Here is a 60,948-nt window from a genome sequence, read left to right as displayed (position 1 = left end):
ATGAGTACATAGAGCCGTTCCATATGAAACAAAACATGTTAAGTTACAAAGGCCAGCCTAAACCATACCATGCCCAGAAGTAGACAAAAACAAAGGCAACATAGCCCAAAAAACAAGGGCGCTATTATAGAATGAAGAAAATGTCATTCAATTATAACAAAATAAAATAATGAATTTTAGTAGTTTGCACAGGACAGGAATCAGACCCCTGCCGGAGTCTGCGCTAGTGGGTCACGGTTAAGTATGTGTAATTAAATGAACAGTATATATTATAATGTATCCTATAATCACTTGATTTGTGTTGACTGTGACCTGATCTAATTTACTGTGTGGATTATGAGTGGTTTCTGATTCTGTTGGTCAAGGCTTTCTTTTTTCAACCAGTATATATTTATATGTGTACTCTCAATAACACGAGGAACACCCTTTCAGAGCACACACACACACACACACACACACACACACACTCATGGAATCTAAACACATGTAGACCATTATCATAAAGTATTGACTGTCAGATTAACATAAAATGGTGCACACACACACTCACGCACACAAGCTCACATACCCACACACACACACACACACACAAATAAAAGGAAAAAGTTCACTGTTTATTCATTTCAAATCAATTACAAACTGTGTACATCTGAATCAGTATCACGCTGCACAAAATCCTCACTGAAGATTTAATAATAGTTTGTAATTATGCAAATTGAGTGAACATTAAAACAAAATATTCCACTGAGAAATTATCAACAAGAAAAAGTCACAAATGTGAATGTGTTAGAAAATCAATTCACAAACAGCGACCATGAAAAAAACCCCGCAATAAAACAAAGACTGCAAATGTTTACAAGAAAATAAACGATCTCTTGTGTGATTGAACTAGCACTTCAGAAATTGAGACTTCATTGTATTAAAAAAATCACAGCTCATCTCAATTATTACAGTAAGAAACACATTCTCCACAGGAAGTCATGTCCCTTTTAGTGTGTAGTTTCACACACGAACACAAATAAAAGAGCAATTACAACATGCACAAAAAATCCTAAGAGACGTGGTTATCAAGAAGAAGGGCTGGGATCAGGTGCCTGAGTCTCTGAAGCCGTTGCTGTGGCATTGCCTGTAGTTGCTCCATCGTCTGTCTGTGATGGGGGGTCCCCATTTCCCTTCATGCGTTTTTTGGCACGCGTTTCGGCCAGAACTTCTTCGATGGTGCGCTTATCTCGCTTGTTATCTGCCGACACTGGACATAGAAGAAAAAGATGTTCTCACCATGTATTATAATCATAATATGTGCTGTAAGACAAAATGTTCTGTAAAATGAACGAATCGAGGGTGCCGAGTCGAATCGAGTGCACAGAATGTAAGAATACAATACAGACAAGCCGCATGCAGCAAAATAAGGCCAAATGAATACGCTTAATAGCCAAAAAAAGTGTAAGACGAGACAGAGCGTAAACCTGACAAGATGGCGTGGAGAGCCTTGGCCAAAGGAATGATTCAGCGCTTACAGCTTTTAGAGGCGTTTGATTGGCTGAGAGCGGATCGGGGCAAGACTGCTCGTCTTTTCACTGTTAGCCGTGCGAAATTTGGCCAAGCAGAGCAAACCGATAGGCCTAGTTTGCATCATTTTGACATGGTACAGTATATGACACCAAACTGCTTTTACAAAAACAACAGACTCCTACTACACGTCTACTCACCAAAGCCATAATTCCTGTTGGTGGCAGTAGATATGGCGTCATCCTTACACACTCTGTCTTCACCGATCAGATGGCGGTACTTGTCCCGGTAGTTGCTGGCAGGCGTCATCTTCTTCTTCTGCATAGCACTGGCCTCTGCTGATAAACGTTCCTCCTCCTGAAAACCCAGATCAGAACACTCTCACACTCTGTCTTCTTGTCACAGCCCAGCTGACTGTACAGGACTGTGTCAGGGCTGAGACTGAAAACTCTGCAGTCAAAAAGCATCTCTGTCAATGAAACATCTCTGTCAGTGAAACACCTTGGTCATGAATGATCCCTTGGAACCTGAAAAAGAAAACAAGCTGGAAGAGAAAATCAGGCGCAGGTACAGGAGTACTCATGCACACAAACCCATGGCATGCTTCGGGCACTGACTAATGTTTTTGATTTTTCACCCAAAACCACAAACCATATAATTCTTTTCTTTCTTTCCAATTCAAGGCGTGCATAACCAGAAGCAGGTAGGTCACCTGTCCTGAGCACAAAAAGACCCCCCCACACACACACTCACTCCCCAAAAAACAAACAAACAAAACAGTTACAAGCATACAATATCAAAAATGTTCAATTTTCTTGAAAATATACATCATGTCAACTGACCACCAATGCAGGAAATTAGACAGGAAGAGATGACAGAAAAAAAAACAGACACAAAAACTGTGACAGAAAAGGGGAAATTTTGGATACAGAAGTCCGGTATATGGCAAACAGGTGGTGGGGCCAGGGGTGTATGTGACAAGAAAAGAACTGACACTAAACACACACAGAAACCAACATCAAATGAGATAGTATAATAGCAATAACAGAGACAGATTCATGACAGCTTAGAAAATTTGCCAATAAAAATGACCTGTTGCAACACTACTTTTTAAGAAATGGATGAAGCAAAAACTGTCCAACCTATAACACATAACCCCTCAAAAACATCACCTTGAGTCTTGCCATCTCCTTTGCCTTTTCAGGGTCCCATTCCTCTCCTCTTCTGTACGCCAGCAGCTCTTCATCAGAGGGAGCAAACTCCTACAAACACAATCGGCATTGGTTTGTTATGCAACAACACTTTTCATCATTAATGATGAAGAACACTGTCATTAGGAAAGCTCTGGATCTGCACAAACTGACAGAGGAAATGTTGGCACTGACGCTTTCTCTTCTTTTTTTTTCTTTGCTTTTTTTTTCTTATTGATAAATCATCACTATGCACAATCATATGTCACTAAGAAAATTAGCAAAGATTAAGATCAAAGTAAACAAGTTTGCTTGTTCCTTCATCAAAAGATAGACACTGACATCAGCCACAGATTAATCAATTTTTTTGTCGAAACTGTGTCCAAACTTAACATGTGAACAGTAAGTGAAATTTATACACTAACTGCACAGCACATACACATGGGTACTGTTAGCTTTGACCACAATATGATTTTGTATCATAAAAGATTGATATATCTATGTAATGCACTATGCTAAACCATGGCAAGCTATGGATAGCGTGTTTGCTCCATCAGGCTCAAAGTTGTTGATTCTGTGAATGTTGTCTTTTCTAACACAGAATGTTGCTTCCTCTCATTGAAAGAAACAAATTTCTTCTTCAAGCTGATCTGCTTTGTTTTCCCTTTCCTGATGTGACCACTAGCACTGAATGGTGGATGTTCATTGGAAATAGTTTACAACAACGACAAAAACTGTTCAGTCTTGAGCATACATGATTACAGAACATATTCACCTACACAAGTAACACACAACAGAGTAGCTACTAGAATTGAAACCTTGCCCTTCTGGTAGCAAACTAGTTCTAAAGTAAATGAATCTATTTTGCCCACAATATGTTTTTCTCCACTGAAAACAACAGATCCAGCAAGGGTCATCTTCTTTCAGTACTTTTCCAACCCTAACACACACACACGCAGACACGCACACACACACACACAATCAACCCTTAGCTTCATAAAGAACTGAAAGATTTTTGTCTACCGAAAGAGGAAAGTAAAATGGTAATGTCTTCCTTACCTTCTTCCACACCATGACATAGCGGTCCTCCTCTTCATGGCCGAAGGAAAATGATGCCAGACCAGCCACATCTGCTACCTCATGTCTGAACACATGTAACAAGACTCACAATATACTGATTATATATGCAGAGAGAGAGGGAGAGATATCAATCAATTACAACAAATGTCAAATGCAAATTATCCCTGCCTCCAAAGAAAGCTTGCAGCATACATTTGTTTTATGTTTGCATCCAGTTTTCGGAGTTTTTAAAGCAAAAGCCTTAAATCTTCAAACAAACAAAATTCAAAGTTATAAAAAATATATATAATGCTCAGCAGTCTCATCTGATTTGGTGTAGTGTCCACCAACATTTTGATATTCATTTTGCAAAACAGCACAGTAAATATTATAATATCTCCAACAACTGACAGTGAAATCTGAAAACATCTCAGTCCCACAAAAGAATAAGGATGCTGTGTCAGTGTGTGAAAATACACACAAACCACACACACATGCTTACACACACACACACACACACACACACACACACACACACACCAGTTACCTTCACTAAAGACAGTAATTTGATAAAGAAAGTTTAAAAACTAACTCACACAATAGACCGAAACATCTTCTCCATCGTCTCAAATTTGTACTTTTGCTGATCTCCATTTTTGATGAATTCATGTATTCGTTTCTGAATCTGAAAGCAAATGAAAGAACCAACCAAACACACATAAAAATAGCATATAATAATTATAATCTACCAAAAAGTATTACACTGTCATTATTTTCTACTGTATGGCTACAAATCATATTCTAGTTTTAAATACAATTCTTTGGATCAATTCATAATTTGCCATGTTACATAATCATGTCATATGATGTAGCAAGTCACATTGTAGCCAGTAACTACAAATTAATGTGGTTGTATGTGTGTGTGTGTATGTGTGCATGTACATGCGTATGAACTGTATGTATGTGATGTTTTTACTACTCTAGCCAAATTTTAATCTGGTTTCCAATAATACAGTATCGTAAAATGTGACTTGTATGTTGAATGCAAAGTAAGGTGAGATCATTACCTTTTCACGGAAGTCTGTTAATTTTTTCTTCTCTGCTTCTTTCTGTTTTTCTATTAGCTTCCTTTGAGCTGCACAGTACAACACAAAAATACAACAATCTGAAAAAACAAAAACAAAAACAACAAAACATCAATCCAAGTAAAAAAAAGCAAGATGATTAAGAACATTGTGCAGATAATTCATACATAATTAAAGAAATTATAAAGACTGATATGACTCAATTATTCACAAAATCAAAATCAAATTTTGGCTCACGAATCTATTATCTTTGAAACAAAGATGAAAACTCCACAAAATTTCAGTTGATCTTGGAGCCAGAAAATAAACAAAACACATCTCAAGACATTTGAAATATCAGTCAAGACCATCAATACTAAATTACTTTTTTCAAGATCTTTTAAACACTGTAGAAAATATCTTAACTCATATGAATATGACTGAAACCACAGACGCCCAAACCTTTAACACAAACTAAGTCAGTAAGTAGAACACCAAATCTATCAAGAGTAGTGTCACAGACACTAGAACTAAGATACAAGTTTCTATGCTTTGGTAGAGAAACAGATAACTTCATGACACAGTTGTGCTTCCAGTGTGATAAACTACTTGAAAACAGAATGGTTGTGCCAAGTTTTTGTTTGCTTGTTAAATAAAAATCATAATGTAATGATATTTAACTGGGGACCGAATCATATGAATAAAGATACACACAGTCCATTTCCAACTGCAAACTATCCTCAAGACTCATCTGTTTAAAACTGCCTTAATTGATCTCCTGACCCTTGTGACAGTGCAGGTGTGTGCTTGTTTCTGTTTTCTGTGCGTGTTGTTCAGGAGTTGTGTGGAGGGAGGGGAGGGAGAGTGGGATTAATTTTTGGGTGTTGTAGTTGGATTGAGCATTGTAATTTGTATGGGCGTTGTGACATACTTGACTGGTTTGGGGTGTTCAGATTGGTTTTTGGGTGTTGTGGGCTGGTTTTGGGTACTGCAATGCTGGGTATTGTAAATGAGATCGCATCATTTGGGTGTTAGGATGTTTGCTGAACGTGATGTTTTTGTGTGTGCCCATGTATAGATTAACTTTAGTGTTTGGTCTTATGTTTGTGCAGGGTTATATATATATAGAAAGAGTTGTCATACTGGTGTTTGAATGCATGTTTTGCACATTAATTTTTAAGTTGTGTAGTGCGGTCAGGCATGTTGCGCATAGAGGGGCAATGTATGCATTATTATCTGTATTACTATTACTATTATCATTATCATTTTATGTGTGTGTGAAAGCATACATGTATGCTTGTATAATGAGAAAGAGAGAGTTTGCTGTCTAAAATGGACCAACCTGTATGTTTTCACAGATGATATAAAGCTGGTCAAAAGCATTTGGATCAAAATTATCTGATTAGGTGTTACTATGCATTAAATTAACTTATTATTATTATTATTAATTTAAATAAGACAATGTGGACGCCTTCTGTCATAAAATTTGTTCATATCCACAAATCAAGCTTCTCAATTCTGATGGTTCGCCATACAATAAAACATCAGGCACTAGTCTACAGCTGCAAAATAATTTCTTTTGATTCACACATGGGCTGAACACAGTAGCCTGATGATGTTAATCATAAACTAGAAATTAGAAATGATGTAAGCATAACTTTAGTAACTGCTTGGTGGTAAAAAGTGTGTGAATGTGCGCAAGTGTGTGTATGTAAACAGTAGTATCGATCGAGTCATCTGTGCACGAACATGGTAGTTAATACAGGTCCCTAAAAATTCTGGATTTTATAACAGGAAATTATCGAATTCCACTGAGTGACTGATGTCTCATATCTAATACCATCACATCGCGTTTATAACATTTTACAAAGGAAGTAGATCTGCGCATTTCATGTTCTTGAGGTCAACTGGTATCACTATCAGTTCAGGACATCGAACACTTCAAAGAGAACACTCATCATCATGTACTATGAATATACTTTTGGCCTTCAATAACAAACTCCAACAATTACCCTGTGCTTTTTTTCTCTCAGCATCCCCAATACTAGGGGGCTTCTCCATGGAACCAAGGATTGAGCCCAACAAATCCATGCTTATTCAGGAAAGGAGTCTAACAAAGCGGAGTAACTCTCATATACTTCGTAAAATCTGATAAAATGGCTGGGGTTGTGTTTAGTGTCTTAATGTAGAAAATGAGCGAAACCTTCCTTCTCTTCCTTTCATGGAAATAGGTCCTCAATCCCGAACGGTTTACGGAACAAAACAAAAACAAAGCAATAGCTTTTTTTCTCATCTTAAAAAGCATAGGTTTGACAGACAGGTGTGTGTGTGATTGAATGCATGCTAATGTTGAATTCTTATTATTGTGTGTGATTTTGCATGTTCTCAGTCAGGTGACAAGTACTGACCAATTCAGTAGTTGCGCACAATAATTTATTATTATGGTTCAGTATGAGATATGTTGAAAACGTGATCTTCAGCAGAACAGCTCTTTTTTGTCTTAAAAAAATTAAGTATTAGTTCTAACCTTTAACCTGGACAGGCTTTTGCGTAAAAGTCTCGAACGTCAGTGACATAAACATGACCGGCTACACAGAATGTTACCTCTGTATTCTGGCTCTCTTTTGTTTTTTCTTTCTTTTCTTTTTTAAGCAATCAAACATGGAATAGAGTTTTTGAAATAACTTTAAAATAAAAAAAAGAATAGAAAGAAAAAATATAATCTGATAAGTGATTCGTGTAGTGGTTAGTATTACGCGGCACTTCCCGGAGTAACTTTTTTTTCTTTTTTCTTTTTTTAATTCTTTCTCCATCTAAGTCCTTTTCACTGTAGTAGTCTTAATATCTTTTCTCTGTTTCACGTTTAATTAGTCCTTGTCTCTCATATGTCTGTCTCCGTCACTTTGTCAGTTCCCCCTTCGCTCAGTCTACTCAGTCTTGTCTCCGTCCGGCCCTGACTCGGCCCGAGTGCCAGTGTCGTGCCGGGACGTCTCGCTTGCTCACTGAGCTTCTCCGTCTCCGCCCCCCATATGTGTGTCTCTTGATCTCGATCTCTTCCGGCCATATCTGTACCCACAGTCTGTGTTCCTCGTTCTCTTTCTCTTTGTCTCCGTTTTCAACTGGTACAGTTTTTTCACTGCCTCCGAGGTTTTCTTATACATGGTTCTGGTGTGCTCTCTTGTCTTGTCCAGATTAGATTACTGTAACTCACTCCTCATTGGTTATCCTAGATACTTAATACAAAAACTCCAGAAAGTTCAAAATGCAGGAGCAAGATTAATATTTAGAACCAAAAAGACTGACAATATCACTCATCTACTGCGTTCTCTCCACTGGTTACCAATTTCTGCCCGCACTTCAGTACAAACGGTTGCAATTCTCACCGGCCTCAGTTCAACTCCATTCTGGGTGCTGCTCCTCAGTACTGATCTGAGAGAATCACCAGTTGATTCAAACCTACACACCCCGTCGACAACTCAGCCGGCCGGATCATTTTCCCCGTGTTAAAACCCGATCTTTCGGTAATTCTTTCTTTTCTTATTCAGCTCCATATGTCTGGAACAGTTTACCTCACGATCTTCGCCACTCTCCTTCATTTCAATCTTTCAAAACTGGTCTGAAAACACAACTTTTTGAAAACGCCTATCCATAGACCTTCCATACCTTTTCAGTTATAAGCGGGCCGTGCAAACTCTCTCTCTTTCGTCAGGTTGTGTGTGTGTGTGTGTGTGTGTGTGTGTGTGTGTGTGTGTGATTATGTAATACGCGTCGATCGTCTCTGAGTCTGTTTTGTATGATTGTGCGCTAAATCATTCATTTTCTTCTTCTTTCTTTTGTGAGTTAATCAGTCAGTGCGCGCGCGCGTGTGTGTGTGTTTGATGTTCAGCCGGTTATTGTTAAGTGCTATGAGCTCTCTTTAAGGGAGTAGATGAAGCCGGCTCAACAAACGTCCATTACTACTATTATTATTGTTAATATTATTTGTCTCCCCGGCCTTTCCCCCCAGCGTCTCCCTAGTTCCCGTCTAGCTCTGCCTTCCGTGTATGTCTATCCTTGTTTTCCCTGTCTGCCTCCCGCCTCTTTTTCTCCCTTTATTCACTTTTTTTGGTCAGATGTGCACGTGCATAAGAGCCGGCGACCGATTTATATCATTTTTCACATTTGGGCCGGGGCATCAGTCGAGTCCAGGAATCGAACCCACAACGTTGTGGCCGTTCCGTCAGGTGACTGCGCCGAGCTCAGTCCGCGGCCCCAGCGCCGCTCAACTGGTGACCAACTCACTGAGCCACGCAGACGGTACAAGCAAAAAAAGAATGAACTGTGCTCAAAACTTGCATTCACTGACAGGCGACGCTTACGGTGGTACCTTGTTGAAACAACTAATTCATGGTGATCGAAGGGCAGTTAACGAGGTGGTAGTGTCGATTAGATCAAGTCACTTATACAGCAAACAAATTAGGCTAGGTGCCCTAACACAACGAGGAAAGCACAATTTTGTCCAGTCCGAGGCTATGTCCTGTCGTTAATCGATTACAATGGCTAGAATGGCCCCAATGAAATTATTCACTTGAACTGAATCCAGCCAACCACGTCCACTGACACCGGCCATCTATATCAGCTGCTTAGCTACCACTGAAACACCGGGTCCTTTAGGCATGAACTTTCGTGGTTCTGAAAGACGATTCGGAGATCTTGCCGACAGTAAGTGATTGAGTTTTCATTCCGAATTAAAAAGCTAAGAGGAGGGCAGTGTAGGCTAAATGGTCAGAGAAATGTTGTTTTGCATGAGAAAATAACCTTTTCTCTGTTTACCCGATTCAACTACAATGTGTCAGAAGTGACGACAAAGGCAAACAAACGTTGCTGATAAAGTACTGTAGGCCTCTATCAGTATGAAAGGAGAACAATTATAAGAGTGCTGGTGAGATCCCCATGCTGTGAATCCACAGACCGACTGCAGTGCACATACCCGGGGCTGTTTGCGTTCCAAAGGCCACTATGTGCTGCCGTCCAAGATCGAATGACTGAGGTAGAATTTTTTTTTTAAAGAAGAAAAAAGATGAATAGGTAATAAAATGATAATAATAGCTTACCGAGCACAGAATCTTATGCAGAGACAAATCAAAGCTCTCTAACACCCGACATTCTTTCCAAGAACCATCCCGGAATGGAACAACTTGCCCACTGAAGCCGCCACTGCGCCATCTCTGGCAGCCTCCCGGGCCAGGGTGGCAAACTTCTGACCAGCTCCAAACAACAGCAAACTACCTCCTCACCACCCACACCCCCTCCCCACAAATCCTCCTAATCTTGTTAAACTTAAAACTAATTAAAACAGCCCACTCGGAACCACCCTCCGGAAAAGAATTTGTGTAGCAGATTCATCGACAAGTCGATGTTGGCTACCCATCCAAAAGAAGAAGAAGAAGAAGACTTTCTGAATCAACTGAAGTTCAAAGATAAGACTTACAAATACACGTGGCGAGAAGGTTCAGCCGGTAGAAAAAGTACAGACGGAAACTCGGAGGGAAGAGAGTGGGGGGTTTATTTGGAAAGATGTATACACGTTTTTGAGGTCCGCAGAGTTGAAAGAGCTGAGTGCAAGGATTTGATTTTTTTTTTTTTTTTTTTTTTAATTCTTCGTATTCCCCTATTTTTCATGGCAATATATATTCCTTCCAACGGCTGTTGACACTGACATACTAAGATAATTAAACGCTAACTGGGCTCTCTGATCTTAAATTTGATGGTTTTCACTTTCAGCTTATGTTCAGTAACTCCCGAATGACTTCTTTTTTCTTTTTTTTCTTTTTTTTTTTCAATTTAAAAAAGTGCTCTTCTTCAAGTTCAAAGTTGGATTGATATTACCATCGAACAAATAAGACACATAATTCATTCCTCAGTAACCACCACACCCACCAAACCCAACCCCGCACCCCCAAATTGCAAAGTCAGTAGTGTCCATCAAAATGGAAACACACAGACAGTGAAACGTGAGAGAATGGCAATGAAAGGCAGCAGGGGAAGAAATAACCCTCTTTAACTCTCTCCATACGAACGGCGAAAGAGACGACGTTAACAGCGTTTCGCCCCAATTACCATCATCAAAATATTGCAAGCGGAAGGCTCTTACACTGAAGAGGTGAATGTTGACAAAGAATACCACAATTCTGACGACGGAAGCTAAAGGTTGGGTCATTCAGACACCCACTCGACATCCGAGGGGTCTGTGTAGAGGAGAAGAGAGGACTGGCCGTACTGAGTGAGTTAAAAAGAATGTGCACACGTTCCCCAGTTCCCGCTTCAAAATTCTCACGATCGTGCACACACTCAGACTAGTTTGTATGTCTGTTGCATGTTGTTGTTTGTTTTTGTTTGTTTGTTTGTGGGGTTTTTTGTTGGTGTTTTTTTGTTTTTCTTTCTTTCTTTCCTTTTTTGTTGATGAAAATATCATTGTTAATTAAAATGACATTAAAAAAAAAGTATCATTGTTAATTAAAATGACATAAAAAAAGAAGATTTTTTTTAAAATCTACATTCCTTGCATATAAATATGACAGTTGCTGGTTGACGAACTGAATTAAAAACACATTTTCAGAAAGAGCTATGTCCTCAGTAATGTGTTTCAGGTATCTCAAGGAGGCTTCAGTGATTGCATTCAGATAAATACATAATGTGCTACACCACATCTGCCAGGCAGATGCCTGACCAGCAACATAACCCAACACGCTAGTCTGGCCTTGAGAGCACGCATGAATATTTGTGTACCTACCAGAGTGGATATCTTCAGTACAGAAGACAACACTTATGTTGCGCCCATGCTTGTGTGTGAAAGTTTTTTGTTATGTTTGTTTGTGTGTGACTGTGCGCGTGTGAGTGTGTGTGTGAGTGTGTGTGTGTGTGTGTGTGTGTGTGTGTGTGTGTGTGTCCGACCCAGTGTGTGTGTGTGTGTGTGCGCGCACGCGCGCAGAGTGTGTCCTCTGTCTCTGGACCAGACTCAGTGGTATTTCTTGACAGGTCCTCTTCTCAAAGCCATTGCAGGTGTAGTATGGAACACCTCAGTAGTCCACGTGGGAACTGAAGGTACTCAAAAGAATAATCAGGTGGAACATACCTGCACAAGAACATGATACGCTTAACAAAGACTACCCGTACCCCAGATACGATTAGTACTAGTCATCACCACATGTCAACTGGGTTTCAACTATTTGTGTACAGACCATTTCAATCTTCTTTCTTTTCTTTTTTTTTTCTTTTTTACCGTTCCGCCTGGCCGGGATTTAAACTCATACTAGTAAAAGTCAGATTGCTAACTCACCGCTCTTATCTATTCCACCACCCACCTGCCTGACTGAACTGAGTAGCCAAAACAAACAACTATATTATAACACTGATGACCATCAGTCGAGTGAACTCAAACCCGGGGTGCACTAAACAAAAAGAAGAAATCGAAAAACTTTACGTGGAAAGAAACATGACGGGGCAAAAAGACAAAACAAAACAAAAACAAACAAAAAAAGAACACCAAACAAACAAACAAACAAAAAGACACTGAAAAAGAAATGGAACACGAAGACATGGCGAGATCGTACTGTGCGTTTGTGGGTGTGTATGTTTATGTGCGCGTGAGTGCGTGCTGAGGCGTTCTGTTCTGGGAGTGCTCGATAAAAGTTCCGTGCGAGGGACGGAAGGCCAGCCGGCGTTAGATGAAGTTGGAATCCGTCCAGGCCTCGATGACTCGTCTAAATTAAGGCTGCTCAATGGGGAGTCGGTAGAGGAGGCAGAGGAGGGAAGGGCATTCCAGATACGGATAGCTGAGGGGAAGAAGGAGCTGATGCCTGTAGACACTGACGCCTATGTCATCAGCCTTGAGAGCCCATCTTATTCTGACTGCATTACTTGGAGAAGATTCTCCACCTCAGTTTGGGTTCACTGACTCCGTAAGTGGTACAATTCTGCATACGCTGAATCCGAGAAAAGGCACCAGCGAACACCACTGACAAGTATCTCTGCCGCCGTGCCGCCGGCAATACTGGGTCTCCTCTGGTGTGTGACCCGATACTGATGATCGACCTAACCTTAATAGCTTTCTGTTGACGTAAAGGACTGCGGATCATGGCAAGTGAGCCTGCGTATGACTAGTTTGGTTGATTTTGTAGGGATAATGCCACAGAACAAAGGCACCCCAAACAACGAAAACAACTTGGAAACAAACAAAACAACAGCAACAGCAGCAAACAACTACTGTATTTTAGTAGTAGTAGTAGTAGTGTAAGGACCGGCATTTGACTGCCTAGGCCTCAGTCACGGCGCGGCCTTCTCTTTTTTATGTCCCCTTCAATATCGGTCTCCTTTTATTTGTGGGATACATATGTTTTCTTTTACACGTTCTGTAAATCGCTCGTCAGAGTCAATAAATTTTTCTTTTAAATTGATGTTCGTGTCAAGGAGATTTTTTTTTACACGTTCTGTAAATCGCTCGTCAGAGTCAATAAATTTTTCTTTTAAATTGATGTTCATGTCAAGGAGATTTTTTTAACACATTAGTATTTTGTCAGTGCAAGTTTAATTTCGATTGGTAGTGCATTCCATATTTGTGCAATTCTATTAGCTAATGAATTTTTCCTTAGGTTAGTATTACAGTTAGCCCTTGCTACTGGTACCATGTAACCCAGTACTACCTGCCGCATGTGAAGTCTCCCAACGACGGACCAGGCGGAGAAGGAAACCATTCCCAACGGCTGTGAAGGCGGAAAAGGATGACCAAAGGGCATGGGGAGCTCTTATCCTTGGCTGGAAGTCCTCCTAGGAGACGGAACTCCGAAGAAAAAACCTGCACCTGCCGAGGCCGTTTTGCATATGGCAGTATCTGCACCTGTGGGACTGTGAGCGTCGGTAGGCGAGAGAGTGCCGGGAAGGGACAGCACAACTCCTCTTCACAAAAAAAAAAAAGAAAAAAAAAGAAGTCACCTGTGATGGTCAGGCAACCAGGCTTCGCTTCCTGAGAAACTGATGCCCTTGACCGCTCTCGCTGGAGGATGCTGTGCTCTAGTGGCATAAAGAAGTTTGAAAACAAGAGAACGCTGGCCAACTCTTGGCATCAGAGATCTTTTCCCACCCCTCTTGCGGCCAATCAGTGGCAGCCTCTGTGCGTGTGTGTATGTGTGTGTTTGTGTGTCTGTGTGGGTCTGTGTGTTCGTGTGCGTGCGCGAGGGTGTAAGTGTACACAAGTGTCAGGAGAGTTCTGTGCACGTGCGCGCGCGCGTGTGTGTGTGTGGGGGGGGGGGGCATGGGGGCGGGAGGGGGGGCTGGGGGTGGGGGGGTAGAGGATGAGGTATGTGTGTGTATGTATGCATGCCTAAACTGTGGGAGCAACGGAATATTGGAACGTGCGGGAGTGCATAAAAATTATATATATATTTGTATTTGTATATTATGTGTGTGTGGTTGGGGGTGGGGGGTATGGGCGTATGTGTGTGTGCTTGTACAAGTGTGTGTGTGTGTGTGTGTGTGTGTGTGTGTGGTGGAAGCTGCGATACGTAGCCTAGAAATGAGTGTGTGGTGGAGGGGGGGGGGGAGTAGAGGTGGTGCAGGGTAATGTGTGTGTGTGTGTGTGTGTGTGTGTGTGTGTGTGTGTTTTATCTTCAGTTTAACGTCTATTCACTATAAGTGTTTTTAGACGGAAAGGAGTAAAGAAGTGGATAAAGGAAAGGGAATGCATATGAATATTAGTGTAAAAAAAGTATTCATGTTATGTATCAGAGGAAAAGTATATTATAAGAAAAAGGTCTAAAGAGATTGTGGTGTGTATTGAATGTGGTGTCATGGGAAGGAGAATATGTATATGCATATCAACAAGTATTAACCTACAACAATGTAAATATAAATAACAACATTAATTATAACACAGGAAAAGTATATTATAAGAAAAAGGTCTAAAGAGATTGTGGTGTGTATTGAATGTGGTGTCATGGGAAGGAGAATATGTATATGCATATCAACAAGTATTAACCTACAACAATGTAAATATAAATAACAACATTAATTATAACACATCAAAGGAGGATACCAACTGGACTGGAGTTTAAATTTTCCGAAAACATTCTAAGCAATGAATAATCATTCAAAATCTTTTCAATGGCTAATCAGTGAAATATTGGAAGAAAAGTCATCAACTACATTTTTAGGAATTAACTGTCTTATGCTCGGACAATGAATGAGTAGATGACTTACAGTTATTTGCTTACCGCATATACATTTTATATTTTTAGAAAATTTTGTACGAAAGGCATTTAAACGAATTCTATACATTAGACTTGTAATTTGTCTTGAATGTGCTGCTGGTGTCAAATTTAGAAAATGTTTGGGATTATCTGCATTCTTTGTGTTTACACAACATTGGTAATATTGATTATTTGAATCTATAAGTAGTTTCTTAAATCGATTTCTAGATACATTTTCTATACAACTAATGTATTCATGTAGATCTAACTGGATGTGAAGTTGTATTGCGCCTTCGAAATTACGTGCTGCTCTTCTAGCTGCTTGGTCTACCCACTCATTTGAAGATATTCCACAGTGCGAAGGTACCCAACAGAAGGTTATTTTAATGCCCTGTTTTGTCAGTTGGTGAATAATATGTTTTATTTCCATTGTCATCTCAATTCGCTTCTTTGAATTTGGAGATTCTATAGTTTGTAATACTGACTTCGAGTCTACACATAATAGAATTTCACTGACAGTTTTCGGAATGTCTGAAATATAATTTAAGACCATAAGTATGGCTGTAAGTTCAGCTGTGAAAATGTGTGTGTGTGTGTGTGTGTGTGTGTGTGTGTGTGTGTGTGCTGGGGCTCATGAACGTTTATGTGTATTTGATTGTGCTTTCATATCTGTGAAACTGCATGTCAGTTTGGTGCATATCTGTTATGCATATATGTGTGTATGTGTGAATGCGTGTCTGCATGTTTTACATTTATTTGCTTATTTATCATCATTGTTGTCTTATTTATTTATTTATTTTATTCATTTTGTACGCTTATAGTTTACTTCATCAAGTTTTTGCGCCTTATAAATATTATCATTAGTAGTAGTAGTTCTTTTTTTCTTTTTTTTAAAATGTATTTATCTATTATTTATTTATTTATTTATTTACTTATTTCTGTTTATTTTATTTTATTTCATCTATTTTTTATGATTTTTTAAAATATTTTTATAAAAACAATTTTCACTTATTTTATTTTATTTATTTATTTATTATTATCTTCTTTCTTTTTTTTCCTCTCAAGGCCTGACTAAGTGAGTTGGGTTACGCTGCTGATCATGCATCTGCTTGGCAGATGTGGTGTAGCGGATATGGATTTGTCCGAACGCAGTGACGCCTTCTTGAGCTACTGATACTGATACAGTTCTTAAGAAACGCTTTATTCGGTACAGCCTTGTAATGGAAAGCCATGTCTGTTAAGGATTATCTCCGAAAACACACACACACACACACACACACACACACACACACACACACACACACCGAAGATAAAACACATACACACACAATCTGTTGCATTGTTTCCTGTCCCCACATTTTCCCTCAACCCATAGCATGTGCGGTTTTGTGGTTACCGAGAATTCCGGATAAAAGACATAGCCCAAACTTGGAAGAAGAAATAAGAGCTACTTCTCGTACTCTCGGTGAATTTGAAAAAAGAAAAATAAATAAAACTGCTATTGATTCAGATGAGACTAAAGAATTGACTACGTTCAACACAGACGTTATTTCAATTATTGTATGAGACACCAAGACGACCATTTTGGTTGCTGCGGAAGTGTTGTATTCCCTTGAAGGGCAAGATGGTGGTAATGAGTCTGCTGCGCCCGGCCTTTGGCCAGTGCGCTCGGGCTGTACTGCTCCGTGGCAGTGTCGTGGCAAGTAGACCACCAACAACAGGTTAATTGTTTTAAACTGATTTTTAAACGTAGTTTTTGTAAGTGCTTCTTTCATTTTAATTTTTAAGTAACTTCTGGTTTTAAGGGTCAAACAAAAACATGACCTCAAATGGCCCATGGCATTTTACATTGCTAAAAAATTGAAGTAAACAAATTTTCTCTCTCTCAGGTTCTTTTTTTCTGGTACAGTTACGCACAATCTCTCTATCTATCTCTGGTACAGTTACGCACAATCTCTCTCTCTCTCTCTCTCTCTCTCTCTCTCTCTCTCTCTCTCTCACACACACACACACACACACACACACACACACATTCACTGGAGCATTCACACACACACACACACACACACACATTTGCACCACACTCTTAAGTCTAAAAGACTGTCAAATTATGTTCATGAAAAATATTCTGTACACACCATGGCATAATGAACCACTTTATTTCTTCTCTGTAGTGTCTTCACACTTTTCAAACCAACTTTATGTTTATCCAATAGATTTACCCATGATCAAAATCATTTCCCCAACACAGCTGCTTTCAAGGTTCCTGTTCCTCTGTCTGTCTGAATTTTCTGATGCAGAGCTGCCTTTCCAGCCCCACCCCATCCACCCCTCGTCCACTCTATTGTATCTTCAGTTCTTTCTCACAAACTTCTCCTTTTACCATTTTTAGTACTTTATCTCTTCACCTAAAGTCAAACCAAAAATCACAAGATGCGTATATATACTTAAAACATACAGTACATAACACACAGATTTGTTATGATCCAAAAGCATATCAAGAAAAGAAAAAAAAGGAAAATGTCCATGAACTCCACAAAGCTTAAAAGTGTCGTTTGAGTGAATGGGAGTGTTACACTGATGTAAGGAAAACAATGATAAGGTCTTAGAATTTTGATTAACAGTCTGGTATAGAATCAGAAAATTCTAGCTGGATATTTTTGTTTGACTTTGGATCAAATATTTATTTGTTGTGTAAGAAAAAGTCATTGGTTTGATCTGGCTATAATAATAGTGATTATTGTGTCTCCAGGGCTGGGTTGTACAAGCGATCTTAGTGTTAACTTAGCTGTAAGAATTTTCTAAACTCTGCAGAATCAGGGTAGACTCAGAAAAGGTTTTCCTGTTAAACAAAGTGCTTATATTATAAGACTGCTTATGCAAGGTCTTTGAAAAGGTCCTTATGTAATTTGTATTCCAGAAAAGCTATAGACAGAATCAATAAGTTTCAGTTCTTCAAAGAGGCATCACTGAGTTTGGACAAATCCATACGCTTCACCATTTCTGCTAGGCAGATGTCTGACCAGCAAATGTCTAACATACTTGGTCAGGCCTTAACTCACTCAGTACGGCCAGTCCTCTCTTCTCCTCTACACAGACCCCTCGGATGTCCAGTGGGTGTCTGAATGACACAACCTTTAGCTTCCGTCGTCAGAATTGTGGTATTCTTTGTCAACATTCACCTCTTCAGTATAAGAGCCTTCCGCTTGCAATATTTTGATGATGGTAATTGGGGTGAAACGCTGTTAACGTCGTCTCTTTCGCCGTTCGTATGGAGTGAGTTAAGTGCATATAAATATATATATTTCTGTACCTGTCAGAGTGGGTTTCTTCAGCAGAATTTTGCCAGAGGACAACACTATCAGTGACTATGGATTCTTTTTCAGTGTGCCAAGTGTATGCTGCACACAGGACCTTGGTTTATTGTCTCATCTGAATGACTGGATGCTTGGTGTTTGATTTTCCAGTCAAACTTGGGAGAAAGGGCGAGACTGGGATTCAAACCTGGACTTTTGCAGACACTGTATTGGGAGACAAGCGTCTTAACCTTCCTGCCACCTTCATTCTCGAAGTAAAAGTAAATATCTATGTGATGCAATGTAGATTGACAAAAAATTATATATGTAACACTAACACTAATGATATTTTCATTACAGTATTGTTTGCTTTGAGTATGAGTGTCACAGAATGCTTTACAATTTAAAAACCCCGAAGTCAAAATGGTGCTTGCCTGCTTTTTATATATATGTACATATTCTGTTTTCACAGTAGTTTTACGTCAGATGGGCAGCCATAACCAGATGCAAGTTGTGCCATCAGGTTTTGAGTGGGCACGTTGGAAGGATAGCTTGGTAAGTTCATACTTTGTTTCCTGTAACAACATTGTTTTGATTGGAATGCTCCTGATTGTACCAGGATATTAGTTTGTATCCATGGATGAATGCAGTTTGTATCCATGGATGAATGCACTTTGCAGAATATATTAGATATTGCTTGTATGTGTGTGTGTGTGAAAGAGTTGAATAGTTGGAAAAAAAATGTTTCTTTCATCATAATCATGTTTAAAATGGCATCCACACAACTTTCTATTCCCTTCCCTCCCCTTCTCACCCATTTTTCTCCTTCAGAAGACACAATAACCTCCATAATTTATTATTATACATCATTAAACATGGTGATTACACTACAGTAGTGATGAGATAGACAGTTTCAATATGTATGTTTGTTTATCAGTTGCATAGTCAGGGATTGTTTTATATTATCTCCAGACAATCCAGTTGTTAAATTGAACACAGCATAAGTGTCGATTGCCATGGAAATATCAGAAGAGAAAAACTCACTCTCCATTTATGCTTTACCATCAGGTTGTGTGTCTGTGTCCAACCCTGTTCAGTGGAAAAGTCCTGCTCCTGATTAATTTGTGTTAGTGTCATATAGAGTTTTCAAGAGATAATTTACAAACATTTGAAAAAGTCTTCATTTTGTATTTAATGTGTTGGATAAATGATCTGATAAATTAAATTCCCTTGAAAAACACCTACAGGGTACACTAAACATTTTTATTAACTATTTGAAAATTGGATTCAGGCTAGAAAATATTTGTCATCATCTATTGGAGAAATATGAACAGTTGTGTTTAGCATGGCAGTTATATATGCCCATGATTACTTAAGTAATCAGTTGATGATTAGGGGGTGGGAAAAAAATGCATTGCAATGCATTGTGTAGTGACATGTTTCATTTGTGTGATAATGTATGTGCCCTGATTAAGAGTGATTTGTAGATTTCATACACAGCAAGATTCATCCAGTTTTAGACGAAAACAAAAACATACACTTTGACTTGTGACTTTTATTCTGTAGGATGCTTAACACTATAACAGACCGTATTAGTTGATGATTATGTAAGTTCTGTTTTGTAATTGATGTTATCTATGTATTCATAATGTTACTTTTGCACTCTTGATGTGATTTGTGCATTCTAATTCTTCTAATCAAAGCATGTTGTTTATAGCCCAGCCAACCACTAAGGCCATATACAGGCTGATGTGCATTCTTCAAGTTTTCCAGGTGTTTTCTTGTATTTTCAATGTTATCTGTGTATTTTGTTTCTTAACCCTTTTACTTCTGGAACTATTTGTGATTTTTGCAAAATAATCGCCAACCTCTAAAAAAAAAAAAAAAAAAAATCACAAAAATTAAAATGATGCTCAAAAGTATGTAAAACAAACATTTTCTGGAAAGAAAATGAATGAAAAATATATATTTAGTTATCATGAGTTCAGTATTGGCAGGATGACATAACTCACACTCCGGAAAAGATAGCCCAGATTATTTTTAAGGAAAAAATCACAAATGACACTTTGATGAGATAATTAAGGTTTGTTTATTTTATGGGTGGAAATGGTGCTGAAGTACTAGCAAATGTATCAGACACAACAACAAGTGTGATTATGTTCTTTCCTCCACTATCATGTTGTTGAAAACATATACACAATACATAAACACTCGCAGTCACATACACCCACACACACACACCCTCCCACCCAAACACTATTACACAATATTACAACACAGAAGCTCACTGTAAATATTTTGGCTTGAGGCCTTCATCTGGAGGATTCATTGTAAATCAAAACCCCCAAATTAGAGTTTCAAGCTGAGATATTGGGTTTTTCTAAACCCACTTATAACACGACTCAGCCCTCTTCTTGTTGATGAACCTTGTAGCATGTAATCATCAGAAGAATAAGAATCACTCCAGCTGATCAGCAACATTACTTTCTTTTTCTGTCATGTTTTATTAGTTGCTATTGTTGACGTTTTTTTTTTAAAATAAACAAAATTCCAGCCACCTCTTCTGTACCGTACGTCCTGACAGCCATGTTGACAGGCTTAACAGCTTTTGCTTTACAAAATGCTAAAAAACACATCAGAACTGAGCCAAAACTTGCTGAGATATTGCTTTGAACATGCATCACTGATCAAGGCATTCATTGTTTGCTATGAAGTGTTTGCAAATGAGTGGCTGGATGGTTGATAATGCAGTTACCCCTAAACTGCGGATATATCAACAGTTTGAAGCTTAAAAAAAAAAAATATATATATATATATATATATGTTTTAAAAAACGAAACAACCTCCCTTAAATATTATAATGTATTTGAATTATAAATGATTTTTTTTCACAGCACTTTTACCTGTTCCTTGGCTTTGCTCCAATGGGGCTGTTGATTCTCTACTGCAACCTGTTCATTGGTGAGAAGATTTTATATGTTTATTTATTTGTCCATTTAAAGAGTGGTTGCTCCTTTTTACTGGCCAAATTTACTTAATCGTGTATTTGTAGGCTGCAGCTTCACCTTCATTCATGTATATTATCGTTTTTCCATGCTAGTTGAAATGCAGTTGTCACTTAAGCAAAAAGCAGTCTTGTTTCTCTCTTTCTGGCTCCCTGTCTTTTTGTTTCATAGGAGAAAATAAACATTTGCAGTCGTGTTCTTGGTTTATTATATTATTGTTTCACAGAAACACGAGAGAGGCAGAGCATAGGCATCTGGAGTTTATACATTGTGTATGTGACAAAAAGCACAGACTTTATTAAACAGAACCATTTTTTATTAGCACAGTTGAAGCAGCTTTACACAATACTAGCAGTCTGATTATATATTTGCTTGTATTCTGCAGGCCAAGCAGAGCTTGCAGATATCCCTGAAGATTATGAACCAATGCCTTGGGAGTATTACAAGGTTAGTATTGAGTGTCTGCATGTGTGCATAAATCTGTCAGTGTCAACCTTCAGCATGTACAGATATGTGAAGAGTGAGAGTTAGGTTTTTAAAAAAAGAAAGTGTACACACACTAGTTGTATGAGTTTTACTCCTGCTTTTTGTATTGCATACAGTGTCTTCAGCACTGTGATGATGGACACAATCACCAGGGTTGATCATAGACATGTGTTCCAGTTACTTGGTGTAGTCTGGTTTGCTGATACTTTGTGTGTCTCATATGATTTTTGTCCTGTAATATGAGGAACTGATATTATCAGATACATGGTCCTTCAGTTCAGCCACTTCTCTTTTGTTTGTATTTGTTGCAGAGGTAGGTTAACTGAAAACGCTGGGTGTCTTTATTGACACAGATGTCTGGGACTGACCGCATGATGTGCTTTGGAAAATATCTTTTCGACAATATGCTCCAATTAGCAACTATCCAAAAAAAATCCTTCATGTCCTTTTGTTGAAGCTTTTTCTGTGTGCATTTCTGCCAGTCATTGATACATTTGGTATCAACGGCACTGTTCTAAACTGGTTCAAATCTTATCTCACTGACCGATTCCAGTCTGTCATTGTTGATCATTTCCAATCTGAACCCGTTAAAATCGAACATGGAGTCCCACAGGGATCTGTTTCAGGCCCAGTGCTCTTCACACTGTACACTGCTCCTCTAGCTGAAATTATCAACTGCCATAATATCAGTCATCATTCTTATGCTGATGACACTCAACTCCAGAAGAGTGACACCCCTGAAAAATTGTTGTCGCTCTTGCAAGAAACATCCAACTGCTTCCTGGACATTCAAAACTGGGTGACTCAAAATAAGTTACAATTGAACGCAGACAAAACTGAAGCAATGATCATAGGAACTAAACAAAAACTGTCTTCCATCAGTTGACACAATCAAACTTGGCAGTACATCCGTCCCTCTTTCCACGTCAGTCAGGAACCTCGGTGTTGTCCTTGACAATACACTGTCCATGCAAAAATTTATCAGTCAGACATGTCAATCCTGCTACTGTCAACTGCGGCGCATCAGTGCTGTCCGGAAATATCAGTCCACTGACGCAACATCTAGACTTGTCGTTTCTCTCATTCTCTCTTGCCTTGACTACTGTAACTCTCTATTATCTGGTCTGCCTGTTTCATCCATTCAGTCCCTTCAGCGCATACAAAACTCTGCTGCCTGACTCGTCCTCAGAAAGAAAAGATCTGAGCACATCACTCCTCTTTTGCAACATCTCCACTGGCTTCCTGTCTCACACCGAATAAAGTACAAGATCAGCACTCTATGTTATAGATGCATTCACAAAACTAGTTGACCTTCCTTTCTCTGCGGCTGCCTTCACCTCTACACTCCATCTTGCTCACTACGATTGGCTTCGGATCCACTCTGTTTACGCATACCCAGATTCAAACACTCGACTGTTGGCCACCGTTCTTTCTCTGTCTCTAGACCTTGCGATTGGAATGAACTTCCTCTTTCGCTTCATCAAGTCTCCACACTCAGCTCTTTCAAGTCTGGCCTTAAAACCCACCTCTTCCCAAAATAGCCTCCATTGCCTGCCCTTCCCTTTAGTTTCTACAGTTTTAGAGTTATGCATGCGTGTGAATGACTTTGATTTGTCTCTGCACAAGATCCAACGCTATATAAATACCATTATTATTATTATTACTGTATCAGTACAGACTTACAATTTATATATTAAAATCACCATGGTGTAAAAGAACATAGGTCAGGTAGCTAGATTTCAGTAATTATAATTTTAATGCTCTTTTAGCCATGGAGTATAGATTATTGTTTCATTCATTGAAATAATTTGATTCACGTCATATGCAGTTAGAAATAAAAGATGGTCTGAGTATTTAAAGCTTCTTTTTATATCAGTCACAGTAACATCTCCAGCATAGTAGTCTGAATTGATTACCACATTACAATGATGAGCATGAACATTGTATTAAGAACCAGGCCACTGATTATTATAAACAGTTTTTTTACAAGGCATTTTTTTTTCTTTTTTTGTAGTGTTCAGAGGCATCATTAAGTCCTAAGTAAACATTAAGACTGGCAGGATGACACACTTAAATACTGATGAGTACATTTTCAAACACATGCACACACCATTATTAATGTTTGGTCTGTCTTGTAACAGGGACCTATCGAACGCTGGTTTGCCCGCTACATTTATGAATACCCCGAGAAGCGATACGAAAGAACCCTGCACGTGCTGTGGGAAGAGAGTGAGAAACGGAAGATCAGGTAACATGTTTTTGTGAAAGACAAAATATAAGTTTTTTGATATGTATATGTTCAAAATAATTCTTAGTAACCCAACATAGGAGTTTACAGCCTCAGTTGTGGCTACCTGTCATGCTTTTTGGGGAGAGAAAGCATGGGGAACTCGAGGAGTTTTTGCCATTTTGAAGCTTTGATGAAAGGCTTCAAATGTAGATTGCATTGTATTGTATACTTTCTTGTCAAAACCATGTTGTGCGTGTGAAATATATATTGCATTTCTTTCATTTGTGCAAAATGCATGTAGCTTTAACTTTTCTTCTTCTCATTCGTCTGATGGAAACTCACAGTCACACAGCTTTTACAGAACCTGTTTACCTTAACCAAACATGTTAGGTCTAGTGGAGGGGAAGAAAACTGTTTTCGTTTGAAATTGTATATTTAAAATTATATACGATGAGACTATTGGAACGGATGGAATTGTTACACACAGACATCACCCTAATGGATACGAACCACTTGATTTGATTTGTTCTCTGCAGGAAGCTGGAGAAGCAAGTGAAGGTGCTGATGCACGACCGACAGGACTACAAGGGCTGGTACTACACCCCTGTCGACAAGTGGCGCATCGAACAGGCCGAAAAGGCACAGAGGCACTGGCAGGACGACGCCACCGGTACCCGTATACCGTAGCTGTGTGCCGCTGTTGTTTCAGAGCTTTGAGACTGTCACACTGATCCTGTGTAGACTTTGTTTCGAATGATTGAGTGAAATCTTCATGCTGGAAGTACATGGCATGACCATAGTAGTTTTGTTTGTGAGAATATTATTAAACATTTGAGAAGATTTTATTGATTTTTGTGGTGTGTCCAGTCACTGACTTGCCACTCTGATCATCAGTTGATACAATGCTACACCTAATTATTAGAATACAGCTGCATATCATCTTGTACATAAACAGACAGAAGAAACTGGAAGGACTCCAGAAAACAAAGAACTGGGAAGGAAGGAATAGTAATGATAATAGTAAAACATCCATGTAGTGTATCTCAAAAGTGCATTGGAACTCAATGCGCCATGAACTGAAAATTATTTTGTGCCGGGAACATAAGACATAATTAAAAGGTCTCCACAGTACACAAAATTAACTACATACTTTGCAAACAAACAAACAGAAAAAGGTCTACACAAACAAATCAACTACAATCAACACATCAAATCCCAACAAGAAATCACCATTTAATCACATGAAATGTGTTTTCACTTTGCAATGCATAATGCAACAAAACACAATAATCCAAATCAGCAAATAAAGCATTGAACAGAAAAGCAACCATTAGGCATGACTTGTTTCTCCATACTATTTAAACCCAGCATGAACAGGATCATTCCACCACGAAAGAGGCAACTTCCCCCCAGATAGACAGAAGGGGAAGACATGCAGTAAAGTACCGCATGAAAAAGGAAAAAAAAGGGGAAAGCTTTCATTCAGAATGAAATACATTCAAATACACAATGCAGAAAAGTAAATGAGTAACTGAGAAAAATAAATTGGGTGTTTTTCAACTATCAAAGCAAAGATATGAACAATGGTATAGCCAACATCATAAAAACATATTGTGCTGTGCCCTTAACCCTAAAAAGCAAACAAACACACAACACAACTGTTAATCGAAAAAGCAGAATCTCAAAATATCTTCGCTTATTTGCATAAAATGTGTGTGTTCAGTATTTCAGGACTTATTATTTAATATGCATGTATGATAATGGATACAAAATATTCTAAAATTGAACCAGGAGATAATGGATCGTTTTATGTTGCTGTCATATTAACACATTAAAACAGTTAAAAAAATGAAAACAAAAACATTTTTATCGTTAAATTTATCTGTTTAATATCACACAAGTGGTAAGACATTAGAAGTAAATATGCATTATTCACAAATGTAATAGTGGAGCAAGAACTGAGAGACCAGGTTCTTAACCCAACCAGATAGATAACGAAAACAAGTATCTTATAGAATCTCTGGCAGACTTGAGGATCACATATACGTAATTAAACAAATATCTTATAGAATCTCTGGCAGACTTAAGGATCACATGTACTTTTTATCTCGGGTTTTTTTCTGCCTGCAGCTTGTTCACTTATGACACAAAACTTGCTTTGTGCATCAATGGTGAATGATCCAGTACACAGGGATGCATTACTGTAAAATAGTTTGTAAAATAATTTCAAACATGTTGGATACAATTTTGACATACACAAGGCACCATGGATACATCAGTTTCCTTCCAGTGCAAACCTGCATCTTAAATTAAAAGTTTGGGAAATGGCTTTTGAACAGTATCTATGGAACACAGATATTTTGTATTTGTATTTTATTTCATTTTATCACAACAGTTTTCTCTGTGTGAAAATCGGACTGCTCTCCTCAGGGAGAGCGCGTCGCTACACTACAGCGCCACCCATTTTTTAAAATTTTTTCCTGTGTGCAGTTTTATTTGTTTTTCCTATTGAAGTGGATTTTCTACAGAATTTTGCCAGGAACAACTCTTTTGTTGCCGTGGGTTCTTTTACGTGCGCTAAATGCATGCTGCACACGGGACCTCAGTTTATCATCTCATCCAAATAACTAGCGTCCGGACCACCACTGAAAGTCTAGTGGATGGGGAGAAAATATTGGCGGCTGAACCATGATTCAAACCAGCGCGCTCAGATTCTCTCGCTTCCTATGCAGATGATCTAGATACACAGAGACCTTAGAAGAAGAAGAAAACAAAACTGCAATAAAGTCCACATTCTAGAAGAAGAAGAAAACAAAACTGCAATAAAGTCCACATTCTATCTGCCTTCCACATACTATCTCCTTCACCATGGAGTGTAACGGCAGCAAGTTATAACCAGATGAAACAAACTCATGGGACAGTAAAGTTCTGATGACTGATTTTTCTCCCTCTCCTGTCCCAGTGTAATTCAGTGCAGTGATGAAAAGAAAAGACCACAAACACTTTTCCAAATGAAATAGACTGAGGAAGACCTACCGGAACTGATGATGCATGTATTATATCATCTCATACTCTTGTACACTGTCACCCTGTCAATTTATTCCAACAACTTCATCCCCAAGTAACATATGCTCCCATAAAAACAAACAAAAGTTATTTTTAAAAATAAGTACAACAGCCTACCATATTCTGTAGCGAGTGTCATGGAAGCTGAGAACATAAGAAATAAAACAACACGGGGAAACTAGGTACAAGGTCATTAAAAAGAATTTTTTAGAAAATAAAAGCAATCTGGCAAGTGAGACCATCATCAAAGACCATAGATTTGGAAACTGAGTGGTTTTCTCTGACATTCTGGTACAATATTGTCCTTTCACTGCCCACTGTGACAGTGGAGCCAAAGAAACAAGGAAGAATGGTGATGAAGTGATCATCCCTCTTCAAGTAAAAGGGAACTTCAGTTTTCCACCTACCAAAATATGCAGAAATGTTTCTATTTGCTTAGTTGGTTGATTTTCCTCAAACTATACAAAACCTGCTATTAAATCTAAAGCTGCTTTTTCAGTTATGCATTGATATAAGATTACAGTATATAATCACAGGGTAGTGCATTTATGCGTGTGTATAAACACGCATGTGCATGTGATTCTTGGGAGAAAAACAATCCTTTGCTCTGATTATGAACAATAGTTGCAAAACTGAATCCACAAGCCTGTGCGTCCAAAGAAATATACATGTTATTATGTAACTGAAAATAAACAGATGAAGGATATAAATAAATATAGGGAGTAATAAGAGTCTCATAGTGTGAGGGTACCCGAGAAGAAGAAAGAGATACAAATGAGTGAAACATTTATGATATACACATGTACATGTAATACTGAGAAGCAAACTAAAAATAGCAAATGAACCAGTCACAGGAATTCACTTCCTCAGCTCTAATCAAATGATAAAAACAAACCGAAGAAATTGTCAACCATTCAGCATATGTTCAAATGATTATAAGAATGGCTCAAGAGTGACATCAGTTTTTGAGAAAACTTTTTTTTTTTCCCAATGGACAATGTGGACATTTCTTCAGAAGAAGGGTCATCAGAGAAGAAGAGGGGACTGCCATACCACAAAAAGTACCGGTACATCTTATAACTATCCCAACAGATTTGCACTCAGTTGTGCAGTTGCTTGCCTTTTCATCTTCATTGTGTATTCATTCAACCACTTCTGATTCAACTGAACACTTTGATAGTACGAAATGTTTAGAATATACTTCACAATTGCAGTTATGAGCAGAAGAATTTATATAGCTACTGCCCGACAATTTGAGCAAAAAGAAAAAAAGGGAAGGATATGACTAACTGCACAACATATCATACTGAGACTGTGTCTCTGCCATGGCAAGAAAATGTACAGCGTGCCTCTATGGTACGCTCCCCAGGTTACAAGCATGATGTGCATTATAAGAAGAAAAATAGTTTGATAAAATTTTTGTTGTTTTTTTCTAAGTTAATGGGTGGATTGATCAAACAAACAGTGAAATACTGCAGGTGTCCACATCAGTAAAGCTGCCTCAAATCACGGACAAGGTTTTTTAAAACAAATTTCTTCTTTTTTTTATGTTTACAAGTTTTAAACTGGTGTGTAAACAAATAACGTGCGTTCCAGATAAAGTGTGTCATAGATCAGGTCTGTTACCTGAAAGCTCTTTCAACACCTCAATAAAAAGGGCCATCGTAGTTAATGTAGGTGGGTGTATAGCATTCGCATAGTATGTCTTACATTTCTGACATTACTGCAACAAATTAAAAGTACAGTGATGTTTATTTACCTGTCTTTTCTGTCAGCATTACTACAGCAAGTCAAAGATGCAGTGATGACAAGCTGTATTTCAATGTTTACTTTCATGATATTTTGATGATTATGAATGTCTGCTGAGACATTGTTCACACAATAATATTACATGGAACAGACTTCTGCAAGACAAGTACCAACACAAGAAAAAGAGGAAGGTGCAGAGGACTACATGAAAATAGATTCAAACATGCACTCAACAGAGAACACTTTCAGTAGAAAAATATGATACTGATATATATATATATATATATATATATATATATATATATATATATATATATATATATATATATATATCTTTCTCATGTATATTCACATTCATTCACCAGTATCAACACTTACAATTAACTTTTCAATCTTTTTTTTTTTTAATAAACAATTCTTGCATACCTTTTCTCCCATTAACAATTCAAATACACATCTAACACAAGTATCTTGAACTTAAGCTGTTATTTACTATCCTTTTGACAAAACCTTTTGGGAGATAACAGATTATGATTGGCCTACTATAAAAGGTGCATATGAAGTCTGTGGGGATGAATTGTGGTAACAATAATCCTGAGAAACAGGACAGGCATGATGAGAATAGAATTAAGATAAAATTCCATAGACCCCCCCAAACATGATGAAAATTCACAGGGGAACTTTGTATCGAAAGAAAAAAACCACATTACATCAACCTTTCTGTCACTGCGTAAATTCACAGACCCGACTTTCAAACGAACTTCGCTGTGAAACTTCTGTCACATGAAGGATTGAAACTTTTGACTTAAGAATGCAAATTTTATTAATCTTTGGGCTGATCGCTTCTTGACTTAGGCAGTATTCAATGAGATTCTCATTCTACTAGGCCCAATACTTGAACAAGTGGCTTCCTTCTTGCTGTACAAATTTCTTGAAGAGATTTCCATCAAAACCAAGCTCCTGGATCAGGTTATTGCAAGCACCCTTCTGCAGCTTGGGCTTCCAAACTTTGTTCACCCAAATTACATGCTTTGTCCTTGTTTTGCATTTCTTCTTCCATGGCAACATGACTGTATTCAAAATTATCTCAATTTTGATACAATGTGCTTGCTTTGACTGTACTGGCCCTATGGTTTAAGTCCGTACAGGGAGGTAAATTTTGTGTCTATGGATGGAAACTTCACTTAAATTGTTTGCATGTGAATTTTGCATAATTTTTTGGGGGGGGATGGGGGGGGGGGCGTCTATGGAATTTCACCTTCTGGAATTCAATGATCTGGGGCACCAGGCCTGCTGCTTTTCTGGAATATTTCTATTCGTTTTGCCTAAGCGAGGATTCAATCACCAAGCCAGGCATACCCAATGTTAAGACTGTCCAAGATCAGCTTAATGTACTTCACATTATGTTAACTTTTGAGTAACAAAGGCTAAAATCTGAAATAAGACTGCAATCTTCTGGCAACTGAAGAAAACTGAAAAATCTATAATTGTGACTGCACAGATATACTGAAGACATCCCCCCAACGCAACTATAATTATGTTAGTCATCTCTAATAATCATTCATCAATAACTCACCCCCCCACACACCCAACTGTAATATTAAACATCTCTTAGTAATAATCATTCATTAACGTAACGTTATTTTGAGAACGTATATAAACAGATTTAATAATTCTTCAACAAAATCAACTCTGAGAATGAATATTAGCACACTTTACAGTTTATGGCTTTTAACATTATGATGATACTGACAGCAATGATGGAGATGATGAAAGTAAACTCCCCCCTGCCCCTCATGAATATGAAAATAGGGTCAAGGTTAAAGGTCCCACAGCCTTTCATGGCCATCAGGGCAGTGAATTTGTGCCCCATGTGTCTAGGACTTGGCACAGGAAGGTTGGGCCCATCCTCTTCTACTGCCATTTAATCTTCCCTAACCAGTCAGGTACCCATTCACACCTGGGTGGAGTGAGGAAAATCGGAGTAAAGACCCTTAACCCAAGGAGACAATACCATGCTGAAACCTGACCTCAAACCCTGATCACTGGTGAATGCTGCAACACAGAAGTCCAATGCCTTAAAAAAAAACAAAAAAACAACAACAACAACAACAAAAAAGTGGGAAAGAACCTTCCAAGGATGCTGAGACTATCCTGCTCATTTGCAGAAATTTTACGCATCCACTGATTTCTCCTTTAAAAAAAAAAAGAAAAAAAAGTCCAATGCCTTACTGATTCTACCACAGTATCTCCTTTTTTTTTTTTCTTCCTGAATATATAAAAAGCTAAAATAAATCATGGACCAAACTGGAACCTTTCACCGCCAGTCAGTTTAGAGTGAAATACTCCCTGGTGCCAGAAGCACAGAAAAATGGGGTCTAAGAATAGCTCATATGAACGAAATATGGCCGAATCTAACACTGAAAATTCAGAGCAGTAGTTTTTAATCCAGCACTGAGATGTGCATTACATTCATGCCATGTCTAAAATAAGCAGCATTCAGTTGCTAAAATGAATAAATCATATAAAAGATTTTTTTTCCCAAAAAAAGGAGTGCATGACAAGATATTCATGGATTCAGAATAAAAACGTTTTGTTTGGAAATCTCACGGCACATAACTGGACTCGACAAAATGTGCACAAAAAGTCATGGAATGTGCAACCAATTTCATTTTACTCCGCTCAGGAATGTTTATGATATCTGCCAAGCATTATCTGTTTACCCCCAAATAGAAAGAAATAACTATATATTTCACCATATGATCCGCACACGCACACACACACACACACACAGTCTTAAAGTATGTCAATTGTTTCTTATAACCCTTGAATTTTTTTTAATAAACACTAACAAATAATCATTACAATCCAAAAACATACTATAAATAAGACTCACACAAAAAATAAAGCTGGAAAAATGCACAGGCACAAAGTGTTTTCAGATGAAATGTATCATTCAAACTGAATACAATGGGTCCCCACCAAATGTTCTTTGTTCTATGGCCAACATTACACTCTAAGTTTTACATAAACTTCTGTAGTCTTTACTTAAAACCACAGTGCAGTTCACACATGCCAAAATCATTCACAAATTCTCAACTTTCCAAGCCCTTCTTAACAGATTATAACTCAAACATAAGGACTGCTCATGCAATCTAAACACATGTAAACCATCATCATGATCCATTAACTGTCATATATTATTATTAACCTAAACTAGTGCATACACACACAAGCACACATACCGAATGATCCATTAACTGTCATATATATATTATTAATGTATACCAGTGCACACACACACACAAGCACACATACCCATACAAACCACATTAGCATACACACACATTAATAAAGGTGACACTGAACATGCACAGTGAAGTTTCATATTCAATGTGAAAATATAATTAACCGTATTATCAACCTCTGCTTGCGTCTATTTATATTGAAATTGTCTCTTCGCCACACCACTTTCTCAGACACATAGCCTTAACTTTGGAATGATCATCCAGTTTTTGTGCATAAACTTTTCCTAGAAAAGGAATGTAATAATTTAGTGGAAAAATCTAACTTCTAGTTCTTTCAAACACATTCTCTCCTACAAAAATCTCACCACCACGCTATCACACACATGTAACACTGCGCAGACATAAGACAAACATGTATATAATTTTCGTTATTTGCTTACACATCCAAAAACATATTTTCTTTAAAATCCAGATATGTACATGCACTCGCACCCACGCACTTTTACACAGGGGAAATGTTTCAGCCATAACGAGGCACAACAAAAGGCAGACAGTTTTCAGACATTCACATAGGCAACAAACAGTTTACAGCCATTCACATGGGCAACAAGTTGTCATCTCTCTCTTCCGGCTCATCCAGCTGATCGTCGCCCAATCCTTTGTAGGGGGATGAGCGCCTGGCGTCCCGACTACGGCACACAAAGTCACAGCCATCCTGACACAACAGAACAGTACAGCAACCATTAACGTCATGTTCACCATCATTGTTCCGACATTCAGCCATGTATACACATCATGGACATAAATCAGATGATGATACACCTACATATATTTGCAAGTAGCAGACACACAGACCCAGAAGCATACGCATAAACACATATGAGACTGTCTCTTCTCCTTCATTTGTGGGCTGCAACTCCCACATTCACTCACATTCAAGAGTGGGCTTTAACGTGTATGACCATTTTCACCCCTGCCATGGTGGCAGTGATACTCTGTTTTTGGGAGGGGTTCATTCTGGGTATGTTTTGTTTTTATAACCCACCAAACGATGCAATGTATTACGGAATATGTAGTGTGCATATCTGATCTTCTGCATGTGTAATTGTGTATACACAAGAAGGGAGTTCAGGCACTAGCAGGTCTGAACATCTGTTGACCTGGGAGATCGGAAAAATCTCCACCCTTTACCCACCAAGCGCCATGACTTAAACTCGAACCCGGGACCCTCAGATTTAAATCAATGTTTTGTTTTTGTAAATGAAAGAAATCTGAATATTGTGTGTTTATCTTTTATGATCCAAATCACTTATGTTTTACATATTATTCCAATTAATGGAAAATTAAGATACAAATTGCCATAGGAAATTCCCATATGTCATACATGATACACTTTGTCAATGTGGAGTCAGAAACGAAACAAATCACTGTACTCACACCCCAAAGATATGATGACACACCCCACAGAAATGATGACAAACAGCTAATAGTGGAAACTGTACACCTTTTATCTATGCAAAAACACATTTTGAACATCTGTTTAGTCCCATGAGAGGCAGCAATAGCAATTAAAAAGAATCCCCGTGTTTTTGGTCAGTTTGCATTCATTTTCCTTCTCAGTCTACAGAATAATGAAAGCAGAACCTAATTTCCTGCTACCTTCAAAAAGATCAGTAGGGTCTTGTGAGAAAGTCATTTTTTGCATTCTACCAAAGATGGCATCAGAATGGAGGGAATGTAAAAATTTCAATGTATAAGTCACAATGTGCAATGTCACGGTTGACTAAAAGTCACTGCCTAACAACCTGCCAGTTTTATAGCAAAATGCTTAAACATTGCACCTGACTCCATTCTATCTCAGTTTTGGGGGATGCAAAGTGCGTATGTTTCCTTGCAAACTGATGCAGACTACTTGCATTTTCCACCTACTGTTGTTATCTTCACAGTAGACCAAACAAACGTTTGAGTCCGTGCCACAGTCAGGGCCCTCATGAAATAAATATTTTCACATTTTGCTAATTTATATCAACAATATTCATATTAAAAGTGACTCACAGAAATGAAAGAAAAACAATTATGTGCAGCCAGGGAAGAAGACAAAAATGACTGCAGGATTCTTCAAAGACAAAAAACTAAAGTTTATAAAAACCTTTTGGGTGGTAGTTGAATCCTCTTTGTTTTTACACGACGTTTCGGACCATAGGCCCGTTGTCAAGTGAAGAGAAGAGGACAGTGTGAATAGGAAAGCCTATGAAAGTAGTGAGATGTCATCACCCTTTCCTCACATAGGCTTTCCTATTCACACTGTCCTCTTCTCTTCACTTGACAACGGGCCTATCATCCAAAACGTCATGTAAAAACAAAGAGGACTCAACTACCACCCAAACGGTTTTTTATAAACTTTAGTTTTTTGTAATTATGTGCAGCTTTCTGTCTCTGCTTCTGTTTTCCACACACAAGTTTGATTTTAGTTTACTTTGAAACAACCAGACCTACCGCTTCCGATTACTTTTTCCATTTCTTCTCTAAAAAACAACAACATAACAAAAAGATCATCATCAACTGCTTCATGCCAGAGAAAACAACTGCAATGACTTACAGCCTGCAAGTTTCCAAAGTCCTTCCAGAACTCATAGTTGGGTATCTGTTCAATGCCTTTAGCTCCCAGGACAAAGCGCTGGTACAGTGCCCCAGCCACCAGGTACACAGCAGCCACGCAGAAAAACCTGCACAATTAAAAACAGCATGCAAGATAAGCAACAAAGCAAGTTTCCCAGTACCTACACTTCTGGACCAAAGCTAAACGAAAACCGACAACCACCTGCACCCCTGGTGGAACACACATTTCTATTTCCAAATTTTCTGGATAAATTTTACCTAAAAATTAAAGTCCTCTTTCTAATGTTGTGGACCAAAGCTGAACTAAAAACAAAAGACCCCTTCCAAACTTTCTGTGCAAAAGCTAAATCAAAACAATTGTCCTCTTCGTACAATTATGGACAAAAGCCAAACCAAAACAAATATCCTCTTCTTTCATTTCTAACAAAAGCTAAAGTAATTTTTTTTTTAAATCCTCTTCTTACATTTCCGAACAAATCCTAAACAAAAACAAAAAGTCCTCTTTCTGATGGTCTGGACAAAGGCTGAACAGAAAACAAGTCCCCTTCCAGATTTTTTGCACAAAACTAAACTGACACAAAAGCCCTCTTCCTACAATTATAGATAAAAGCTAAACTAAAAACAAAAGTCCTTTTCCTACAATTCTGGAAAAAAAGCTTAACTTAAACAAAAGTCATCTTCCTACATTTCTGGACAATAGCTAAACTAAAACAAAAGTTTTCCTACATTTCCAGACAAAAGCTGAACTAAAAACAAAAGTCCTCTTCCGCCATTTCCAGACAAAAGCTGAACTAAAACAGAGCTCAAAAGTCCTCTTCCTACATTTCCAGACAAAAGCTTAACTAAAACACAAGTCCTCTTCCAACATTTCTGGATAAAAGCTAGACTTAAACAAAAGTCTTCTTCCTACATTTCTGGACAAAATATGCCTACACATCCCTCACCTAGTTGTTACCAGGAAATATGACAAAGCATACAGCACCAAACTAGGTCTCCACAGCATCATCATAATCCTCAATCATCATCAAAACATCATACAACACAGAACACTGTCAGGTTACATCCGAGGGCAGAAGCTTACAGACTTCACAGATGCTGCCAAATGGGTTTTCTGAAAACCTCAACTGTTTTCAAATAGGACATTACATCATCAAGCACAAAAGTACAAGAGCCGCTGCTAAGAATAAGCTTCCCTGTCTGTTATCTGATATGTTCCAGATTTGTCAACTTCCTGTGGTACAACTTCTGGACTGCCTTCACTTCAGATAGTCCTATACAAAGCATGACCAAGGCATATACTGATATAGGGCCTATAATGAGCGAGAGAGAGAGAGAGAGAGAAACAAAATAAAACGAAATGAAACAAAATTCTATTTAACCAGGGAAATGGGATATGCAATTAACATGCTGGTTTCCACCCAGCCCTGAGGCATAAAAAAGAAGCGAGAGCATTAACATAAGAAAAGCATAAAATTTAGCACTCAGAAAAAAAATATCAATGGACCACAAGCAAGATCACACGCACACACTTACACACATGCAAACAATAAATACGATAGAGAGAATGAGAGAAATGTATATGTACATGTATATATCATGTATGCATACTTGCATGTACATACACAATAAAACTCTATGTATGCATGCAAGCATGCACACACACACACACATATATATGATACAATGGCAAACGCAGAGAAACAGATTGTGAAATAAGTATACAGCTCAACAACTACACGACGGGTGCAACAGCCGAGTGATTAAAGCGTTGAACTTTCAATGTAAGGGTGCTGGGTTTGAACCCCGGTCACTGTGAGATTTTTCCAATCTCCCAGGTCAACAGTGTGCAGACCTGCTTGTGCCTGTCTCCCCTTCATGTGTACATGCACGCAGAAGATCAAATAGGCGCATTAAAGATCCTGTATCCCATGTCAGCGTTCGGTGGGTTTTGGAAAAAAAACCCAACCAACCCGGCATGCACACCCCCTGGCCCCAAAAACAGAGTATGGCTACCTACACTGCGGGGATAAAAATGGTCATACATGTAAAAGCCCACTCATGCACACAAGTGAACGTGGGCATCGTAACCCATGAATAAAAACAAAACAAAACCGAAAACAAAAAAATAAACAAACACGTAGTGCATCCTGTGTAAGTGTGACTGTGTTTTACTGACACGATGAGGATGATGGAGCCGATGCTGAGGAAGGAGCCTGATGGGGCATTCTCGCACACCTCGGGACGGCCCATCTCAAACAGGTAGTAGCAGCCAGTCTTCACATCTGTCTGTTCCTCCAGCATGCGCATCTCTGTACTCTACACACACACCACACTGCATAAACAGCTGTTATTCCATGCACATTTATCAATCATCACACTTGCACATACCATGTGCGCACATTCACACTTCACACATATAGAGTGCACATGCGTACACACATGGACACACACATCTGTAACATGTATGTCACTATGTGTCGTTAATGTATGCATTAAATGGGAGCTAGAAACTGAACAAGAAACTTGCAGCACACAGCATCTGTAGTGAAATTATCTAAATTTAGGTGGTAAAATCAAGTGGTCAGAGCATAGGACTTTTAACCCAGATTCAAATTCTGGTCATTTTTACATGTAATTGGAGATAACTTTTTCTGATCTCTCCACCACTGCAATGTGCAGATATGCTAATACCTTTAATCTTTGTTTATATACAGTATACACATGCAGAAAACAGCATACATGTATATATCTAAACTATTCTGTGTTCCAGTTCAGTGAGTTCTGGAAACAGAAAAAAATCAATGTGCACTCTCTAAATTCCACTGCCTATATCAGTATATATATGACTGGGTACAAATATGTAAGTATATGTGAGTGTAAATGCCATAGCACATAAACAATGGCTTAAAACTAATAAAAGATATATGCATTTCTCTCCTCTTCATTCTCATTTTTATAACTAAGAATGAGAATGAAGAAGAGAGAAATGCATATTTTCACAACTATAGATCCCCCTGAAAACAGAGTATGACTGCCTACATGTTGGGGAAAAGACGATCATACACGTAAAAGCCCACTCGTGTACACAAGTGAACATGGGAGTCACAACCCACGAACAAAAAAACAAACAAACCCCAAACAAACAATCAAAACCAAAAGATACAAACAGTAATGATATAAACACAGCTGTACTCACGTCAGAGGCATGAGGGTCACAGGTGAAAAGAATCACTGCTTTTCTCTCTGCTTTTTGACAATGGTTCGCTGAACCATAACTGTCTCCATTTGTATACTCCAGATATATCCAATCAGCTGAAAATAGTAATCAGATACTGAGAAAGTGTTTTACACATGGATACAACACGTAATGTTTATATCTATATCTATCGAAGAAAATAGTTATACACACATAAATATATAATATATATACTTGTAACTGTTCTCTAAAACAGCCCTGAGATGGCCCTGTATAAGAAACACAGATATTCAAGTCAAGAATACAGGATAATGTTAAAAAAAAAAAAGAAAAAAAAGTGTAATTCATATTTTACTTCTAGACTTCTACCCAAAAAAGTCAGTATCTCCATTTATCACTCCATATCATATAATGATATACATAAAAAATCAAATATAATTTCTGCAACATGTGTCAATTTGCATAATCTAATCCCTGTAAAAGGTATACCTCAAAAAGGCTGACAGAGAAAAATAGTTTTTCACAAGAGAAGTGCACCATAAATTGAGCAGCAAAAAGTAACATCAACTCCTTTTTGTCAGTGTACAAACCATAAAAAGAATTAGACCACTTTCTGGAAAAACGTATAACACTTCATACTTACTAAGTATAACACTTGGATCCCAATGAACGAGAAGATAGCATTATTTGATGCAACTAAAACTGATATATTATTAAATTAAAAAAGAAAACAAGTAAACATTATCTTATTGGTTGCAAGGCTTGCTATCTCCAAATTTAAATACGGCAAAGGTAAGAATCTTTTGAACTTATATTCAAAACAGAGCTACACCTTGGAAATCTGGAAGGAATATAAAAAATAACAATTAAAAAAATGAGTGACCAGGTGGTCACATCAAACATACCCAAACATATTGTTCTTGCATAATTATAGTGCCTCCAGAAAGAGAGAGAGAACCAAGTTTTCTCTTCTAGACTGTAATTGTGTACCAGGTCACTGTGTGTGTTTTATGTTTTTTCTTCTTTTGTGTTGCATGACCTTGAAAACGCTGGACAATGCAGTTGGGAAGAAGATATGTTACAAGGAAATGAAAAAAAAGGAAAAGAAAATAAAGAAGAAGAAAAAGGCAAAAGATAACAGAAAGAAAGGAGGAAAATGATGATGGAAGAAAAAAAAAAGGGGGGGGGGGGGTTAAAAAAAAAAAGAAAAAAAAAGAGAAGAAACGAAAGGCATATTTGCAGAACTTAATGCATCCTCTGACTTCTCCTAAAAAATTTTTTTTAAAAAGACTTATTTCAATTCATGAAGTGAACAATTCATTTAGTACTTTTGTATGAAATAGTCTTGCATCGTGGCCTACTTGTTCTCATACTTACATTGTTGCCCTGGTCAGCTGGTGTGTGTGTTTGTGCATGCGGTTGTGCATGCATGCGTGCATGTGTGTGTGTATGTATGTGTGTTGTGTGTGTGTGTGTGTGTGTGTGTAAATGTTTCCCTATCACATATATACATCTACTTTTCTCCACCACCCCCCCTCCCCCACTCTAGCTTTCTCATCTAGTTCATAACCCCCACCTATCCCCCATTTCAGATATATAGAAATCATATTCAATTTCAAGATGAAGACTTATCAACTTGTAATTTAGAAAATTTCCATGTCAAACTTCGGTATTCTTAGTTCTTACGCATGACTCGTGTTAAAAAATTTACTTTGATGGTCATAGCGTAACGCCCTTCCTTCCTTCCTGCACCCCTTCCTTACCATACTTGACCCGTGTGAATGATTTTATTTTTAAGATGGAATGACTGTTTTTATTCTTCAAAATTGGTATTTTTTAAAATAAGTTTTAATCTTTTTATTTTCCTTACAACAAGCCTGAAGGCAAATGTCTTTACAGTGTTTCAGACAATAAAGTGATTGATTGCAAACTATCCATACAGCTTTAATTTCATCAATACCCAAAAGCAACCCATGTTTTTCATGGACTATAGTAGGTAACACTAACAGAAGAACGTTCTCTGTCAAAAAGGTCATGTATACTAAAACAAATCTCAAAGTACAAAAAATAATTTAATATTCTCTGTGAAAAAGCTCATTATACATCAAAATGGATCTCAAACACTTACTTCCAGACATGATGCCAGTGCTGGTGTATCTGCCAATGACGTGTCTGTACTTGTCATCATTTATCTTTGATTGGACGACACCTTCTGAGGCCACACCTTCTCCACCAGCTATGGCATCAACGCAAATGCCAACATGGTATATGTACTCATTGTTGGGATCTCTTGCCTTGAACCTGATAGGTTATAAAAGATAAATGTTCAGCTTAAAGCTTTACTTACAACATACACACACAGGCACAAAACCCACAAAAAAGATATAATAATTTTAGTCTATCTCTAAATCTGCACCCTATCTCACTCACTAGTTGTTCATAAACACACACACACAAACAGTAAAGCACATGTATATGTACACACTGACACACTAACACTACAAGCACACAGATACACATGAACAGCAAAACACACTACGATGTGTATGTGTTTAAATAAACAACAACAAAAAAGTGTCTGAACACACACACACTACAAAAAAAAAAAAAGAAGAAACTGTGGTGTCCAAGTACTTATCAATATTGTTTTCCTCATGCAGAGCACCAGAATTTCAAACGGAATAATATACTGGAACTGGAGCTGACGGACAAAGCGCATTAACATAAAATAAAAAATTATTTTAAAAAAAATCATAATTTGACACTATAGGAATTGAAGCAGCATTCGTGTGCAATTGGACTTTTACTTTCACTCCATTTTAACTTCCTTCTTACAAAACAGCTAGGAATGAAAGATGTATTCTTACATTACAATGACATTACAATGTGTGAGGACTGTTGTGTTGTGATGTAAATATTTACATATAATTATCAACAGCACAGTATATCGTTTTACACATTCTATCATTTCAAAACATACCTTTTCCCAATCAGTGGTTTCAGTTTCTGATATCCTTTCAATTCCTCAGCTTGAAGATTGTGGTTTGGAAATGTGCAGTCACAATACACACTGGAGAAAAATGTTAGCAGAGTTGTGAGGAAAACAAAGTCCTTAGAGGTCGCTTTCATTATGCAAAAATTACTTTAACAGTAGTTCAAAGCAGGGTCTGTAGTTCACGCGATTGTCTCGTCCACAGGTGTTACCTTCCAATAGGAGGCTGTCACCACATCAACACGGAAGTTCACGTGACGTTTCATCACAGGACCTCATCGAATTTAAAATTGATTCCCATTGGCTAGTTGGCAATGTTTGTCTTGGCTAACCATTCACACACCACATTTTCTGGTTGATGAAAAGGACCAATCAATCCATCACTTCATTGTCTGAAACAGAGTACAGAAATTCGCCTTCAGGCAAATCGAAACTGAAATTTTGCAAACCTAATTTAGACTACAGTAATTTTTAAAAGTGAAGACATTCATGCCAAGACACTCAGTTAAGTTCGGTTCGGTTCAGTTTTGGTGATGTTTATAAGACTTTCGGCTATTTTTCTTTTTTTCCCCCAGGATCGGGATCAGGATTTGGGGCGTTGTCAATAACTCACGTTTATCTATGAGGTTCTTGAATTATTATGCTAGGTGCACGTTTAATATTGTTTGTTAGTATGTTCTAATAATTTATTACTCTGTTACTAAATTTAAACTTTCTTAAATTTGTTCCAGAATATTGTTTAAATATTTTGTCTGTACTGTTTCTTGCAGTGTCTACTTTTGGAGTACAAAGAAAACTTGCTTTGTTTATATTGTCAAATCCATTGAATATTTTGTACGTCTGTATCAAGTTCTCTCTTACTCTTCTTGCTTTAAGTGATGGTAGTTGTAAGTACTTTAATCTTTCTTGATATCAATAATCTTTTATGCTATAGATTAGCTTTGTTGCTCCTCTTTGAACCCTTTCTATGGTTTGTGACTGCTTTATTTGCGTTGGGTACCATACAGTGTTTCCATATTCATGTTTTTATATAACCATAAAAAGGTAACCTCATGTATAAATATAAATGCTCTTTTTATAATTCCAATCAATCTGTTCGCTTTGTTTATACTATTTCTTACATCAGTGTTTGTCAAATGATACATTTTTGTCAAATATTACACCTAAGTCTTTTTTCTCATCACATTTTGATACTATTACCGTTCTTTGTTTCCGACGGATTTTCACCATGTACTCTTTCGCTGGGTTTGATTTTCCAATATGAGGTACTTTACATTTTTTTTAGCATTAAAATATAGAAGTTCCATGTGCCTGATCATTTTACTAATGTTTCAATATCTTTTTGTAAATCCTGATATAATTTTGGAGAGTTGTATAATTTTTGTGTCATCTGCAAAAGTTTACATGTATTCTTTAGCTCGCAAGGGAGATCATTTATGAATAAAGTTGTTGGCTCGTTCGTCATTTATCAGATGGAGTTCCCCGTCTCCTCCGTGACGAAAGCGGCAGTACGTCACAGGTCTTCCAGTCCTCCGTAGAGCTTCCGGGCCGCTGGGATTGGGTCGGGTCAGGTTTTCTCTCGGATGGGGTGGGCCCTTTTGAGGCACAGGGCCCGGCACTCTACTAGCCCGGTGGGACTGGCAGAGCACGATCTCGAAAAGATATGAGGTTTTCCATCCATGACGTAGATGCGTTGTACTGCCGTTACGCGCCGAGGGGCCCAGTACATACATTTCGGCGTTGGTTTTCTTGTCCGAGTTTCCCTCTCGATTGTAGGCTACTTGACGACCAACTTGGCAAGGCTTGTGAGCATCCCCTACCCTGGTTTGTTTCTCCTACTGAGGTTTTCCTTCCCCGGGACTAGAGGTTTTTATGCACCTCTTACTCGCATGATGAACCCGTCATAGGATACATGGGGAATTTGATATGGTGTAACAGTGCTACCTGTTACCCCGCCCCGTCCATTTGGTCCGGGACTGCTTATTCGACCAGGCAAGCCTGACTTATATCGCGGCAGCCGCCAACCGTGACCGGCCTCATATCTGGAGGCCGTTCCCCTATCCGCCACCTGGGGACCCGCCGGGTTGGCCCGGCGGGATGAGTCGTCCCACCCGGATGAATAAAGTAAATAGTATAGGTCCTAATATACTACCATGTGGTATGCCACTTATAACATCAGCCAAGTTTACCAAAGAAGGAACTACCAATCCTAACCCTTTAAGTTCTTTTTGTTCAGTAGAAAGTTCCTTATCCAACCAAGTGTGTTTCCTGTTATTCCATAAGATTCCAATTTCTTTAGTAGTCTTTCATGTGGTACCGAGTCAAATGCAGTCTAACAAAAAAAAAAAAAATATTGATTTGAGTTGCCAGTACACTTGCAAAGGGTTAATAGTTGTTTTTTGTTGTTGTTGTTTTCCCCCTATCATTCATCATATATGAATTTCAACTTGCTGATACTATTTTCCTGTTCTAGGAGATTTTTAAAAGTGTTAACAGTGTTAGCCATCTTAACATGCAGTGCCTGAGGTAATGTATTCCAACAAGGTGTAATTCTGTTACTAAAACAATTTCATTTTCGAATGTTAGTTCTTGCCATACTTAATAAATAGTTTGTCAGTGGCATTCCTTGTTATAGTCGTGAAAGTATTTTTGAAAAAGTTCTCTTTGTTCGAATGTTAGCTCTTGCCATACTTAATAAATAGTTTGTCAGTGGCATTCCTTGTTATAGCCGTGAAAGTGTTTTTGAAAAACGGGTCTCTTTGTCTAGTTTACTCAATATTATTGAGTATTTTTGACTCACTTGTGTAAACAAAGTGAGTCTATGTTTTAACCCGGTGTTCGGTTGTCTGTGTGTGTGTGTGTGTGTGTGTGTGTGTGTGTCTGTGTGTCCGTGGTAAAATTTAACATTGCCATTTTCTCTGTAAATACTTTGTCAGTTGACACAAAGTTAGGCATACAAATAGGAAAAATTCAGTTCTTTCCAGTCATCTTGTTTAAAACAATATTGCACCTCTGGGATGGGCACACACACACAAAAAAAAGCCTAATTATATGCAAACTGCATTTACTGTTATATTTATATTTTTTGTATTCTCTAAGCTTGGCACTTTGATCTGATATTCTGACCCAACAACAACAGCAGTCATTATTATCATCTTCTGTTCAAACAGGAACTTCTGTTGCTCAGCATGGAAGTTTTATTTATTTTGCAAACGTTTTGGTGCAATAGTAAAAAAGGGAAATTACTCTAATTAATGCTAGGAGACTTAATTTACTTTAAACTGATCTTTCTCATCTTAAACATTACATTTTGAAATTATACTCAATACATAAAAAGCTTGGATTCTTTTTTTAAATTTTTATTTTTATTTTTATTTTTTTTTAAGTGTATCACAAGTGAGTCTTGAAGGCCTTGCCTCTCTTGTATATGTTTGTATTAGATCCCCTCTAATTCTACGAAATTTCAAAGATGGTAAATTAAGTAATTTCACTGAGTCTTTCTTTATCTTTATATGTTTTTTCCTGCAATCCACTGCCCTTCTTTGAACTTTTTCAACTGCAACAGATTCCTTTTTGTATAGCGGGTACCAAATAACATCTCCATATTCGAGGTGTGGTCTTACTAGTGTCTTAATTAATCTAACAAAAGTGTCACTGTCCATATATGAGAAAGTTCTTTTTATAATCTCGAGTACTGTGTTTGCCTTTAATATTACATAATCAATGTGTCTATCAAATTTTAAATCATCATCAAAGATAACTCCCAAGTCTTTTTCTTCTGAATATTTACTTAGACTCTTCTGTCCATCTGTGAGTCTCATAATGTAATCATTCTGGAGGTTGTTCTTCCCAACATGTAATACTTTACACTTATCAGTCGGCAAAAACATAGGTTCCGTGTGTTTATCCATTCTATTAGTTTATCTATATCTGTCTGTAATGTATATTTAGTGGCTGCTCAGGTTATCATAAATTTTAGTGTCATCCGCAAAGATTTTGCATGTGCTAATAACCATGTCCGGTAGGTCATTAATAAATGTTGTAAATAGAATGGGGCCAAGTACACTTCCCTGGGGGATACCGCTTAAAACTTTGGTTTCTGAGGATTAAGTATTTCCAACTCTAACCCTTTGGGTTCTGTCTTTCAGGAAATTTGACACCCAAGCTAATACACCTCCGGTTATTCCCTATGATTGCAACTTTGTATTAGTAATGAAACGCTTATGTGGAACAGAGTCAAAACCTTCCTGAAGTCCATATAAACAACATCAAATGTTTCACCACTGTCTAACATTGCTGTAAAATCATTCATCACCTCTAATGACTGTGTAACACAAGAACGTCTTGGTCTAAAGCTATGTTGGCATTTAGAAAATAAATCATTGTTGGTCATATGGTCTAGAATGGTATCTCTAATAAATGACTCTAAAATTTTGCATAGAACACATGTAAGGCTAACAGTAATTTCCTGCTGAATATTTATTTCCTTTTTTATATATGGCAGTTACATTTGCTTTTTTCCAATCTTGGGGTAACCTGCCTTTCTCTAGTGGTTTATTAAATAAAATAGATAATGGAGCTGATAATTCTTTATGAGCTTCTTTCAAAACGTTTGGATTCTTAAGTTTATTTTCATAATTCTTTATGAGCTTCTTTCAAAACGTTTGGATTCTTAAGTTTATTTTCATAATTCTTTATGAGCTTCTTTCAAAACTTTTGGTAAAATACCGTCAGGTCCACCTGCCTTGTTAGGGTTAAGATTCTTAAGCTTATTTTCAACTGCTTTTGGAATTATAACAATATCATTTAATGTAATACTATCTCATCTTGAGGTAGATTCTAAATGGGGAACATTATCTGTGTCTTCCCTTGTGAAAACACTAGAAAAAAAAAATCGTTAAGGACAGCTGATTTTTCCTTGTCAGTCTCTGCCATACTCCCATCTTCTCTCTCCAGGGGACTGATGCCTGTGGTCACGTTCAATTTTCCTCTAACGTATTTCCAAAAACACTTTGGGTTGCTTTTACAGTTTTGAGCTGTTTTCTTTTCGTGTTCCCGTGTAGCTTTCCTTATCTTCTTTGTACGCTGACTGCGCAGTTTAATGTAAACTGCTGATAATCTGTACCATCTTGAGTGGTTAAAAATCTTTTATAAGCGTAGTTGTATTTCTTTTTTTCTTTTTCTTTTCTTTTTTTCTTTTTCAACTATGATTTGTTCATCCATTGTGGTGTTACTTTGGTAACTCACACGAACACAGAAAGGGTTCGGAGAGAGGGAAGGAAGGAATGATGACAGGCGAGGGCGGGGGTACAAACTAGATGAGAAGATGTGAGGGGTAGGGGGAGGGAAATTAATTTGATAATAAGGACATCTTTATACACACACAGACACCACACACACACACACACACACACACACACACACACACACACACACGCACTGACACACATGCACACCAGCAATGCACACAGTGACACACTGCGCGCGCGCGCACACACACACACACACACACACACACTGACACACACATCCAGGGCTACGTGGCAATGCAAACTGAAGTTTGAGAACTAAACAAGTAAGCCGCAGCTTAAGCTGAGTCTGCTTTATATAAAGAATACTACAGTAAATGACTAAATTATTTCATCTATTGCTAAGGCAAATACAATCTAGATGCTGCACGACTGAAATCACAGGCACGCAAATAAAATGGCTACTGAGTTTTAAAAGTAACAAGACATTCAAGTATCAGTCATAATGTACGACTGTTTGATTTGGTCAGTGCTAAGGGAGGCCGGCGTTTCTGGTCTGGTAGTGGCCTGGTAGTGTACGTCGCAGACGCCACTTCTGGCGATATAGACACGACAGAACTAGGAGGACGCATGTACCTAGCAGAAAAACTGTTTGGCCGGCAGATAAAGACCTAAAGAAAACGGTCTTCTCTGGGTTAAGACCATCAAACACCCCGGTTCGGCCACTTCCAGAAGCAAGACCCTATCAACCCCCCCCAACCCCCCCCCAAAAAAAAACCCACTGAACTCAGTATACCTCACTGCAGGAACGAAATCTCATATCTTTCAATCATGTTTTCCGTTCTGCAAGCGGCGTTTTATACCGTCGCCGACCAGACGGAGGAAAACGCGGCATCAGTTTCAACTGAAACAGAGGTACGGGGCCTGATGACAGTCATTCGTAATCTCAGTGGACTGCCTTCCGCCTCACTGCAGTCACCGCTAGCGCCCGATCGTCTACGGACAGTTGTTTTGTTCAGCTGGTAATTTTACCAGCCAAGTTCACAGTTCGAGCTTGCCGTCCTGTCTTTCATACTGAGACCTCCATACCAAGAAACTGAGTAAAATGTTTTCAAGAGCGGGTTTTTTTGTAGTATGTTCTGAAGTATACCTGTATCTCAGTTAAGACACAATATTGACAGAGTTCTGGTAATTCTATCGTAGTCGCATGGAAGGGAAAACTCAATGCACAACAACAATCCAATATATGTTAGATACTGATCCGGCAGTCAGTGGAACCAATTAAGCTAAAGACAAATGGAGAGTGATTAAAAAAAAAAAAATTAAAAAAACCCCAACTAGATGAAAAGAATATTTTGCGGGGTTAAACCAAAGCTTATGCACACTGGACCTGATGATGCCCACCACAATAGATGATTAAAATGAAGCAATAGCTAGATGCGAGAACAGTCGTACTCCGAGTCAGTGCCCCTCAGTGGTCCCGCAGACCGATGTGCACGTCACGTGTGTCAGTGCGTGCGGCCGGCGTTAGTGTGTGTGTGTCACACACACACCACACACACGTGCTTGTGTGTACATTATAATAAATTATATGTAATAGTATTACACAACCAATTAAGACAAAGATGGCTCTATACAACGCCTGCGTCCTCAGCACCTTGCTGTATGGCAGTGATATGAGGCCGCGTGGACCACACGTGCTCGTCAGGAGAAAAGGCTCAATACTAGCCTTCCACCTGAGAAGCCTACAGTACGGCGCATACTCGGCATCTCCTGGCAAGACAAGGTGACAAACACCGAAGTTCTGACTCGCGTTGGCCTCTCGACCATGTCACCATGCTGAGACAGCGTCGGCTGCGGCTGGCTGGGCCACATTCGCCGCATCAGTGGAAGATGGTCGCATCCCAAAATACATCCTTTATGGAGAGTTCGCCACAGGGTAGAGAAGCATCGGCCGCCCACAGCTGAGATACAAAGACGTTTGCAAACGTGACAAGAAGGCGCTTGAGATCAACACTGAGTCCTGGGAGGACCTTGCAGATGACCGCAACAGCTGGAGAAGCACTCTCAAGAATCATCTATTGCAGTGGCAACATGTGTGTGTGTGTGTGTGTGTGGTGCGCTGCTGGTCAGGCATCTGCTTATCAGATGTGGTGTAGAGTATATGGATTTGTCCAAAGCAGTGACGCCTCCTTGAGCATAGACACTAGATTTCCCAGATATTAGTGTCTGTGCCTTGAGTTACTGTTATCAGTTGATCCACTCGAGCGAAGTCAACTGAAGGCTGAACAAGGGAAATCACTGTCACTGATGGCGACATCCATGCCGACGATTTGATTGGAGGATGGGATGTTGCCGACATGACTGAGCGGGAAGTGCGATCAACTGCACCACAGCAAAGGAGCGGGATATCACAGACGACGCTGTCTTTCTTTCCACGATGTTGAATCCTCAGTTCTATTCCCTTGCGAATTTTGGTAAATTTATTATAAAATTTGTTCTGACTGTGTGTAGTGTGTGCACAAATGAGGTTTCAATGGCGAAGAAATCGAGTAATAATTACCATTTGTCAGTTTTCATTGGGTTGTGTACGCGCATTCAGACATTAAGGAATATATCTCGTTTTCCCGTTCCATGTTATTTATTGTTGGTTCTTGCAAAGCCTTCGTTCAGTTTTCTTAAGGATTGGAAACTTTCTGAATAGTTTCGTTGCTGTGTAAAATTAAACAAAAAATCAAGACAAATTAATTAGAAAGAAAATTCGGACAGGTCATGTGGGGTCAATCTGGATGACCTGACTTTGCCTGGTCAGGCATCTGCTTGGCAGATGTGGTGTAGCGTATATGGTTTGTCCGAGCGCAGTGACGCCTCCTTGAGCAACTGAAACTGCCTAAGAATGACCTCTCACTTTTCTGTATCTTCCTGTATTCATTGTTTACTTTGTCTACATATTTTATTTCATTTTGTATTATTACTATTAATGTTTTACAGTGCAGTTACTTTATGTGTGAGTGTACAAAAAGGAGTTTGAATGACTAAAAAAATCGAGTAATATTCTAATAAGTTCTAACATACTCATACTGCTTATCAGTTTTCAGTAACTGCGCCAACGCATTGTGTGCTTGCAAATATGAAAGGAACATACCTCTTTTTCTCGTTCCATATTTATAATTTTATTTTGTTTTTGCAAAGCTTTAAATCAGTTTACCCAAAACGTTAGAGGAACAGTTTCGTTGCCAAAGAAAAGTAAACTCAAGATCGGTAGGACGAATTAATTTTTTGGAAGAAAATTCTGGCAGGTCATATGAGCCTAATGAGGTCAGTCTGGATGACCTGGCTTGGCCATAAAATGACTTTTCACTTCTGTATTTTTTGTTTCAGTAAAGTGTACCTTAGCTTTTGTTTCACTTTAAACAAAATACATACAGCACCTTATCTTTTCTTTCCAGAATGCATGCCTGGTCTCAAACCAAGAGATGGTGACCGTACAGTCAGAGTAAGTAGATTTTTTTTTTTTATTGTATTAAAACAAATATTGTGAAATTAATTCCAGCGAAACATGTCTACTGAGGAGGAGCTTATGCACCTTTACAGTTACACACAGGGAGGGTAGGATAAATGCAGATACAATCTTTTTGTTGTTTTGTTTCAAAGTTTCACTAAAAAAATCTATGTACATATTTGTGCTTCCGTTCACATTGATTTGTTTGATTACAAGGACATGCAATCAGTTTGTGTAAATTTACCAAACAAAATATACTCTTATTGGATTTATCAAATCAGTGGAACTAAACTGATACTATAGATTAATTTTCAATAAGATTTTAAGATGTTTACCTGCAGAATGCTGCATTGCTTTTGTTGTCACAAGCTATTGGTCCTCTTTGCTGTGTACAGCCACAGTTAACACTGATTACTTTGCCATGGAACCATATATCTACCTATAGACTCAGCTACAGTTTTATTCTTGTAGCTTATTTATCTATTGATGTATTTCATTTATCTGGATAAAGTTGCTACCGTCTAATATATATATATATTATATACACACACACATATATAAACACACATGAAATCTGTGTTTGCAGCAAATAGCAGTGGAGGGAAACATTGGCTGTGGCAAAACAACATTTTTGGAGCACTTCAGAAACCACTCTGGAGTGGAGGTAATGAGAGTTGTCTCGATGCTTGTTGAGTCCTGTGACAGCTTTACTCAATTACTGGCTCACATTTGAAGAGTTTCAAAAGTATTTTGTTGATGCTGAATAATCAATAATGACATGTAAGTATGTGGTAAGTTCTTTGATACAATGATAGTGTTTGTTTCTTTTTTCTTTCTCTTGCTGCTTCCATCTATTTTGATTTTGTCACAAATCTCTCCATCGCCACCACCCATGTTCGTCTGAAGTAAAATCATGTGTTTATGATGTTATCCATCCACACACCTCATTCACAGGTATTGATTAATAGTAAAATCCAGCCATTGAATCTAATTCCTGACTGACAGAGGACATTTCATGTTCATACCATAAAAATCTTGAGAATTAAACTAGTAAAGTGGTAACTCTAAAAACATGATGGAGGTCTTTTATGCCAACTATCTTGGTACTACTTCATTGTTTTCAGATATTTTATACTACTACTTCTGTGATCTACATTCAGAATAGAGGTGCTGGACATATTCACTGACCAGGAAGCTTTCTACCTCTCTCTCTCTCTCTCTCTCTCTCTCTCTCTCTCTCTCTCTCTCTCTCATGTTTAGTATCTTTTGTAGTTTTGTGCCATGGGGTTCAGTTTTAACTTTAAGTAGACTAATATAAAGTGAGACTACAGAGAAACTGAGAGCCATGTAGAATTAGTAATGTGTTTGATAACTTAATAACTAAATAAGTAAAACTTATGTGTCAGATCATAACATCATTTCTTGATTATTGAAAAATCATAAAACTTAAAAGCTCAGAATAGTGGAGGGTGAAGATTTGCTAATGAAGGTAAAGCTTCTGAGTTTTGGAAACAAATCAGAATGGTGCTTAGCATGGTGTTATTAGTTTATTTAACCTATGTACTTACTGCTTACAAAAAAAACATGCATGATTCTGCAAGAAATGTTAATTGTTTTCAACTCTTTTATTTTACAGGTACTTGCAGAGCCAGTAGAAAAATGGAAGGATGTGAATGGATTTAACTGTTTTGTGAGTATTTCATTAATATTTGTAAAAATAGAACAATTCTAACAGGGTGGAAATATCTAAATAAAGCATCTCTGTAACACTGACAAAGCTTGGTCATGCCAGGAGTAAATGTACAGCTATTACTTGATTGAATTATTGCATTGTTGCATCAAGTGTTATTCCAAGGATATGTGCACATACATGCATGTTTCGACTTTAACATGTGATTGTTTATGGAGCATGAATAGTTGAAGTTTACCAATTTGTTATTCAATTGCACATTTGGCCTGAAATACAGTAATCCAGCAGGTTAGTAAATGGTACACTGATTATCATTCTTCAGAGCAGGTATTGTATATGTTCTGGATTTCTGATATTATATTGATATTGTGATAGTTAGATTGCCAGTCTTGGTTGCATAGGGTAGGTAAGACAAAATATGACATCCCCACTCCAGTTCCCCCCAAAAGAAAAGAGAGACAGAGATTGTTAGGAGTAATGCCTTGGGGTTGGCAAAAAAGATGTGAAAAGAAAATAATTATATATATTGTTAGGAGTACTGACTTGGGGTTATGGAGGGAAAATATTTAAAAAAAAGAAAAAGAAAAAAGAAAGAAAGAAAAAAAGGACACACAAAATACAATGATATATTGTTAGGAGTATGGACTTCAAGCTTGCACTTCTCGAAATCATATATGAAGCAAAGGTGTGAACTCAAACAAAAGATGATCAGTGTGAACATTTACTGATCAGGGCTCCCTACCAAGTTTTCATCGGTGGGTATCTTTGTCCCCAGTGCTAATTTCAAAGAATAACCTATTAGGCTAACCAACTGATCACATGATCCCATTGATCACATGACAGTGACATTAGGAGACTTTCATCTCAGAAACCAGCAGTGCCACCAAACACCATGGTGAAGTGGGTAACACCACAGACAAAAAACTGGCAAGAATGGTTTAAGCCACAACAGAGGTGTTGAAAATTTTTTTTTACTTGAGCCAGCTCCTACCCACAGTTCAACGGCTGAAATGGAAAGACCAGGAGCAAGTATTCAAGGGTTATCCACTACACAAATGCATCTTCAGGGATGTTACTTACATTTCCTGACTCAATCCTGCAGGTGTTTGTATGTGCTGGACCTGGTTGATGCTGGGACAGTTTGAAAGGAAGTGTAGAATACTGCATTGTCACAGTCCCCATCCTACATGGACCTCCAAAAATAGCATCATGATCATGTTCATCATTTATCTCTCTCTCTCACACACACACACACACACACACACACACACACACACACATATATATATATATATATATATTCCATGATTCTGTGGCCTTTCATGCCCTGTTTGCATTGTGACTTCAGTCTCGATTTTTCCTCCAATGCCATGTCTGTGGCAAGTTCTTGTCACATACGTAAGTGTCAGCGGATTCATTGGGGACTGTTGCTGGAGGGATATGGTGGTGGTCTTTATTCAGGTAGAACGCTTGCTCAGCCTGACTCTGCAGCTGAATGATTATTGTCATCAGTAGGTGGTGTCCTGTGTATATTGGATTTGATCAGTCACTACTAAGCACCACAAAGACGTGGCGACAGTGCAGGGTCTCCTCCAGTGTGTTGCCCCTTCATATCCTAACATTGATTAGATAGCTCCTGCAGACTGCTATTACTGTGGCAGACAAATCTGGGTGTGTAAGGGGAACTCTGTATGAGCAGTGTGGGAGTAACACCAACAAAATGGTGCAGATGAGGTGACAGTAAAAAACAACAAAATGAGCATTGTCTGGAGAGAGGTGATGGTGATATTACAATGGGTACAAAATGTCAGTGCCACCTGTTCTATGGTTTGTTTTTTTCTTTTCAGGACTTGATGTACCGAGACACATCTCGATGGAGTTTGGCTTTTCAGTCCTACGTCACTCTGACAATGCTGGAAAATCATGAACAGGAAGAGGTACAGACTTTTGTTTTGTTTTACTTTGTTTTATTTGTTGTTTGCACTTGTTGTTGCCAGTCTTCATGCATATATCATATGAAATGGTTATAGTTCAGAGTGGCAGCTGTGTGTGTTGGTATACAAACTGTTTGGTTCCAGGCTGGCTTATGATTAACGCTTAATTCTAAATTCTCTGCTAATGTCATATTGCTTTTAGCTACTTTTCTTTCTCTTTTTTGAGTTGAAGGACATATTAAAGATTTAGCATGATAGAAAATAATTTCCCTGTTTTAAAAAAGATAACATGACCGTTTCCACTGCAAACTTTTGCTAGTAAATTTTCTTGTCTCATATTCATATTGGCACATGTAATGTCTCATGCTGTAATAAATGTGCCAGATATGTACAAAATCCTGTTTATTATCTTTGGTTCAATGGGATTGGAATGTCTTTAGACGGAGGTGTATCTCTCTTTTTTTCAGGAAAAGGGGCGTGTGAAAATGATCGAGAGGACTCTGTACAGTGCTCGCTATTGCTTCATTGAAAATTTATTCAGGAAGTAAGTGTTGAGATTTATATTACATTTTCACATCTTATCTACATTCTGTGTTCAGATTTATATATTTTTTTGTCTTATATACATTCTGATTCATATTATCCCTGCATTTTGAAACTGATCTATTATGATCTATTTTCCAAATGCTCCCATTTTTTACTTTCCCCCCCATTTGAGTCTGACTGGCCAACATTTATTTAGCTTTGTTCAAAAGCTGCTTTGTCTCATGCAGTTTTATTTGTGTGGATCTTTTTTTCTTGTTTTTTTTCTTTCATACATGTGTGTCTGTCTTTCTGTCTGTCTGTCTGTCTCTCTCTCTCTCTCTCTCTCTCTCTCTCTATATATATATATATATATATATATATATTATATGTGAATGATTACATGACTGGTTACATTTGTTGAAGATGTTCATGGATCCATATGGGATGGATGAAAACATTTTTGATTTTTGTTGTCAAGTTTTCACCCCACCACATCCCTGTTTCACAAATGTTAGTAAAAGATGTCCTGCGTCTGCATATACAAATGAGAAATAGAACCTTCTCTCTCCCTTTGTCTTTTACACACACACACACACACACACACACACCACACCACACACACACACACACACACACACACACACACACACACACACACACACACACACACACACACACCACACACACACACACACACACACACACACACACACACACACACACACACACACACAAACTATACAGTGTACACAAGACATGAAATGCACACAGATTTACTGTACTCTGCAATGCCAACAATTTTTGATGTTTTTTTGTTGTTGTTTTTCTGCAGAAATCTGATGTCTGAAGTGGACTATGCTGTTCTGAATGAGTGGCATGACTGGATAGTAAACAATGCCAACACAGGCTTGGATCTCATTGGTAAATCCTGTAGTTTTGGTGTGGAGTTAAGTGGGGGATTGGTTGCTTGTGGGTTTTGGCTGGCATTGTTAAATGTGCATGGTTCTGATTAGTTGGGTTTTTTTTGATAGTGAACAATGCCAAACAGGCCTGGATCTCTTCTGTACATCCTGTAGTTTTTGGTGTGGCAGAAGTAAGCAATGTATTGGTTACCTTTGGGTATTGGTTAGGATTGTTATATGTGCTTACCCCTGAAAATGGAGAATGGTGGGGTAAAAATGGTCATACACATAAAAGCCAACTTGTGTGCTTGTATTTGAGTGAACATGGGAGTTGCAGTCCACGAACAAAGAAGTCATATGTGCTTCTGTTTGTTTTTGACTCACTTGTGTAAACAAAGTGAGTCTGTGTTATAACCCGGTGTTGGGTTGCGTGTGTGCATCTGTATGTATGTGTTTCCATGGTACACATTAACATTGCCATTTTCTCTGAAAACACTTTCTCCGTCAATACCAAATTACTTTAATTAGGCTTAAAAATAGTAGAATAAAAAATCTTCACAGTCATACCAATAATAGTTTGTAAGTCTCCCGTGTTTCCCGTATCATTAATGGTTTATTTCATTGAGGCCATTTCCGGGATTCTGAAAACACCATATTACCGCATTTCAATTGCAGTAGCGTTGGCGATGCTTACTGAGAAGATGGAGTGACCTTGTTTGCAATGAAATGGAAAGAAATACATATTCTGGACATAACACACACAGTGACACAGACTACATCATCGATGTGTTTACTGCATATGAATCTTTTAAAGTGGATATTCAATTAACTGGAATGAACATAAAAGAGAAATTGAATTGACTGTGTTGTACTTTCCCAGCGGGTGTAACTAAACTTGAACATCTATCTAGATCCAGAGAAAAACGGCTAAATGTTGCAGTGTGATTGCTGGGATGGCGACGTCTCCTTTACCATGGACTTTAAAGTATTCTTAAATGCCCTTAAAGAATTCTTAAATGCCCAAGATACACCAAAGTAATAAAGTAATGATTTAATTAAACAGTGTTATCACTTCAAATACCGCAATTGATTTATCACCCTTGAAAAGCATGCTTAAATGTTAATTTTTGAACGTCATTCATGGATCTGCAATAGTGCAGTAAGATGGTTTCTCTCCAGCCGAACATGCTGGGTTCAAATCTGCGCTCAGGCCTTTTTAAAATTCTATTTAACCCGAAGCTTTATGATAAATACAGAACACGTTTTAACAATTGAATTTATTTTTTAAATTTCTTTTTAAGTGTATCACAAGTGAGTCTTGAAGGCCTTGCCTCTCTTGTCAACTTGTGAACAAAGTGTTATCGCACTGTCTTGATTGCATGTCTGTGGTGACTTGACATGTTTTTTTTTCTATTTTTTATTTTTGTATATTTCATTTCTTTATAAGTAAGTAATGTAGGATCCATACTCAATGGAGTGGTGGTCATGAAAAAGGCCTTCCAGTCATCCCCTTTATATATGACATGGTAAGGAGGACGAGAAGTTGAAGACCAAAGTCCTCACTTGGCACTCACACAGATACAGACAGACACACAGACACCCCCCCGCACCCCCCTCCCCACACACAAACACATAGACACACCCACCCACACACACACACACACACACACACACACACACACACACACACACCACCCACGCACACACACACACACACACACACACCACACACACACACACACACACACACAAACACAAAAGCAGGCACAGTGGTTCTCACATCTTGCCTCCTGATCCATTTTCCATCAGTTTCTCAGAGACAACACAGGTTGGGCAAATCCATCTGCTTGCAGATGCCTAACCAGCAGCCTAAACCCAACATGTCAGTCAGGCCTTGAGTGAATCAGAGTGGAACTTGGTGCACTGTTTGGTGATGGAGGAGACAAAAAACCCTGTAGAACTGTAAAACATGAGTCAGTCAGGTGCTCCAACTTTGTCACGACATGGCCTTATTGGGAAAAATTGTACATGTATGCATTTTTTTTGTTGCTTTTTTTTTTTCTTTTTTTTTTTTTTTTTACACAAATTTTCATTAAACAATCATGGTGGAGCATAATAAATAAATAATATAATTATTATTTATTTATTTATGTACGCTTATCTATTATTTATTCACCTTTTTTTTTCTTTTTTCTCAAGGCCTGACTAAGCGTGTTGGGGTACGCTGCTGGTCAGGCATCTGCTTGGCAGATGTGGTGTAGCGTATATGGATTTGTCCGAACGCAGTGACGCCTCCTTGAGCTACTGAAACTGAAACTGGTGGAGCAATTTATTATGGCCAGAATGGAAACCCTTCAGAAGTTACAGTTTGAGCTCAAGATCACAGCAGTGCAATAGAAAAAAAAATACTGTTGCAAGATTATCTGCTTGGCAGTGTTTTGTTGTTGTTTTTTATCTCCCTCTCTCTCTCTATGATTGTGGTGTTGGATTAAGCGGGTATCACATTTAAGTCTTGAAGACCTTGTCTGTCTTGTTGCACAGTGAAAATGATTCAGTTTTCATTTGTTTTCTCAGATTTTGCATTGGCATTTGGTGTGTGTTCACAGTGTACCTGCGGGCCTCACCAGAAACCTGCCATGGACGCATCAAAATCAGGAACCGGTCAGAGGAGTCCAGTGTTGCCTTGGTAATATCAAATTCAGTTTACTGATCTTGAATGTTTAGAAATTTGAAGCTGATAGTTTGTGAATCATCTCATTTAGATATGAACGTCAAGGTTGGGTTGATGAACATAAATGAAAAACTGGAGCTCTACTTGGAGGTTAAGTATTTTTTTGTGGTTGAGATTTTTGTTCTTTTTCTTTTTTTTGCTCATTCATTCTCACACCCAGTGACACACACTCCCTCTTGCTGTCTTTCCCAGTTCTTTTTCCTTATCTTTGTTCTCCATTCAATCGAGATACGTTCCTAATCTTAAAAGGTTAAATGACTCTTGATTTCACATATCAATCAATTCAGAACGCGTAATAAAAAGTAGACATCGTTGCCAGAGGTCTTGAAATATGTTTACTTTCCCTGTTCCAGGAATATCTGCAAGATCTCCACACACTCCACGAAGACTGGCTCATCCATAAAACCAACGGTCAGCTGCCTGCTCCGGTTTTGGTCAGTCCAACAACAGTTATCTTTTTTGCCTGGTTTGGTGCTGATAGTGATCTATCCCCCTTTGAATGGTCCCATTTGTGTCTTTGTGTTTTATTATTATTATTATTATTTTATTATTATTATTGTTACTACTACCTTTTTTATATTGTATTTATTTATTTACTTATTTATGTACACTTATCTATTATTTATTCACCTTTTTTTGTTTTTGTTTTTTCTCAAGGCCTGACTAAGCGCGTTGGGTTATGCTGCTGGTCAGGCATCTGCTTGGCAGATGTGGTGTTGCGTGTATGGATTTGTCCGAACGCAGTGACGCCTCCTTGAGCTACTGAAACTGAAACTGGTGGAGCAATTTATTATGGCCAGAATGGAAACCCTTCAGAAGTTACAGTTTGAGCTCAAGATCACAGCAGTGCAATAGAAAAAAAAATACTGTTGCAAGATTATCTGCTTGGCAGTGTTTTGTTGTTGTTTTTTATCTCCATCTCTCTATGATTGTAGTGTTGGATTAAGCGGGTATCACATTTAAGTCTTGAAGACCTTGTCTGTCTTGTTGCACAGTGAAAATGATTCAGTTTTCATTTGTTTTCTCAGATTTTGCATTGGCATTTGGTGTGTGTTCACAGTGTACCTGCGGGCCTCACCAGAAACCTGCCATGGACGCATCAAAATCAGGAACCGGTCAGAGGAGTCCAGTGTTGCCTTGGTAATATCAAATTCAGTTTACTGATCTTGAATGTTTAGAAATTTGAAGCTGATAGTTTGTGAATCATCTCATTTAGATATGAACGTCAAGGTTGGGTTGATGAACATAAATGAAAAACTGGAGCTCTACTTGGAGGTTAAGTATTTTTTTGTGGTTGAGATTTTTGTTCTTTTTCTTTTTTTTGCTCATTCATTCTCACACCCAGTGACACACACTCCCTCTTGCTGTCTTTCCCAGTTCTTTTTCCTTATCTTTGTTCTCCATTCAATCGAGATACGTTCCTAATCTTAAAAGGTTAAATGACTCTTGATTTCACATATCAATCAATTCAGAACATGTAATAAAAAGTAGACATCGTTGCCAGAGGTCTTGAAATATGTTTACTTTCCCTGTTCCAGGAATATCTGCAAGATCTCCACACACTCCACGAAGACTGGCTCATCCATAAAACCAACGGTCAGCTGCCTGCTCCGGTTTTGGTCAGTCCAACAACAGTTATCTTTTTTGCCTGGTTTGGTGCTGATAGTGATTTATCCCCCTTTGAATGGTCCCATTTGTGTCTTTGTGTTTTATTATTATTATTATTATTTTATTATTATTATTGTTACTACTACCTTTTTTATATTCTATTTATTTATTTACTTATTTATGTACGCTTATCTATTATTTATTCACCTTTTTTTGTTTTTGTTTTTTCTCAAGGCCTGACTAAGCGCGTTGGGTTATGCTGCTGGTCAGGCATCTGCTTGGCAGATGTGGTGTTGCGTGTATGGATTTGTCCGAACGCAGTGACGCCTCCTTGAGCTACTGAAACTGTCTTTTCCCCCTCCTGTCTTCCTTCCAGACCTAACAGGCATGTGCCTGGATTGATTTATCTTAAACACCAACTTTCTGTGTATTCCTCTGTTTCTCACTTTTTGTTTTTTGTGTGTGTTTTTTTTTTTCCTCAGTTTATTTTGTCAACACAGAATATAATTGAACTGACAGGGCACAGGCATCTTACAATTTGAGTGGAAATGATGCTTATTCGGTTATTGTCATCTCCAGGGTGCAGTCCTGTGTAACCTTTTAATTTTTTTTCAACATTTTCATTCAAAGGTTAACGATAGAAAATTAATATACTCTGTGCATTTGGAAGTAAGCCCATAATGATGCTGTGAATATTGACTATTCCACATCAACATAATGTATGCAAAACAATACATATTCAGTCCTGTGCAATCTTAAGGGACACTGGTTTGCTGATTGCACTGTCATGAATACTGCAGTCTGGGTGTGTTATTTTTCTGTAACCTAATAAACTCTTTATATGGATTACAAAATCATGTGTGCACTGAATTTGTGTCCACACGAAGAATTTAATAACTACTGGTGGGTCTGCACATCTGTAGCCTTCACCCATGACCCTAAGATTAAAAGTCCAACACTCTTACTACTTGGCTATCAGGCCCTCAGCAATAGTTTGTTGGTAAGAACACTGCTCAGGCAAAGTTTTGTAGGAGTTTATTTAATATCATATCTAAATCTTATGTTTATATCAAAGAATGATGTAAAGTATGTGACAAAAAAATGATGCAAAGTATGTGACTTTTGTTGTCTTTATTAATTCAGTTTTGTCAGCAACATTACCTTTTTTTTTCTTTTTTCTTTTTCACAGGTCATTGATGCCAACAAAGACTTGGATGAAGTGATGAAGGAGATTAAGGAACTGACCCCCATGATCCTCTCTAATAATCAGAGCTAGCAGAACTGGATCTGTACGCGCCATGAATGTTTCTCACATATTGCATGTAATTGTATATAAATGTTTGTCACGAATTGCATGTAACTGTACATATTGTTTCTCTGTCACCTGATCCTGTTGCTTTTGTTCATTGACTAATTATAAAAAGTCATGGAATGAACCCTACCAATCTCAGGATTCTTGTGTGTATGAATATTTATGTTCATTTGTACCTGATCTTTATTGAAAAGAATGCATGATTTGTAAGAAAGAAGTATTGGGGGAAACTTGTATGAAAAGTGTGTTTTGGATGACTGTTGGACAGTTATTTTATTCAGCAAGTATTACCTCCACCACTGAGTAGGATGATCAGACTTTTCTTCCACATCCGTCTGGATCAAAAAGTGATATATTGCAAAGTGATTAGTGTTCCAGACTGAGGCCTGGGATGACATGGTTTCAAACCCATCACCATGGTTACATAAATTCGCTGTTCCTATCCCCTCCCTTCCATATGTTCTATTGGAATCTTTCTTCATCGCTATACCTTGTTCTGTCATTCCACAAAATTCCATAGAAATGCACTGGTATTTTCTAAAGATACCAATCTAGTACTTTTC

The 60,948-nt window shown here is 38.1% G+C and overlaps 4 protein-coding genes across 5 annotated transcripts in view; 2 read left to right on the top strand and 2 right to left on the bottom strand.

Annotated features, from left to right (window-relative positions):
• Nucleotides 1-593: 593 nt before the first annotated feature.
• LOC143287366 (sperm-associated antigen 7 homolog) lies at nt 594-6,975 on the bottom strand. Its single transcript, XM_076595333.1, has 7 exons — nt 6,835-6,975; nt 4,826-4,893; nt 4,355-4,443; nt 3,759-3,843; nt 2,682-2,771; nt 1,710-1,866; nt 594-1,249 (listed from the first exon to the last, which is right to left on the bottom strand). Exons 1-7 carry the CDS (start codon nt 6,911-6,913, stop codon nt 1,068-1,070), a joined length of 750 nt encoding a protein of 249 aa, XP_076451448.1. The 5' UTR covers nt 6,914-6,975; the 3' UTR covers nt 594-1,067.
• A 9,635-nt stretch (nt 6,976-16,610) lies between these two features.
• Nucleotides 16,611-24,903, top strand: LOC143287664 (NADH dehydrogenase [ubiquinone] 1 beta subcomplex subunit 5, mitochondrial-like). Its single transcript, XM_076595827.1, has 6 exons — nt 16,611-16,766; nt 18,814-18,896; nt 21,236-21,302; nt 21,732-21,793; nt 23,974-24,080; nt 24,599-24,903. Exons 1-6 carry the CDS (start codon nt 16,670-16,672, stop codon nt 24,747-24,749), a joined length of 567 nt encoding a protein of 188 aa, XP_076451942.1. The 5' UTR covers nt 16,611-16,669; the 3' UTR covers nt 24,750-24,903.
• Nucleotides 24,904-25,275: 372 nt separating this feature from the next.
• LOC143287663 (cation-dependent mannose-6-phosphate receptor-like) lies at nt 25,276-41,175 on the bottom strand. Of its 2 annotated transcripts, XR_013055984.1 has the most exons (7): nt 40,921-41,175; nt 40,069-40,241; nt 37,941-38,056; nt 36,921-37,060; nt 34,725-34,851; nt 31,105-32,840; nt 25,276-30,954 (listed from the first exon to the last, which is right to left on the bottom strand). XR_013055984.1 is itself a non-coding variant. In XM_076595826.1 (6 exons), exons 1-6 carry the CDS (start codon nt 41,067-41,069, stop codon nt 32,721-32,723), a joined length of 825 nt encoding a protein of 274 aa, XP_076451941.1. In that variant the 5' UTR covers nt 41,070-41,175; the 3' UTR covers nt 25,276-32,720. The 2 variants fall into 2 exon arrangements, 1 of the variants encoding a protein (XP_076451941.1); XM_076595826.1 differs by having other exon boundaries at nt 25,276-32,840.
• A 7,353-nt stretch (nt 41,176-48,528) lies between these two features.
• Nucleotides 48,529-60,948, top strand: part of LOC143287365 (thymidine kinase 2, mitochondrial-like) — a 14,838-nt gene continuing 2,418 nt past the window's right edge. The window contains exons 1-10 of the mRNA XM_076595332.1: nt 48,529-48,658; nt 49,631-49,677; nt 50,270-50,347; nt 51,320-51,373; nt 53,221-53,310; nt 53,775-53,851; nt 54,665-54,753; nt 57,341-57,420; nt 57,819-57,899; nt 60,263-60,948. The exon at nt 60,263-60,948 is cut by the window's right edge and continues 2,418 nt beyond it. Coding sequence (XP_076451447.1) covers nt 48,622-48,658; nt 49,631-49,677; nt 50,270-50,347; nt 51,320-51,373; nt 53,221-53,310; nt 53,775-53,851; nt 54,665-54,753; nt 57,341-57,420; nt 57,819-57,899; nt 60,263-60,349 — 720 coding nt within the window. The 5' untranslated portion in view covers nt 48,529-48,621 and the 3' untranslated portion in view covers nt 60,350-60,948. The remainder of the gene's footprint in view (nt 48,659-49,630; nt 49,678-50,269; nt 50,348-51,319; nt 51,374-53,220; nt 53,311-53,774; nt 53,852-54,664; nt 54,754-57,340; nt 57,421-57,818; nt 57,900-60,262) is intronic.

This window comes from Babylonia areolata, chromosome 11 (genome assembly GCF_041734735.1).
Source record: "Babylonia areolata isolate BAREFJ2019XMU chromosome 11, ASM4173473v1, whole genome shotgun sequence".
Taxonomy (NCBI): Eukaryota; Metazoa; Mollusca; class Gastropoda; order Neogastropoda; family Buccinidae; genus Babylonia; species Babylonia areolata.
The sequence above is the reverse complement of the archived record's forward strand: the minus strand, read 5'-3'. Positions and strand labels throughout refer to the sequence as shown.

What these genes read in the sequence shown, in the direction of transcription:
- LOC143287366 (XM_076595333.1), bottom strand. Translation starts at nt 6,913, where the DNA reads ATGGATTTGTTGGGCTCAATCCTTGGTTCCATGGAGAAGCCCCCTAGT. An exon ending in TGAGAGAAAAAAAGCACAGG is followed by an intron (nt 4,894 to 6,834) that starts GTAATTGTTGGA and finishes TGTACTGTGCAG; the next exon opens with CTCAAAGGAAGCTAATAGAA. An exon ending in ATGTCATGGTGTGGAAGAAG is followed by an intron (nt 2,772 to 3,758) that starts GTAAGGAAGACA and finishes TTGTGTTTGTAG; the next exon opens with GAGTTTGCTCCCTCTGATGA.
- LOC143287664 (XM_076595827.1), top strand. Translation starts at nt 16,670, where the DNA reads ATGGTGGTAATGAGTCTGCTGCGCCCGGCCTTTGGCCAGTGCGCTCGG. An exon ending in AAGTAGACCACCAACAACAG is followed by an intron (nt 16,767 to 18,813) that starts GTTAATTGTTTT and finishes CTGTTTTCACAG; the next exon opens with TAGTTTTACGTCAGATGGGC. An exon ending in TGCCTTGGGAGTATTACAAG is followed by an intron (nt 21,794 to 23,973) that starts GTTAGTATTGAG and finishes GTCTTGTAACAG; the next exon opens with GGACCTATCGAACGCTGGTT.
- LOC143287663 (XM_076595826.1), bottom strand. Translation starts at nt 41,069, where the DNA reads ATGAAAGCGACCTCTAAGGACTTTGTTTTCCTCACAACTCTGCTAACA. An exon ending in CACTGGCATCATGTCTGGAA is followed by an intron (nt 38,057 to 40,068) that starts GTAAGTGTTTGA and finishes TACTATTTTCAG; the next exon opens with CTGATTGGATATATCTGGAG. An exon ending in GTGACCCTCATGCCTCTGAC is followed by an intron (nt 37,061 to 37,940) that starts GTGAGTACAGCT and finishes GTGTGTGTGTAG; the next exon opens with AGTACAGAGATGCGCATGCT.